This window comes from Anomaloglossus baeobatrachus, unplaced genomic scaffold (genome assembly GCF_048569485.1).
Source record: "Anomaloglossus baeobatrachus isolate aAnoBae1 unplaced genomic scaffold, aAnoBae1.hap1 Scaffold_70, whole genome shotgun sequence".
NCBI lineage: Eukaryota > Metazoa > Chordata > Amphibia > Anura > Aromobatidae > Anomaloglossus > Anomaloglossus baeobatrachus.
Genome location: NW_027445074.1, coordinates 273264 through 345352, shown reverse-complemented (window position 1 = coordinate 345352; position 72089 = coordinate 273264). Strand labels below are relative to the sequence as shown.

The 72089-nt window shown below is 46.9% G+C and overlaps 3 pseudogenes; 2 read left to right on the top strand and 1 right to left on the bottom strand.

Moving 5' to 3' along the window:
* The first annotated feature begins 14851 nt into the window (after positions 1-14851).
* LOC142286892 (U2 spliceosomal RNA) lies at positions 14852-15057 on the top strand (annotated as a pseudogene).
* A 26877-nt stretch (positions 15058-41934) lies between these two features.
* LOC142286894 (U2 spliceosomal RNA) lies at positions 41935-42141 on the bottom strand (annotated as a pseudogene).
* A 13402-nt stretch (positions 42142-55543) lies between these two features.
* On the top strand, positions 55544-55750 carry LOC142286899 (U2 spliceosomal RNA; annotated as a pseudogene).
* Positions 55751-72089: the final 16339 nt, after the last annotated feature.

Genomic DNA, 72089 nt, shown 5'->3' with positions numbered 1-72089 from the left:
GGATCTGCATGTCACATGTCCCTGCATTATAAAACCGGACATTTTCTTCACGGACGCCATTATCTGCCTTCTGCGTCTTTGGTGTCAGAAATCACTGTCGCAGCTCCGTCCTCCTGAGTCCTATAGCCGATACAGCTGTATGCGCTGCATACACAGTGTTAGACAGCATAGGGAGAGCACTTTATAGCAGTCCTTTTAAGGGCTCAAACCGGCAGGGTCAGAGAGCCATAGGTGACAGGTCCTGCAAACAGCAACAGCATCTGTGTAGCCAAGGTCAGGGATTTCCTCCCTGCATTTCACCATTAGGAGGGAATAGAAAGGCAGGCTTCCATTCCTCTACCCAGAGCACCACAATCCTGCCACTGTACCCTTCTGTCCTCTGCACACTCCAACTCATTATAACTAAGCCATTATACTAGCAAACACTCAGTGTACCTAGTGGCATCCTATCTGTGGCTATTGGACTTTGCTATAGTCCCACTAGTGCAAAGACATTTGCAGAGCACGTCTGCCTGCATTGCACACTCCAACTTTTTTAAACTAAGCAATTTTACTAGCAAACACTCAGTGTACCTAGTGGCATCCTATACGTGGCTATTGGACTTTGCTATAGTCCCACTAGTGCCAAGACATTTGCAGAGCGCATCTGCCTGCGTTGCACACTCCAACTAATTTTAACTTAGCCATTATACTAGCAAACACTCAGTGTACCTAGTGGCATCCTATACGTGGCTATTGGACTTTGCTATAGTCCCACTAGTGCCAAGACATTTGCAGAGCGCATCTGCCTGCGTTGCACACTCCAACTAATTATAAGTAAGCCATTATACTAGCAAACACTCAGTGTACCTAGTGGCATCCTATCTGTGGCTATTGGACTTTGCTATAGTCCCACTAGTGCCAAGACATTTGCAGAGCGCAGAGCGCATCTGCCTGCGTTGCACACTCCAACTAATTATAAGTAAGCCATTATACTAGCAAACACTCAGTGTACCTAGTGGCATCCTATACGTGGCTATTGGACCTTGCTATAGTCCCACTAGTGCCAAGACATTTGCAGAGCGCATCTGCCTGCGTTGCACACTCCAACTAATTATAAGTAAGCCATTATACTAGCAAACACTCAGTGTACCTAGTGGCATTCTATACGTGGCTATTGGACCTTGCTATAGTCCCACTAGTGCCAAGACATTTGCAGAGCGCATCTGCCTGCGTTGCACACTCCAACTAATTATAAGTAAGCCATTATACTAGCAAACACTCAGGGAACCTAGTGGCATCCTATCTGTGGCTATTTGACTTTGCTATAGTCCCACTAGTGCCAAGACATTTGCAGAGCGCATCTGCCTGCGTTGCACACTCCAACTAATTATAAGTAAGCCATTATACTAGCAAACACTCAGTGTACCTAGTGGCATCCTATACGTGGCTATTGGACCTTGCTATAGTCCCACTAGTGCCAAGACATTTGCAGAGCGCATCTGCCTGCGTTGCACACTCCAACTAATTATAAGTAAGCCATTATACTAGCAAACACTCAGTGTACCTAGTGGCATCCTATACGTGGCTATTGGACCTTGCTATAGTCCCACTAGTGCCAAGACATTTGCAGAGCGCATCTGCCTGCGTTGCACACTCCAACTAATTATAAGTAAGCCATTATACTAGCAAAAACTCAGTGTACCTAGTGGCATCCTATCTGTGGCTATTGGACTTTGCTATAGTCCCACTAGTGCAAAGACATTTGCAGAGCACGTCTGCCTGCATTGCACACTCCAACTTTTTTAAACTAAGCAATTTTACTAGCAAACACTCAGTGTACCTAGTGGCATCCTATATGTGGCTATTGGACTTTGCTATAGTCCCACTAGTGCCAAGACATTTGCAGAGCGCATCTGCCTGCGTTGCACACTCCAACTAATTTTAACTTAGCCATTATACTAGCAAACACTCAGTGTACCTAGTGGCATCCTATACGTGGCTATTGGACTTTGCTATAGTCCCACTAGTGCCAAGACATTTGCAGAGCGCATCTGCCTGCGTTGCACACTCCAACTAATTATAAGTAAGCCATTATACTAGCAAACACTCAGTGTACCTAGTGGCATCCTATACGTGGCTATTGGACCTTGCTATAGTCCCACTAGTGCCAAGACATTTGCAGAGCGCATCTGCCTGCGTTGCACACTCCAACTAATTATAAGTAAGCCATTATACTAGCAAACACTCAGTGTACCTAGTGGCATCCTATACGTGGCTATTGGACTTTGCTATAGTCCCACTAGTGCCAAGACATTTGCAAAGCGCATCTGCCTGCGTTGCACACTCCAACTAATTATAAGTAAGCCATTATACTAGCAAACACTCAGTGTACCTAGTGGCATCCTATACGTGGCTATTGGACCTTGCTATAGTCCCACTAGTGCCAAGACATTTGCAGAGCGCATCTGCCTGCGTTGCACACTCCAACTAATTATAAGTAAACGATTATACTAGCAAACACTCAGTGTACCTAGTGGCATCCTATCTGTGGCTATTGGACTTTGCTATAGTCCCACTAGTGCCAAGACATTTGCAGAGCGCATCTGCCTGCGTTGCACACTCCAACTAATTATAAGTAAGCCATTATACTAGCAAACACTCAGTGTACCTAGTGGCATCCTATACGTGGCTATTGGACTTTGCTATAGTCCCACTAGTGCCAAGACATTTGCAGAGCGCATCTGCCTGCGTTGCACACTCCAACTAATTATAAGTAAGCCATTATACTAGCAAACACTCAGTGTACCTAGTGGCATCCTATACGTGGCTATTGGACTTTGCTATAGTCCCACTAGTGCCAAGACATTTGCAGAGCGCATCTGCCTGCGTTGCACACTCCAACTAATTTTAACTTAGCCATTATACTAGCAAACACTCAGTGTACCTAGTGGCATCCTATACGTGGCTATTGGACTTTGCTATAGTCCCACTAGTGCCAAGACATTTGCAGAGCGCATCTGCCTGCGTTGCACACTCCAACTCATTATAACTAAGTTGCATTGTCAGGGATATTTATTCTTTATTATTCTGCTGTTAATAAAGCTAGACCACCACTGCAATCTTCACCACCTCTCAATTTTTACTACCACATTTTCAGTCCACAATCTTGTCGCAATCAACATGAGTGGCAAAATGACAGATGCTGGTGGAAAGGGGAAGAGGCGTGGTGGAAAAGGCAAAAAAGGTTTTGTCTGTGGGGAAAGTGCAGCAGCACTGAATACACGTTCAGAGACAACGCTGGCAGCTGGACACGACAAAATCTCCAAGGCGTAACTGGAGAGCTCTGGCCATTTTTCTAGGTTTGAAGCCCAAAAGGAGCAAGGCTCCAGTTGCACAGTCATGGCATCGATGTTCATTTGGAGATACTCCTGTATCATCCTCTCCAGCCGTTGAGTATGTGTCAGACTTGTTGTCTCTGGTGGCCTTGCAAAAGAGGGTCTAAAAAAATTATGAAAAGATTCCATAAAATTGCTGTTACCGGCACCAGATACGGTCCTACTGGTACGGGTAGACTGTTGAAGATGACGAGACCGTCCCATGTTTGTCAAGTTACAACTGGGAGATTCCCTCCCTGCACCTGCACGGTTGTTTGGTGGAAAAGCCGAGCTAAGATCGAGTAACAGCTTCTGCTGATACTCCTGCATACGTGCGTCCCTTTCTATGGCTGGAATTATGTCACAAAATTTGGACTTGTACCGGGGATCTAATAGTGTGGCAATCCAGTAGTCATCATCACTTCTAATTTTGACAATACGACTGTCATGTTGGAGGTAGTGCAACAAAAAGGCACTCATGTGTCTTGCGCAGCCATGCGGACCAAGTCCACGCTGTGTTTGTGGCATAGAGGTGCTACCCGTTCTTTCTTCCTCTGACATCTCCCCCCAACCTCTTTCAACTGAAATTTGACCAAGGTCTCCCTCATCCGCTGAGTCTTCCATGTCCATGGACAGTTCGTCCTCCATTTCTTCATGTTCTCCTGCACCTTGCTCAACATTTCGCCTGCTACTATGCGCCCTTGTCGATCCCTGTTCCCCATGGTCCCATGCCTGCTGCGTTGGTGATGATGAACGTCTGGACCTTGGTGATGTTGTTGTCCCTTGCGCATATGAATCCTCCTGTAGTTCCTCCCCTTCATGTTGTCCCACCCCCTGACTCCGAATAGTGTTTAGCGTGTGCTCCAGCATGTAAATGACTGGAATCGTCATGCTGATAATGGCATTGTCAGAGCTAAACATATTCGTCGCCATGTCGAAACTGTGCAGAAGGGTGCATAGGTCCTTGATCTGAGACCACTCCATCAGGGTGATCTGCCCCACCTCTGCATCTCGTTGGCCCAGGCTATACGTCATGACGTATTGCACCAGGGCTCTGCGGTGCTGCCACAGTCGCTGTAACATGTGGAGAGTTGAATTCCAGCGTGTCGCCACATCGCATTTCAGGCGATGAACCGGCAGGCCGAAAGACTTCTGGAGCGATGCAAGTCGCTCTGCTGCGGCGCTTGAACGGCGGAAGTGAGCTGACAGTTTTCGTGCCCTGTTCAGAAGGCCATCTAGGCCGGGATAGTGTGTTAAAAATTGCTGGACGACAAGGTTCAACACGTGAGCCATACAAGGTACGTGTGTCACAATGCCCAGGCGAAGTGCCGCACCCAGGTTTGCAGCATTGTCGCACACGGCCTTACCAGGCTGCAGGTTGAGTGGAGACAACCATTTATTAAACTCGGACCGCAGAGCTGACCACAACTCCTCAGCTGTGTGACTCTTATTCCCAAGACATGTCAAGCTAAAGACCGCCTGATGCCGTTGCGCTCTGCTGCCAGCATAGTAATGAGGCGTGCGTGATTCCTTCTGCGCAGTGAGAACGCTGGTGGCCTGACCAGGCAGGCTTGGGGCGGAGGTGGAGGACCCAGATGAGGTGGAGGATGCAGAAGCTGTGGCGGAACTTGGACAGACAGAGGATTGACACACAAGTCGTGGGGACGGCAAGACTTGTGCAGCAGACCCTTCACCATCTATCACCATAGTTACCCAGTGCCCAGTCAGCGACATGTAACGTCCCTGTCCATGCTTACTGGTCCAAGTATCGGTGGTGAAATGCACCCGTTCACACACAGAGTTTCTCAAGGAAGCGGTGATGTTGTGTGCGACATGCTGGTGTAGCACGGGCACACCTTTCTTAGAGAAGTAGTGGCGACTAGGCATCTGGTACTGGGGCACAGCGACAGACATAAGGTCTCTAAAATCCTGTGTGTCCACTAGGCGGAAAGGCAGCATTTCGGTAGCCAACAGCTTACAGAGGGATAGAGTCAACCTCTTAGCTTTGTCATGGGTCGGAGGAAGTGGCCTTTTATTTGACCACATCTGAGGGACAGAGATCTGGCTGCTGTGTGTAGACGGTGTTGAGTAGGGTGTCCCTGGAAAAATGCAGGTTTGTGAGGAAAGTGCAGGCGGAGACATGATGTTGCCTTCATCCAACGTTGGTGCTATCGATGTCTGAGAGAGCTGTACACACTCACTTGTTTCCCCTTCCAAACCAACTGACGACCTTACAAGCAAACTGCCTGTTGCGGTTACAGTGGTGGAAGTTTGGCGTGGAAAAACAGGTGTGACAGCTGTCCCCACAGTCCTAGAAGATGAAGAGCGCGCGGATGCACTGGAAGGGGCGGGCGGTGGATGGTTCGCTCTTGCAGCATTGCAGCACAGTGAGCTTCCCACCGGGACCTATGATATTTATTCATGTGACGATTCATGGAAGAAGTTGTCAAACTGCTGAGGTTTTGACCTCTACTAAGAGAATCATGACAAATTTTACATATCACATGATTTGGGCGATCTTTTTCTATGTCAAAAAAGGACCAGGCTAGGCAAGGCTTAGAGGCCATGCGACCTGTTGATCCACCCCGAATAATGCTCATAGGCAGAGTGGTGGCTGAGGATGCAGTTGTAGACGTGCTACCAGTGCTCCGACTCTGTCCAGGAAGGCGCAAGGTAACTTCGTCGTCGGTTGCATCCTCCTCCACCGCCTCTGTTGACCTCCTCGAGTGCCTGACTGGGGGTTGACAGTAGGTGGGATCTAGAACTTCATCATCAATTGTTGTGTTTGCACTCCCCTCCCCCTCAGACCGAGCCTCTTCTTGCCCTGACCGAATATTTAAGTTGTCATCCCAATCGGGTATCTGCGTCTCATCTTCATCAGTATGTTCCTCATTGTCTATAACCACAGGTGTTACAGTTTGTGACAAAGGGTCAACATTATGCTCAGAATCTTGGTCCTCACAGCCTGAATCAGTCACAAAGGTTCTGGGCATCACTGCAGACCATTTCCTGTTCTGTACTCACTGTAGCTTGGGAGCAGACCTCTGATTCCCAGGCTATAGTGTGACTGAACAGCTCTGCAGACTCAGCCATCTCAGTTCCACCATACTGTGCAGGGCTGATGGAGACTTCAGAGCTGGGAGAAATCAAGTGTGATTGGGATGACAACTCAGAGGACTGGTGTTTTTTGGATGCGGTACTTGAAGTGGCTGAGAGGGCACTTGTTGGACCACTTGAGATCCATTCAAGCATTTTCCTTTTTTGCCCATCATCTACCTTTCTTCCTGTTGTTCGTGTCCGTAAAAAAGGGAGCACATCGGATTGTCCACGGTAAGTAGTAGACATCTTACTTTTGCTGGTAGATGGTCTATCTTCAGCAGATGATAATGGAGCTTTGCCACTTTCCCCACAGACAAAACCTTTTTTGCCTTTTCCACCACGCCTCTTCCCCTTTCCACCAGCATCTGTCATTTTGCCACTCATGTTGATTGCGACAAGATTGTGGACTGAAAATGTGGTAGTAAAAATTGAGAGGTGGTGAAGATTGCAGTGGTGGTCTAGCTTTATTAACAGCAGAATAATAAAGAATAAATATCCCTCACAATGCAACTTAGTTATAATGAGTTGGAGTGTGCAACGCAGGCAGATGCGCTCTGCAAATGTCTTGGCACTAGTGGGACTATAGCAAAGTCCAATAGCCACGTATAGGATGCCACTAGGTACACTGAGTGTTTGCTAGTATAATGGCTAAGTTAAAATTAGTTGGAGTGTGCAACGCAGGCAGATGCGCTCTGCAAATGTCTTGGCACTAGTGGGACTATAGCAAAGTCCAATAGCCACGTATAGGATGCCACTAGGTACACTGAGTGTTTGCTAGTATAATGGCTTACTTATAATTAGTTGGAGTGTGCAACGCAGGCAGATGCGCTCTGCAAATGTCTTGGCACTAGTGGGACTATAGCAAAGTCCAATAGCCACGTATAGGATGCCACTAGGTACACTGAGTGTTTGCTAGTATAATGGCTAAGTTAAAATTAGTTGGAGTGTGCAACGCAGGCAGATGCGCTCTGCAAATGTCTTGGCACTAGTGGGACTATAGCAAAGTCCAATAGCCACGTATAGGATGCCACTAGGTACACTGAGTGTTTGCTAGTATAATGGCTTACTTATAATTAGTTGGAGTGTGCAACGCAGGCAGATGCGCTCTGCAAATGTCTTGGCACTAGTGGGACTATAGCAAAGTCCAATAGCCACGTATAGGATGCCACTAGGTACACTGAGTGTTTGCTAGTATAATGGCTTACTTATAATTAGTTGGAGTGTGCAACGCAGGCAGATGCGCTCTGCAAATGTCTTGGCACTAGTGGGACTATAGCAAAGTCCAATAGCCACAGATAGGATGCCACTAGGTACACTGAGTGTTTGCTAGTATAATGGCTTACTTATAATTAGTTGGAGTGTGCAACGCAGGCAGATGCGCTCTGCAAATGTCTTGGCACTAGTGGGACTATAGCAAGGTCCAATAGCCACGTATAGGATGCCACTAGGTACACTGAGTGTTTGCTAGTATAATGGCTTACTTATAATTAGTTGGAGTGTGCAACGCAGGCAGATGCGCTCTGCAAATGTCTTGGCACTAGTGGGACTATAGCAAAGTCCAATAGCCACGTATAGGATGACACTAGGTACACTGAGTGTTTGCTAGTATAATGGCTTACTTATAATTAGTTGGAGTGTGCAACGCAGGCAGATGCGCTCTGCAAATGTCTTGGCACTAGTGGGACTATAGCAAGGTCCAATAGCCACGTATAGGATGCCACTAGGTACACTGAGTGTTTGCTAGTATAATGGCTAAGTTAAAATTAGTTGGAGTGTGCAACGCAGGCAGATGCGCTCTGCAAATGTCTTGGCACTAGTGGGACTATAGCAAAGTCCAATAGCCACGTATAGGATGCCACTAGGTACACTGAGTGTTTGCTAGTAAAATTGCTTAGTTTAAAAAAGTTGGAGTGTGCAATGCAGGCAGACGTGCTCTGCAAATGTCTTTGCACTAGTGGGACTATAGCAAAGTCCAATAGCCACAGATAGGATGCCACTAGGTACACTGAGTTTTTGCTAGTATAATGGCTTACTTATAATTAGTTGGAGTGTGCAACGCAGGCAGATGCGCTCTGCAAATGTCTTGGCACTAGTGGGACTATAGCAAGGTCCAATAGCCATGTATAGGATGCCACTAGGTACACTGAGTGTTTGCTAGTATAATGGCTTACTTATAATTAGTTGGAGTGTGCAACGCAGGCAGATGCGCTCTGCAAATGTCTTGGCACTAGTGGGACTATAGCAAGGTCCAATAGCCACGTATAGGATGCCACTAGGTACACTGAGTGTTTGCTAGTATAATGGCTTACTTATAATTAGTTGGAGTGTGCAACGCAGGCAGATGCGCTCTGCAAATGTCTTGGCACTAGTGGGACTATAGCAAGGTCCAATAGCCACGTATAGGATGCCACTAGGTACACTGAGTGTTTGCTAGTATAATGGCTTACTTATAATTAGTTGGAGTGTGCAACGCAGGCAGATGCGCTCTGCAAATGTCTTGGCACTAGTGGGACTATAGCAAAGTCCAATAGCCACAGATAGGATGCCACTAGGTACACTGAGTGTTTGCTAGTATAATGGCTTACTTATAATTAGTTGGAGTGTGCAACGCAGGCAGATGCGCTCTGCAAATGTCTTGGCACTAGTGGGACTATAGCAAGGTCCAATAGCCACGTATAGGATGCCACTAGGTACACTGAGTGTTTGCTAGTATAATGGCTTACTTATAATTAGTTGGAGTGTGCAACGCAGGCAGATGCGCTCTGCAAATGTCTTGGCACTAGTGGGACTATAGCAAGGTCCAATAGCCACGTATAGGATGCCACTAGGTACACTGAGTGTTTGCTAGTATATATGGCAAAATTATAGATGGAAAGGGAGAAGGGGAGGGGGGGAGAGAGGAGGCTGTAATTGACTACAAGGGTATGAGTTATGAGTGATCATAGGGATAGTGTTACATAAGTGGAAATACCTATGGAGGACCGGATGTGTAAGCGCATACCTTATACAAACCTATAGAGTGCTGATGGGTGAGAGTGTGATGTTAGATATAAGACATCCTATAGTGAATAGTGAGCCGTAATCAAGTGCAACAGGGATATTTCACGTGACTATGGGAACCTGGAAGGTAAAGAAAGGGGAGAAAAAACTGTTAGACAAGGTAATCAGACATAATGTAACCAGTTGATCAGACATGATCACCTGGTTTGAGACCCCCTGCCTTACACTATATAGATATCATGTTCATTCCCCATCTATCTTGCTCAGGAGAGCATCTCCCTCCCCCGGCACCAAGAGCAGCTCATACTGAATTGTTACATTGACTAGTAACACTGCACACAGAAATGCACCTTAATATTCCACTGTTAACCCTTTCCTCCCAGCAGTAACACACAACTCCTCACCTTGATATCATGGTGATTTATGGTCAGAATGACTTCAATGCGATCAGTGATTTCTATTCTAGCTCTGCTCACATAGATTTTATATCCACACTAAACTATAGGCCGTTCTTCATATTTTGGGGAATTTTAGTCAGATATACTAGTTTGTGCCTGTATAGTATTGGTGTAGATGGGAGTGTAGGGCATGGGTTACATGGCACTGTGGTGGAATACTGATGGGAGGTATTGGTGCTGTGTTTGATGCTTCTACTGGGTATTTTCCTACAAATACTGGAACAGCTCACTGCTTAGAATGATCCTTCCCAGCTCTATAATATATTATATATACCCCACAATGCAGGCTCACACACACATTTGTCTCAAGTGTGTTGTAGGGACACAGATACAGTCTTGGTCATGTGACTAAAGGCTACTTTACACACTGCGATATCGGTCCCGATATCGCTAGTGTGGGTACCCGCCCCCATCTGTTGCGCGACACGGGCAAATCGCTGCCCATGCCGCACAACACCGACCAGACCCGTCACACATACTTACCTGCCCGGCGACGTCGCTGTGTCCGGCGAACCGCCTCCTTTCTAAGGGGGCGGTCCGTGCGGCGTCACAGCGACGTCACTGAGCGACCGCCCAATAGCAGCGGAGGGGCGGAGATGAGTGGCCGGAACATCCCGCCCACCTCCTTCCTTCCTCATAGCGGCTGGGAGGCAGGTAAGGAGAGGTTCCTCGTTTCTGCGGTGTCACACGGAGCGATGTGTGCTACCGCAGGAGCGACGAACTACATCGTTACTGCTGCAGTAACGATAATCGAGAATGGAGACCCATGTCACCGATGAGCGATTTTGCACGTTTTTGCAACGATGCAAAATCGCTCATCGGTATCACACGCAGCAACATCGCTAATGCGGCCGGATGTGCGTCACAAATTCCGTGACCCCAACGACTCCGCATTAGCGATGTCGCAGCGTGTAAAGCCCCCTTTAGTGGGAGTGGTGTACAGGGTCTTAGCAGTAAAGAGTATTCCATACATGTACCTTGTATTACCATTATTCGCTGTATATGAACCCCTTTTCTCCGGGCATTATTTGTCTATAGCATTTTTCACGAACCTGAGGCAACTGAGAACCCTTCAGTGAAGGAATTCCACTAACCCTCACAATACCTACCAGGGGCCTCCCTGCAGTAACTCAGGTAGTTGTACCCATTCTCTTTCCGCATTCTATGTGTTCTTCTTCTTTCTTCTTTTTTTTCTTTTTTCTTCTTTTTATTTCTATCATGTAGTTCAGGGGTTTATAGATATATGTCCTGCATCTCATATTTCCTTTAGTGGTGCTTCTTACCCATTCTCATATCATTTACCCTAGTATTTCATGATCCTGAGGCGACTGAGAACCCTTTAATAAAGGAATCCTTTTTCACCTGAATTGTCAAGTGATACTTACCAGTGACTATCACGTAATGTTACAGGTAGTTCCATTTTCTTCCTCTTCTTTCTCTCCTTTCTTCTTTGTCACACGGTCCATTGTGTTATAGCCCAAGTGTCATGATAACACTTGTACCATCTTTTCATTTAGATTCCACCTACAATTATTTACCGATTCCAGTTCTGGAATAGGCTTTCATCATCTACTCACTAGAATTCTCAAGTTCATAAGGTACTGAGACATATACATGTTCACACCATTATAAAGAACAAAGTATAAACATTGAGGTTTTTCTCACACCCATGTTCCTGTGTTCTTTGATATGATATGTGTTCATTTCCTTCACTATATAGGATTGCAAGTTTTCCATTTGTACCTTAATGGCAATGACGCTATACAATTGAACACATATCATCCTGTTATCCATATAGGTGTGTATTTACCTGCTTGACTATTTTTGGTTGTTTGATCCAGAATGTTTCTCCAGATAGGTCATGTGGAAATTTTCTTTCCTCAGTACAAATGTTTTCACTATGGCTTTGGAAAATTTTTTTGTATGTGCATCATGGTCATTTGACCCATTGTACTCTCAAGTAGCAATATATTGTACTGTTATGTTGTACTATGTACTAATTACGTGTTTATATGGTTTTGTAACCCTTTATGATCTTAGATAACTTTATCCTTGATAAAGACCTAAAAACAAGCTCGAAACGTTGGATGAATTATCCTTTTGCACAAATAAAGAATTTTCAGCATTCTAAGAGTTCTTTTCTTACGTTATTGATCACTATAGTGTGCCAGAGCTATTTCTATTGAATTGACTCTTATTTTTTCTGAGCACCTGCTATATACACAGTGAGCCAGACATATTCAATTTTCATTCAGAAGGCAGAGGGAAGCCTTAGCAGCTGAGCCTATATCTTGGCTTGTGAGCATTAGAACAGGCCGGCGATTACAGGGTAACATGAAAAATGTCCAGCTTGCATTATGACTAGAACATGACAATATCCTTTTAAGTACTAACCTATGATGCGTTCCTAAGCAGTTGATGTTATATGTTCTACATTTCATTTTCTGCATACTTTACAAGTAGTAGAATTTGCTTTGATATAGGCAACTGGATTTTCACAATGAAAAGGCAAAGGATAACGCCCGAAAAAGACGCCATACATTATGTCAGTGCCATCACTGACAAACCTGGATTGACCATGAAATACATCAATCCCCTTAAAGGTGAGTTAAAACAAGTTTTAACTAAATTGCCTTAATATTGTCATGCATTAGAATGACTGTCTTAGGTAATGATAAATATTTTCTACTGGAAGAGGAGTGTTTGCTGAAACTGAAATCGAAAAAGGGAGTTTTGTTGCAGAATATCGAGGTGAGCTCACGTATGCACTTACGATGGTAGACAACTACTCGAGATTTATGGTTGTGGTACAAGTCAAAGATCTAATGGCCCATACTGCAGCGAAGGTCTTCCAAGCACACTTATGCAGACCTCATGGCTACTCAGAGAGAGTCCTCACAGATCAAGGCACTGCCTTTGAAGCGGAAATCTTCAAGGACTTCTGCAGCTTTTACCGATGCAGGAAGATGCGTACTACACCCTACCATGCTCAAACCAATGGTTATCAACCTGCTCAGGACTTTACCCCATATTCCAGATGTGGCCTTACAAGTGATTTATAGAGGGGTAACAATACGTTGGGATCATCGGATCTAATCTCCCTTTTTATACACCCTAAAATCTTGTTTGCGTTAGAATAAACAATAACATCATAAAGGTATAGCAGTACCGTTTCAAAGTTTCGGTGTCCCAAGCAGCATTCCATCAGCCTCTGGAAGGTTCCTGGCAAATTGCACAGCTCGAAGGGCATGCTTTTGAACTCGCAGAGACCCATCGGGGTGGCAAAGGCGGTCTTCTCCCGGTCTGCCTCAGCAACGGACACTTGCCAATAGTGACTAGTGAGATCAAGGGTAGAAAAATAATTTGCAGTTGTCAATGCAGCTAGCTATTCCTCAATACAGGGGAGTGGTGCTGTCCTTCTTCTTTAACAGGACCAACGGAGCTGCCCAGAGGCTACAACTGTCACGGATAACCCCAGCCTCCTTCATGTTGCTCAACATGTCCTTGGTACACTGGTAATGTGCAGGTAGATTTGGCTTATATCTCTCTTTGATGGGTGGGTGTGCACTTGTGGGGATGTAGTGTTTGACCCCTTTTATTTTTCAAAAGTCTAGCGGATGTTTGCTGAAGACTTGCTCGTATTCTTGCACTAGCCTGTAGACCCCCTTCTTGTGATGTGAAGGTGTGGAGTCAGTGCCTACGTGTAATTCCTTACACCACTCCTCTGGCTGACTTGGTGAGCTGTCACTGAATGGGTGGGCTGAAGCAATGGTGGATACTGCTGTTTGGATAGCATGTGTATCTACTGAGAACAGCTTATCAATGGTGGCAAATCGGAGCAGCTTAATCTTTTGCTCTCCGCAGTTCAACACTCTCATGGGCACTCTTCCCTTCCATATTAATGAATAAAACTATGATGTAAATAGCATATAGATACCCCATAAATGCAGATAAAAGTAGGTTATGGGAAAAGGGGGAAGAGAGAAACAGGAAAATAGTGGAATAAAGTATACCTTCCAGGTGGGAGAGGAAATGGCAGCACAGCCAGTGGAGGTGAAGCAAGGGGAGCCTGCAACTAAAGAGTTGAGAGCGTTATCACATGGTGACTGAGCCTGATTGTAATGGGAGCATAGAGGTGCCGATCCTGTCTTACCTGCGTTGGTGTAGAAGTGGGTGTCCTGTGGTGGAGTCAGCTATGTGCAGTGGTGGCCGTGGGTTCTTTTATGTGCGACCGTAGTAATAGCTGTGCCCACTTCCTGTATGGGAGTGGAATGCAGTGAGGCTAATGGAACGCACACCTGCGCATTTGTGTTTAACGTCGCGCATGTGCAGAACGGAGAAAAGGCTGCGCTCACTTCCTAATGAAAGGGAGTGAGACGCAGCTGGGAAGGGAAGGGAAAAGATTAGGGTTTGGGGATGATGAAAGGGCTTTCTACGGGCAAGGATGGCAAAGGGTGGCAGTGACGGAAAGTCAGGCAGATGGTCCTGTCCTGTCCTGTCCGTCCGTCTTTTTGTATCATGAATTGGAAAGACTGCAAGGGGGAGGGGAGGTGCTTGTGCCCAAAAGGAGGAGTTATTCAGATTCATTGCAGTGGGCGGCGGCTGCAAAAAGCACCATTCTCCTTGTTTTTGCTCTGCAAAACAGCCTTTTCAAGGGTTTGGCTTGGGTGACAAAATGTCTTCTGTAGGCGTGGGTTTGTCTCCCTCTCCCTAAGATGTGTCCGGTATAGGCCAGGGTGCCACTCAAGGCCGTAACCAATTCGGGTTATAGCTTCTCGGCCTTTTGGCTAAGATCAAGTGTAGTTTCGGAGGACGCTACCTTGGTCGGTACTGGAAGGTGCCTGGGATTGCACGTCTGCCGGCCTTGAGGGAGTGTGTGTGCCTTCTGGTGACACATAGCCCTCTTGTGCCTGGACGGTTCCCAGGCAACGGGAGGCGATCACCTTTGTTATTTTGAAGTCCTACTGATAAACAGAAAAAAAAAAAATTAAATCTGTTCTTATCAGTTTAATATCTGATACGTCCCCTCTCTAGGGACCATATATTAAATGGATTTTTAGAACAAGGAGATGGAAAAAATCTTGCTCTGTCCACTCCACGCATTGACCTGGTATTGCAGTACCTCCAGGACCGGTGCACCCCTTCTTAACCGAGTTTCCAAAAGCAGAACTCAATTCACCTGATTCAAATGAGCCCCATTAGTGAATTGAAAGAAAGCAAAAACTTTATATGCACCTCAATTTGGCCAATTCACTTTTCACACTTTCACCCTTTTTTTTTATCTTTCACACCTTTTACTTGCTTTATTGATGCAAAAGCTGTGCCAAATAGCAAACTCATCTCCACTCAACTTGACCAACTCTGCTATGTCCCGTGCAGTATCTTATTCTCAGTCTTATCTAGATCATTTGCAATTGAATAGAATAGATCCCTTTTGGACACATTGGATTCAGCTGCTGCAGTGACTGCAGGTGTTAGAAGATGCAGACTTGGCATCAGGTGCTGTCTATCAGATTCCACTCCAATTAAAGCTTCCATTGTTTTTCGGTGTTTTCTTTGAGCAATGATGATGTCTTTAGTGATCTGTTGGCTCCCTCTCCTGGAGGAAGAGTTTGCTTGCTCTTGGACTTTCAAAAAGAGAGGTCATGATAGACATTTAGCTTCTGAGCCCAATTGGGGACAGTCATGGGTGATGAATGTTTTGCAACCTGCTGCGAAGCCTGATACCGCAATATAAGGAACGTCAAATACTAAGAATGGGCGGCCTATGAAAGAATTAGTACTTTCATTAAGCATACTTAAACGGCTAATTGGGAATAGACAAACTGTAAAAAGCCCTCTGAGAAAGCCCCTCTCTATCCTTTGTCAGTAAGCTTTTCTGTAGTCTGCCTGTTGATGTATTTTCCATTTGAACAGTGCACAACATGAAGTGACGGAACACTGGCTTGTCACAATGTCCCCCGCTGACATCACAATAGCGCTGCTGCCTAGAAAGCCAGCTGCGCAGCAGAAGTTGCTCTTTGGGTGGGATGGTGGGCTAATGTATCTATTCCTGCTTGGTGAGAGTTTGACATGATCTAGAGCAACGAGTTCCAGCGGCTAGCGGTTGATTATTGGCTGTAATGGGGCTTTCTGGCTGGTGCTAGCCTTTCTTCTTAGCACACAGGAACCACAATCCCTACACCATGCTTCGATGGATTCTCTCATCCCAGCCCAGTAAAACTACATATTTCACACAGTTATAGGCAGCCCATGGGCATTCACCTGGATTAAAACCCATAACAGCTCATAGACCAAACAATCAATCTACCACTGGACCAAAGACAGGAAGCTAAATCCACTGCCTGCGGTAACTAACTTAATCCTATAGGCTACTCACACAACAAACCCAAGAGAAAGGAAAAAAACATGGCTTCGATTATCCATCCAATGAAAACGCATAACCATTGTGAGCCATTGGACAATGCAATTGCACACATGGTGACATGGTGCACGGCCCAATGAATCAAGTCTGTACTTCATATTCACGGTTTAAGCCCTTGGGTTTTAATGTGTCCAGAGTACATATCCAGAAAGATTCCCTTTTTTTGTGCTAAGCACAAGTCAACAATACATTGTAAGCAGATTCTATTACCAGTCCCACACCATTTTGTGACGCATAATCACACAGTGGCCCAATTAAGATTCCAAGTCATCGAACATGTCCCAGCCATACGCAGAGGAGGCAATAGAATTAGGAAGCTCAAAGAAAGGGAATCTTTCTGGATATATACTCTGGGCACGTTGGAACCCAAGGGCTTAAACCATGAATATGAAGAACCGACTTGATTCATTGGGCCGTGCACATTTTTTCTAACGCCCGGTTCTTTTTCGTGTTCACACTATATATGGTTCCACTATGTATGGAGTTCCATTCTTCCTTGTTTTTTATTTGTCATGTTTGTCATGTCTAATCAACTGGTTACATTATGTCTGATTACCTTGTCTAACAGTTTTTTCTCCCCTTTCTTTACCTTCCATGTTCCCATAGTCACGTGAAATATCCCTGTTGCACTTGATTACGGCTCACTATTCACTATAGGATGTCTTATATCTAACATCACACTCTCACCCATCAGCACTCTATAGGTTTGTATAAGGTATGCGCTTACACATCCGGTCCTCCATAGGTATTTCCACTTATGTAACACTATCCCTATGATCACTCATAACTCATACCCTTGTAGTCAATTACAGCCTCCTCTCTCCCCCCCTCCCCTTCTCCCTTTCCATCTATAATTTTGCCATATATACTAGCAAACACTCAGTGTACCTAGTGGCATCCTATACGTGGCTATTGGACCTTGCTATAGTCCCACTAGTGCCAAGACATTTGCAGAGCGCATCTGCCTGCGTTGCACACTCCAACTAATTATAAGTAAGCCATTATACTAGCAAACACTCAGTGTACCTAGTGGCATCCTATACGTGGCTATTGGACCTTGCTATAGTCCCACTAGTGCCAAGACATTTGCAGAGCGCATCTGCCTGCGTTGCACACTCCAACTAATTATAAGTAAGCCATTATACTAGCAAACACTCAGTGTACCTAGTGGCATCCTATCTGTGGCTATTGGACTTTGCTATAGTCCCACTAGTGCCAAGACATTTGCAGAGCGCATCTGCCTGCGTTGCACACTCCAACTAATTATAAGTAAGCCATTATACTAGCAAACACTCAGTGTACCTAGTGGCATCCTATACGTGGCTATTGGACCTTGCTATAGTCCCACTAGTGCCAAGACATTTGCAGAGCGCATCTGCCTGCGTTGCACACTCCAACTAATTATAAGTAAGCCATTATACTAGCAAACACTCAGTGTACCTAGTGGCATCCTATACGTGGCTATTGGACCTTGCTATAGTCCCACTAGTGCCAAGACATTTGCAGAGCGCATCTGCCTGCGTTGCACACTCCAACTAATTATAAGTAAGCCATTATACTAGCAAACACTCAGTGTACCTAGTGGCATCCTATACATGGCTATTGGACCTTGCTATAGTCCCACTAGTGCCAAGACATTTGCAGAGCGCATCTGCCTGCGTTGCACACTCCAACTAATTATAAGTAAGCCATTATACTAGCAAAAACTCAGTGTACCTAGTGGCATCCTATCTGTGGCTATTGGACTTTGCTATAGTCCCACTAGTGCAAAGACATTTGCAGAGCACGTCTGCCTGCATTGCACACTCCAACTTTTTTAAACTAAGCAATTTTACTAGCAAACACTCAGTGTACCTAGTGGCATCCTATACGTGGCTATTGGACTTTGCTATAGTCCCACTAGTGCCAAGACATTTGCAGAGCGCATCTGCCTGCGTTGCACACTCCAACTAATTTTAACTTAGCCATTATACTAGCAAACACTCAGTGTACCTAGTGGCATCCTATACGTGGCTATTGGACCTTGCTATAGTCCCACTAGTGCCAAGACATTTGCAGAGCGCATCTGCCTGCGTTGCACACTCCAACTAATTATAAGTAAGCCATTATACTAGCAAACACTCAGTGTACCTAGTGTCATCCTATACGTGGCTATTGGACTTTGCTATAGTCCCACTAGTGCCAAGACATTTGCAGAGCGCATCTGCCTGCGTTGCACACTCCAACTAATTATAAGTAAGCCATTATACTAGCAAACACTCAGTGTACCTAGTGGCATCCTATACGTGGCTATTGGACCTTGCTATAGTCCCACTAGTGCCAAGACATTTGCAGAGCGCATCTGCCTGCGTTGCACACTCCAACTAATTATAAGTAAGCCATTATACTAGCAAACACTCAGTGTACCTAGTGGCATCCTATCTGTGGCTATTGGACTTTGCTATAGTCCCACTAGTGCCAAGACATTTGCAGAGCGCATCTGCCTGCGTTGCACACTCCAACTAATTATAAGTAAGCCATTATACTAGCAAACACTCAGTGTACCTAGTGGCATCCTATACGTGGCTATTGGACTTTGCTATAGTCCCACTAGTGCCAAGACATTTGCAGAGCGCATCTGCCTGCGTTGCACACTCCAACTAATTATAAGTAAGCCATTATACTAGCAAACACTCAGTGTACCTAGTGGCATCCTATACGTGGCTATTGGACTTTGCTATAGTCCCACTAGTGCCAAGACATTTGCAGAGCGCATCTGCCTGCGTTGCACACTCCAACTAATTTTAACTTAGCCATTATACTAGCAAACACTCAGTGTACCTAGTGGCATCCTATACGTGGCTATTGGACTTTGCTATAGTCCCACTAGTGCCAAGACATTTGCAGAGCGCATCTGCCTGCGTTGCACACTCCAACTAATTATAAGTAAGCCATTATACTAGCAAACACTCAGTGTACCTAGTGGCATCCTATACGTGGCTATTGGACTTTGCTATAGTCCCACTAGTGCCAAGACATTTGCAGAGCGCATCTGCCTGCGTTGCACACTCCAACTAATTTTAACTTAGCCATTATACTAGCAAACACTCAGTGTACCTAGTGGCATCCTATACGTGGCTATTGGACTTTGCTATAGTCCCACTAGTGCCAAGACATTTGCAGAGCGCATCTGCCTGCGTTGCACACTCCAACTCATTATAACTAAGTTGCATTGTGAGGGATATTTATTCTTTATTATTCTGCTGTTAATAAAGCTAGACCACCACTGCAATCTTCACCACCTCTCAATTTTTACTACCACATTTTCAGTCCACAATCTTGTCGCAATCAACATGAGTGGCAAAATGACAGATGCTGGTGGAAAGGGGAAGAGGCGTGGTGGAAAAGGCAAAAAAGGTTTTGTCTGTGGGGAAAGTGGCAAAGCTCCATTATCATCTGCTGAAGATAGACCATCTACCAGCAAAAGTAAGATGTCTACTACTTACCGTGGACAATCCGATGTGCTCCCTTTTTTACGGACACGAACAACAGGAAGAAAGGTAGATGATGGGCAAAAAAGGAAAATGCTTGAATGGATCTCAAGTGGTCCAACAAGTGCCCTCTCAGCCACTTCAAGTACCGCATCCAAAAAACACCAGTCCTCTGAGTTGTCATCCCAATCACACTTGATTTCTCCCAGCTCTGAAGTCTCCATCAGCCCTGCACAGTATGGTGGAACTGAGATGGCTGAGTCTGCAGAGCTGTTCAGTCACACTATAGCCTGGGAATCAGAGGTCTGCTCCCAAGCTACAGTGAGTACAGAACAGGAAATGGTCTGCAGTGATGCCCAGAACCTTTGTGACTCTGATTCAGGCTGTGAGGACCAAGATTCTGAGCATAATGTTGACCCTTTGTCACAAACTGTAACACCTGTGGTTATAGACAATGAGGAACATACTGATGAAGATGAGACGCAGATACCCGATTGGGATGACAACTTAAATATTCGGTCAGGGCAAGAAGAGGCTCGGTCTGAGGGGGAGGGGAGTGCAAACACAACAATTGATGATGAAGTTCTAGATCCCACCTACTGTCAACCCCCAGTCAGGCACTCGAGGAGGTCAACAGAGGCGGTGGAGGAGGATGCAACCGACGACGAAGTTACCTTGCGCCTTCCTGGACAGAGTCGGAGCACTGGTAGCACGTCTACAACTGCATCCTCAGCCACCACTCTGCCTATGAGCATTATTCGGGGTGGATCAACAGGTCGCATGGCCTCTAAGCCTTGCCTAGCCTGGTCCTTTTTTGACATAGAAAAAGATCGCCCAAATCATGTGATATGTAAAATTTGTCATGATTCTCTTAGTAGAGGTCAAAACCTCAGCAGTTTGACAACTTCTTCCATGAATCGTCACATGAATAAATATCATAGGTCCCGGTGGGAAGCTCACTGTGCTGCAATGCTGCAAGAGCGAACCATCCACCGCCCGCCCCTTCCAGTGCATCCGCGCGCTCTTCATCTTCTAGGACTGTGGGGACAGCTGTCACACCTGTTTTTCCACGCCAAACTTCCACCACTGTAACCGCAACAGGCAGTTTGCTTGTAAGGTCGTCAGTTGGTTTGGAAGGGGAAACAAGTGAGTGTGTACAGCTCTCTCAGACATCGATAGCACCAACGTTGGATGAAGGCAACATCATGTCTCCGCCTGCACTTTCCTCACAAACCTGCATTTTTCCAGGGACACCCTACTCAACACCGTCTACACACAGCAGCCAGATCTCTGTCCCTCAGATGTGGTCAAATAAAAGGCCACTTCCTCCGACCCATGACAAAGCTAAGAGGTTGACTCTATCCCTCTGTAAGCTGTTGGCTACCGAAATGCTGCCTTTCCGCCTAGTGGACACACAGGATTTTAGAGACCTTATGTCTGTCGCTGTGCCCCAGTACCAGATGCCTAGTCGCCACTACTTCTCTAAGAAAGGTGTGCCCGTGCTACACCAGCATGTCGCACACAACATCACCGCTTCCTTGAGAAACTCTGTGTGTGAACGGGTGCATTTCACCACCGATACTTGGACCAGTAAGCATGGACAGGGACGTTACATGTCGCTGACTGGGCACTGGGTAACTATGGTGATAGATGGTGAAGGGTCTGCTGCACAAGTCTTGCCGTCCCCACGACTTGTGTGTCAATCCTCTGTCTGTCCAAGTTCCGCCACAGCTTCTGCATCCTCCACCTCATCTGGGTCCTCCACCTCCGCCCCAAGCCTGCCTGGTCAGGCCACCAGCGTTCTCACTGCGCAGAAGGAATCACGCACGCCTCATTACTATGCTGGCAGCAGAGCGCAACGGCATCAGGCGGTCTTTAGCTTGACATGTCTTGGGAATAAGAGTCACACAGCTGAGGAGTTGTGGTCAGCTCTGCGGTCCGAGTTTAATAAATGGTTGTCTCCACTCAACCTGCAGCCTGGTAAGGCCGTGTGCGACAATGCTGCAAACCTGGGTGCGGCACTTCGCCTGGGCATTGTGACACACGTACCTTGTATGGCTCACGTGTTGAACCTTGTCGTCCAGCAATTTTTAACACACTATCCCGGCCTAGATGGCCTTCTGAACAGGGCACGAAAACTGTCAGCTCACTTCCGCCGTTCAAGCGCCGCAGCAGAGCGACTTGCATCGCTCCAGAAGTCTTTCGGCCTGCCGGTTCATCGCCTGAAATGCGATGTGGCGACACGCTGGAATTCAACTCTCCACATGTTACAGCGACTGTGGCAGCACCGCAGAGCCCTGGTGCAATACGTCATGACGTATAGCCTGGGCCAACGAGATGCAGAGGTGGGGCAGATCACCCTGATGGAGTGGTCTCAGATCAAGGACCTATGCACCCTTCTGCACAGTTTCGACATGGCGACGAATATGTTTAGCTCTGACAATGCCATTATCAGCATGACGATTCCAGTCATTTACATGCTGGAGCACACGCTAAACACTATTCGGAGTCAGGGGGTGGGACAACATGAAGGGGAGGAACTACAGGAGGATTCATATGCGCAAGGGACAACAACATCACCAAGGTCCAGACGTTCATCATCACCAACGCAGCAGGCATGGGACCATGGGGAACAGGGATCGACAAGGGCGCATAGTAGCAGGCGAAATGTTGAGCAAGGTGCAGGAGAACATGAAGAAATGGAGGACGAACTGTCCATGGACATGGAAGACTCAGCGGATGAGGGAGACCTTGGTCAAATTTCAGTTGAAAGAGGTTGGGGGGAGATGTCAGAGGAAGAAAGAACGGGTAGCACCTCTATGCCACAAACACAGCGTGGACTTGGTCCGCATGGCTGCGCAAGACACATGAGTGCCTTTTTGTTGCACTACCTCCAACATGACAGTCGTATTGTCAAAATTAGAAGTGATGATGACTACTGGATTGCCACACTATTAGATCCCCGGTACAAGTCCAAATTTTGTGACATAATTCCAGCCATAGAAAGGGACGCACGTATGCAGGAGTATCAGCAGAAGCTGTTACTCGATCTTAGCTCGGCTTTTCCACCAAACAACCGTGCAGGTGCAGGGAGGGAATCTCCCAGTTGTAACTTGACAAACATGGGACGGTCTCGTCATCTTCAACAGTCTACCCGTACCAGTAGGACCGTATCTGGTGCCGGTAACAGCAATTTTATGGAATCTTTTCATAATTTTTTTAGACCCTCTTTTGCAAGGCCACCAGAGACAACAAGTCTGACACATACTCAACGGCTGGAGAGGATGATACAGGAGTATCTCCAAATGAACATCGATGCCATGACTGTGCAACTGGAGCCTTGCTCCTTTTGGGCTTCAAACCTAGAAAAATGGCCAGAGCTCTCCAGTTACGCCTTGGAGATTTTGTCGTGTCCAGCTGCCAGCGTTGTCTCTGAACGTGTATTCAGTGCTGCTGCACTTTCCCCACAGACAAAACCTTTTTTGCCTTTTCCACCACGCCTCTTCCCCTTTCCACCAGCATCTGTCATTTTGCCACTCATGTTGATTGCGACAAGATTGTGGACTGAAAATGTGGTAGTAAAAATTGAGAGGTGGTGAAGATTGCAGTGGTGGTCTAGCTTTATTAACAGCAGAATAATAAAGAATAAATATCCCTGACAATGCAACTTAGTTATAATGAGTTGGAGTGTGCAACGCAGGCAGATGCGCTCTGCAAATGTCTTGGCACTAGTGGGACTATAGCAAAGTCCAATAGCCACGTATAGGATGCCACTAGGTACACTGAGTGTTTGCTAGTATAATGGCTAAGTTAAAATTAGTTGGAGTGTGCAACGCAGGCAGATGCGCTCTGCAAATGTCTTGGCACTAGTGGGACTATAGCAAAGTCCAATAGCCACGTATAGGATGCCACTAGGTACACTGAGTGTTTGCTAGTATAATGGCTTACTTATAATTAGTTGGAGTGTGCAACGCAGGCAGATGCGCTCTGCAAATGTCTTGGCACTAGTGGGACTATAGCAAAGTCCAATAGCCACGTATAGGATGCCACTAGGTACACTGAGTGTTTGCTAGTATAATGGCTTACTTATAATTAGTTGGAGTGTGCAACGCAGGCAGATGCGCTCTGCAAATGTCTTGGCACTAGTGGGACTATAGCAAAGTCCAATAGCCACAGATAGGATGCCACTAGGTACACTGAGTGTTTGCTAGTATAATCGTTTACTTATAATTAGTTGGAGTGTGCAACGCAGGCAGATGCGCTCTGCAAATGTCTTGGCACTAGTGGGACTATAGCAAGGTCCAATAGCCACGTATAGGATGCCACTAGGTACACTGAGTGTTTGCTAGTATAATGGCTTACTTATAATTAGTTGGAGTGTGCAACGCAGGCAGATGCGCTTTGCAAATGTCTTGGCACTAGTGGGACTATAGCAAAGTCCAATAGCCACGTATAGGATGCCACTAGGTACACTGAGTGTTTGCTAGTATAATGGCTTACTTATAATTAGTTGGAGTGTGCAACGCAGGCAGATGCGCTCTGCAAATGTCTTGGCACTAGTGGGACTATAGCAAGGTCCAATAGCCACGTATAGGATGCCACTAGGTACACTGAGTGTTTGCTAGTATAATGGCTTACTTATAATTAGTTGGAGTGTGCAACGCAGGCAGATGCGCTCTGCAAATGTCTTGGCACTAGTGGGACTATAGCAAAGTCCAATAGCCACGTATAGGATGCCACTAGGTACACTGAGTGTTTGCTAGTATAATGGCTAAGTTAAAATTAGTTGGAGTGTGCAACGCAGGCAGATGCGCTCTGCAAATGTCTTGGCACTAGTGGGACTATAGCAAAGTCCAATAGCCACATATAGGATGCCACTAGGTACACTGAGTGTTTGCTAGTAAAATTGCTTAGTTTAAAAAAGTTGGAGTGTGCAATGCAGGCAGACGTGCTCTGCAAATGTCTTTGCACTAGTGGGACTATAGCAAAGTCCAATAGCCACAGATAGGATGCCACTAGGTACACTGAGTTTTTGCTAGTATAATGGCTTACTTATAATTAGTTGGAGTGTGCAACGCAGGCAGATGCGCTCTGCAAATGTCTTGGCACTAGTGGGACTATAGCAAGGTCCAATAGCCACGTATAGGATGCCACTAGGTACACTGAGTGTTTGCTAGTATAATGGCTTACTTATAATTAGTTGGAGTGTGCAACGCAGGCAGATGCGCTCTGCAAATGTCTTGGCACTAGTGGGACTATAGCAAGGTCCAATAGCCACGTATAGGATGCCACTAGGTACACTGAGTGTTTGCTAGTATAATGGCTTACTTATAATTAGTTGGAGTGTGCAACGCAGGCAGATGCGCTCTGCAAATGTCTTGGCACTAGTGGGACTATAGCAAAGTCAAATAGCCACAGATAGGATGCCACTAGGTTCCCTGAGTGTTTGCTAGTATAATGGCTTACTTATAATTAGTTGGAGTGTGCAACGCAGGCAGATGCGCTCTGCAAATGTCTTGGCACTAGTGGGACTATAGCAAGGTCCAATAGCCACGTATAGAATGCCACTAGGTACACTGAGTGTTTGCTAGTATAATGGCTTACTTATAATTAGTTGGAGTGTGCAACGCAGGCAGATGCGCTCTGCAAATGTCTTGGCACTAGTGGGACTATAGCAAGGTCCAATAGCCACGTATAGGATGCCACTAGGTACACTGAGTGTTTGCTAGTATAATGGCTTACTTATAATTAGTTGGAGTGTGCAACGCAGGCAGATGCGCTCTGCGCTCTGCAAATGTCTTGGCACTAGTGGGACTATAGCAAAGTCCAATAGCCACAGATAGGATGCCACTAGGTACACTGAGTGTTTGCTAGTATAATGGCTTACTTATAATTAGTTGGAGTGTGCAACGCAGGCAGATGCGCTCTGCAAATGTCTTGGCACTAGTGGGACTATAGCAAAGTCCAATAGCCACGTATAGGATGCCACTAGGTACACTGAGTGTTTGCTAGTATAATGGCTAAGTTAAAATTAGTTGGAGTGTGCAACGCAGGCAGATGCGCTCTGCAAATGTCTTGGCACTAGTGGGACTATAGCAAAGTCCAATAGCCACGTATAGGATGCCACTAGGTACACTGAGTGTTTGCTAGTAAAATTGCTTAGTTTAAAAAAGTTGGAGTGTGCAATGCAGGCAGACGTGCTCTGCAAATGTCTTTGCACTAGTGGGACTATAGCAAAGTCCAATAGCCACAGATAGGATGCCACTAGGTACACTGAGTGTTTGCTAGTATAATGGCTTAGTTATAATGAGTTGGAGTGTGCAGAGGACAGGAGGGTACAGTGGCAGGATTGTGGTGCTCTGGGTAGAGGAATGGAAGCCTGCCTTTCTGTTCCCTCCTAATGGTGAAATGCAGGGAGGAAATCCCTGACCTTGGCTACACAGATGCTGTTGCTGTTTGCAGGACCTGTCACCTATGGCTCTCTGACCCTGCCGGTTTGAGCCCTTAAAAGGACTGCTATAAAGTGCTCTCCCTATGCTGTCTAACGCTGTGTATGCAGCGCATACAGCTGTATCGGCTATAGGACTCAGGAGGACGGAGCTGCGACAGTGATGTCTGACACCAAAGACGCAGAAGGCAGATAATGGCGTCCGTGAAGAAAATGTCCGGTTTTATAATGCAGGGACATGTGACATGCAGATCCTATCACACATGCCGTTGCTTCTCTGGCTCAAAGTCAACTTAGCTGTGTGTGTGTCTGTGATTGGCTGACATGCTGGCCCGCCCCACAAGACGCGCGCACTTAGGGAAGGAAGACAAGAAAAAAAAAAAAAAAATGGCGATCGCCATTATAGAAACAGCAGTGATCTGAAGGCGCTGTTCACGCACACTATACACTGAAATGTGATAATAGTTTGATTCACAGAGTGACTTACACTATTACAGCAGAAACCAAGCTATGATTTAGCTGTTTTTTGGCTGCTAGAACCGTTCTCGAACGTTTCTAGAACTATCGAGCTTTTGCAAAAAGCTCGAGTTCTAGTTCGATCTAGAACATGCCCCAAAATCACTCGAGCCTAGAACTGGAGAACCACGAACCACGAACCGCGCTCAACTCTATCCAGGAGCTTTGGTTCCCTGAGTTTCCAATAGCAAATGTCTAGAAAAAACTCTGTCCATTGGCACAACTCAGCAAGAAAACGAGAAGACCGAGAAGATATATTTCATTTATCTTAATGCCACCTTATTAACAGCACTAAACCCTTCTATTATGTCCCTTAGCCTTTTGAGCTTATCCTCTGGTAAGCGGAAGACCATGCCTCTGGTATCGATCTCAGTGCCTAAAAACTGTATTATAGTAGCCAATCAGAATACAAAAGGATGCATAGGAAGCGTGACTTTATTTCAATATTTTAAAACAATCCAATAAAATGAAGAAAAGTCACTCATACAAGATCCACAGAAGTTGTATAATACATACATAAATCAAAACACTATAAGGCCTGTTTCACACGTCAGTGATTCTGGTACGTTTGTGCTTTTTTTTAAACATAACAGAATCACTGAGATACGCAGATCCATTATAATGAATGGGTCTGCTCACACATCAGTGATTTTTCACTGCACGTGTCTCCGTGCGGCGTACCCGCGTGTCCGTGATTGCTGCACGGAGACATGTCCATTTTTTTCTGGCATCACTGATAGGATGTCCATAAGGTGGCAGCAGAGCATAACAGAAAAAGGTGCCTATTGTGCACTGAAAAGACCCAATGTGATGCACCAGACATATAGAGCCCTAATGGATTCACAAATATAAGATATATCATGAATGACTACTGCATAATGAACGCTAGCATGAAAAAAGAAAGGAATCCATAAAAATAAATAATAAATGGTGCACATATGTTAGAGCCCCACCGAAGGACAAAAAAAGTCTGATGGAAATAGAGAGCATATAGGAACAATAAGAATGTGCAACAGAGAGGAAGGTGAGAATGCAGGATCAATCACTGCCTGTCAGATATTAATAATCAGGGAAATAACTCTGGAGCAGACGCACAAATTAGGGTCTTACCTGGTAAGGTAACAAATAATTAATAGTAGTTGCACTCACCTATTAAGGTTGTGCCAGTCACAACCCCTAAATGCACGTTACAAATGGCGACAGCCGCAGCCCCTAGTAGAAGAGCAATAACGTATAGGAGGAAAATCGGGTGCGTGCCGCGCTGTCACCAAAGGAAACTGATGTTAATTATTTCATCTCTTTATTCTTTTTTCCGGTCAATGTGTTTCAGAGATCACTGTCTCCTTCATCAGGGCAAAAAAAGAACAGTATGCAATCAAAGGAGGAAGAACCTCTATATATACACATATGGAGCTACGTCAGAGGACTGACTGCTGTATTTCAAATACTGCCGGGATGGTCAACTGTTACAATACCGGCCATAAAAGTTCTCAAGTGATATATTGAGAAACATTTATAAAATCACTGGGGTATAGTGTTTCAAATTTCATCAGCTTTTTGAGACAAAAATCAGAAAAAGAAGAAGAAGAAGGACAAAATGAAAAAAAGAAAAAAAAGAAGAAAAAAAAACCAAAAAGGGAGCATTGAGCTCCAGACCCTGCATTGAGTCTTAGAAGTGTAGTGACAAGTGCATCTGTCCACAACCCTGTAAGGGTGAACGGGATGACGGACAAGAAAAATTATGTTCGTGGCAAAAAATGGTGGTGTTGCTATATAAAATTGCATTAAGAATAAAGAAAGGAAAAATTTCTTTATAAAAGTAGTGAAGAAAAAAGTGGAAAAAAGGGGAGTGTAAGCCATTTTACTAATAAATAGTGATGAGCGAGCATGCTTGTTACTACTCGGTACTCGCACGAGTATCACTGTACTCGGTCTACTCGACGGGGACCGAGTAATCTCGCGATACTCGTGCTGTACTCGTGGTCTTCATCCCTGCATGTTGGCGCTCTTTTGAGAGCCAGCCCTCATGCAGGGATTGGCTGGCAGACCACTGCAATGCCACAGCCCTGTTAGTTGTGGAATTGCAGTGATTGGCCGGCCTGCACAGCGTGACCGAGCCTTTATACCGGCGGGCGCGCTGTGCTCTGCTCACAGCTATCCAGACAGTCAGTGCAGGGAGAGGGTCGCTACTTCAGGGAAAGGTTTGCGGCCCTTTATAGCTATTTCCGTAGCAGGGCTGCAAACAGTGTGACCAAAAGTCCTTCTCAGGACTATTCTAGTTGTATACAGGCAGGCAGGGTATAGCCAGGTCGGAGTACAGTAGCAGAGTCCTTCTCAGGACTATTATTGCTGTATACAGGCAGGGTATAGCCAGGTTGGAATACAGGCTAGTGACCAAAAGAGTCCTTGTCAGGACTATTGTAGCAGTATACAGGCAGGCAGGCAGGCAGGCAGGGTATATAGCCATTCCTAGTGGTGACCGTATACCAGCCTTCATCATATCTGGGGCTGGTGTACACAGTCTAAAACAGTCCTGATAGTGTCAGACTTCTCAGCAATTGTCGCTCCTAAAACCTGTTAGGTTCTTAGTGCGTCCGTGCTTGCATTTAAAAACCGCACGTGTGTGCCTGTCGGTGGCAGCGTACAGGTGCACTTGTGTGCGTTTTTACCAAACTATTATATAACGCACAAGTGTAGTGTATAATACACGTCAGTCAGCAGTGGCTGATAGTGTCAGAGTTCTCGTCATTAATTTTTGCTCCTAAAACCTGTGTTAGGTTCTTAGTGCGTCCGTGCTTGCATTTAAAAACCGCACGTGTGTGCCTGTCGGTGGCAGCGTACAGGTGCACTTGTGTGCGTTTTTACCAAACTATTATATAACGCACAAGTGTAGTGTATAATACACGTCAGTCAGCAGTGGCTGATAGTGTCAGAGTTCTCGTCATTAATTTTTGCTCCTAAAACCTGTTAGGTTCTTAGTGCGTCCGTGCTTGCATTTAAAAACCGCACGTGTGTGCCTGTCGGTGGCAGCGTACAGGTGCACTTGTGTGCGTTTTTACCAAACTATTATATAACGCACAAGTGTAGTGTATAATACACGTCAGTCAGCAGTGGCTGATAGTGTCAGAGTTCTCGTCATTAATTTTTGCTCCTAAAACCTGTTAGGTTCTTAGTGCGTCCGTGCTTGCATTTAAAAACCGCACGTGTGTGCCTGTCGGTGGCAGCGTACAGGTGCACTTGTGTGCGTTTTTACCAAACTATTATATAACGCACAAGTGTAGTGTATAATACACGTCAGTCAGCAGTGGCTGATAGTGTCAGAGTTCTCATCATTAATTTTTGCTCCTAAAACCTGTTAGGTTCTTAGTGCGTCCGTGCTTGCATTTAAAAACCGCACGTGTGTGCCTGTCGGTGGCAGCGTACAGGTGCACAATTTGCACAAACTTTGATATAACGCCCAAGTCTAGTGAATACACGTCAGCACAGCATTGCAAAATGCGCAAGGGCGTTGGCAAGGAACAAGGAAGTGGACGTGATGGTGGTGCAGGCAGAGGCCGAGGTCGTGGGCAAGCTCTAATTTTGCCACAACAAAGGGCCACATCTAGTCGCTCGCACGTCCTGTCCCAAATTCTTGGGGACCGCAGCAGTACACCGCTCTTGAACCAAGACCAGTGTCAACAGGTTGTTAGTTGGATAGCGGATAATGCTTCCAGTCAGATTGGCACCACCACAAACACTCTGTCTTCCACACGGTCAAGTGTCAGTAGCCGTGATACTGCACCGCACATTTCAGAACCTGATCCTCCTTCCTACCACAAGGCTGAGTACACGTCCTCGGACATTAATGATCCCACACTTGGACACTCGGAAGAGCTGTTCACGTTTCCATTCGCACATTCTGGCCTCTCGCCAGCTCATGTTGAAGTGGGTCATGAGGAGATCGTATGTACAGATGGCCAAATATTTGAGCAGCCACGTTCTCACGAAGTTGGCAACGTGTCTCAACAAGGGGTGGACGATGATGAGACACAATTGTCAGGAAGTCAGGAGGAGGAGCAGGGTGCGGAAGAGGAAGACGACGTGGTGGATGATCCAGTAACTGACCCAACCTGGCAGGAGGATATGCAGAGCGAGGACAGCAGTGCACAGGGGGAGGGAGGCGTAGCATCCCAACAGGCAGTAAGAAGCAGGGTGGTGGCTCCAGGCAGAAGTCAGGCAACCGTTCCCCGGAACAACAACACGACACAAGGTGCCTGTACAAATGTTAGGTCTTCCCGAGTCTGGCAGTTTTTTAAGTTGGATCCAGATGATTCTAAAAAGGCCATTTGCAACACCTGCCGTGCCAGCATCAGCAGGGGTACCAAAACTAGCAGCCTGACCACCACCAGCATGATCAGGCACATGTCAGCCAAGCACCCGACTTTGTGGGAAGTACAACAGAGTCGAGGAGCAGTGCTTGCTAATGTCACTGCTACGTCTTCGCTGGTTGTGCATGCGAGCCAATCCCCTGTCCATGCTGCCTGCGAACAAGCCTCCTCCGGTCCTGCACCTGCAGTTGCCTACTCAGAAATAACACCATCATCAAGCACGTCCTTGTCCCAGCGCAGCGTTCAGTTATCCATTCAGCAAACCTTTGAACGCAGGCGCAAATACACTGCCAACACCCCACATGCCACAGTTCTAAATGCTAACATTTCGCGACTGCTTGCGCTGGAAATGTTGCCTTTTAGGCTGGTGGAGACAGAAGCATTCCGCGACCTGATGGCGGCAGCTGTCCCACGTTACTCGGTCCCCAGTCGCCACTATTTCTCCCGGTGTGCCGTCCCCGCGTTGCATAACCACGTGTCACAAAACATCACACGTGCCCTGAACAACGCTGTTTCACCCAAAGTCCACCTAACCACAGACACGTGGACAAGTGCTTGTGGGCAAGGCCGCTACATCTCGTTGACTGCACACTGGGTTATTATTGTGGAAGCTGGGACCCAGTCTGAGCGAGGGACGGAACACGTCTTTCCCACACCAAGGTTTGCAGGCCCTACCTCAGTCAGTGTTTCACCCACACTCTACAGCTCCGGAATGTCATGCTCTTCAGCCTCCTCCTGCTCCTGCGCATCCTCATCCACTGTACCCTCCACACCAGTCCCAAGCTGGAAGCACTGCAGCACTGCCTCGGCGAAGCGGCAACAGGCTGTGCTGAAGCTAATCTGCATAGGTGACAAACCCCACAATGCAGAAGAGCTGTGGACAGCTCTGAAACAGCAGGCAGATCACTGGCTCACACCTCTGAACCTAAAGCCAGGAAAGGTCGTGTGTGACAATGGCCGGAACCTGGTGGCGGCTTTGAGGCGAGGCCAGCTGACACATGTTCCATGCGTGGCCCATGTGCTCAACCTCGTGGTTCAGCGGTTTCTAAAGTCATACCCAGAGCTGTCTGATCTGCTGGTAAAAGTTCGCCGCCTGTCTGCACATTTTCGAAAGTCACCTACTGCTTCAGCCGGCCTTGCCGGCTTTCAGCGCAGTTTGCATCTTCCGGCTCACAGACTGGTGTGTGATGTCCCCACGCGTTGGAATTCAACTCTGCACATGTTGGTCAGGATATGTGAGCAGAAGAGGGCAGTTGTTGAGTACCTGCATCACCTAAGCCGTCGGGAAATGGGTCAAACTCCACACATAACACCTGAGGAGTGGAGATGGATGTCCGACCTATGTACCATCCTCCAAAACTTTGAGGACTCCACCAAGATGGTGAGTGGTGATGACGCCATTATTAGCGTCACCATACCGCTACTCTGCCTTCTAAAACGGTCTCTGCTCAAAACCAAACATGATGCATTGCAGGCGGAGCGCGATGAGTTGCAGCAAGAAACAGTAGTGGGTGTGGGTGATAACACACAGCCCAGCCTCGTCTCATCACAACGTGCAGTGGAGGACTATGACGAGGAGGAGGATGAAGACATGGAGCAAATCTCCGGCCAAATTGAGGATATGACATGCACACCAGTCATATCCTCGGTTCAGCGTGGCTGGCCAGAGGACAGGGTAGATGAGGAGGAGGAGGAGGAGGAGGAGGAGGACAGCATGTTCAGTCAACGTGTTGGTCAGGCTACTGAAGTCCTGGCTGTTAAGAGTCTGGCGCACATGGCTGACTTTATGGTAAGCTGCCTGTCTCGTGACCCTCGCGTTAAGAACATCTTGGCCGACAATCATTACTGGTTGGTAACACTGTTAGACCCACGCTACAAGGAGAACTTTATGTCTCTTATTCCCGAGGCGGAGAGGTCAACCAAAATGCAGCAGTTCCGGAAGGCCATAGTCACGGAAGTAGGCAAAGCATTCCCCTCACAAAACGCTAGCGGCATAGGTCAGGAATCAGTGGACAACCAAGGCGTACAGCCGAGAGAGGCACAAGTCCAATCCGCCAGAGGTAGGGGAACAGTCTTTAAGATGTGGGACAGTTTTCTCAGCCCCTCACGTACCACAGCCCCTGAGGTGCGGGGTAGTGCCACAAGAAATCCTAAGTTTGCCCAGATGCTCAAGGAGTACCTTGCAGATCGAACAACTGTACTCCGACATTCCTCTGTGCCTTACAATTATTGGGTATCCAAGGTGGACACGTGGCATGAATTGGCTCTCTACGCCTTGGAAGTCCTGGCCTGCCCTGCCGCTAGCGTTTTGTCAGAGCGTGTTTTTAGTGCCGCAGGTGGAATCATTACAGATAAACGCACCCGCCTGTCAACTGAAAATGCTGACAGGCTGACTCTGATCAAGATGAACAAGGGTTGGATTGGGCCAGACTTCACCACACCACCAGCAAATGAGAGCGGAATTTAAAGTTTGTAACGGGAATTTGCCATGTACCTCCAGTCACCCATGGGTACACACTTCTGGACTTTGGATAATCGCTGGACTGCTCCTCCTTCTCCTCATGCGCCACCATGATGACCGTTACAAGAGTTAGGCCTTTGTTTCAGGTATACCCCCAGTGGTAAATTTTTTCGCCCATTCTTTGCAGAATGGACATTACAACGACAGGAGACCCGCTCCTTTGCAATGGGAACAATGTTTTGAGGCCCTCATGCACGTCTCTATGCAGGGACAACGTGGAGCCTCCCAATTTTTGGCTGCCCTGCCAAAGGGCTATACTATAATACACCCACTTCCTGACAATGGACACTTAATGTTTTGAGGCCCTCATGCACGTCTCTATCCAGGGACAACGTGGAGCCTCCCAATTTTTGGCTGCCCTGCCAAAGGGCTATACTACAAAAGACCCACTTCCTGACAATGGACACTTAATGTTTTGAGGCCCTCATGCACGTCTCTATCCAGGGACAACGTGGAGCCTCCCAATTTTTGGCTGCCCTGCCTAAGGGCTATACTATAATACACCCACTTCCTGACAATGGACACTTAATGTTTTGAGGCCCTCATGCACGTCTCTATCCAGGGACAACGTGGAGCCTCCCAATTTTTGGCTGCCCTGCCAAAGGGCTATACTACAAAAGACCCACTTCCTGACAATGGACACTTAATGTTTTGAGGCCCTCATGCACGTCTCTATCCAGGGACAACGTGGAGCCTCCCAATTTTTGGCTGCCCTGCCTAAGGGCTATACTATAATACACCCACTTCCTGACAATGGACACTTAATGTTTTGAGGCCCTCATGCACGTCTCTATCCAGGGACAACGTGGAGCCTCCCAATTTTTGGCTGCCCTGCCAAAGGGCTATACTATAATACACCCACTTCCTGACAATGGACACTTAATGTTTTGAGGCCCTCATGCACGTCTCTATCCAGGGACAACGTGGAGCCTCCCAATTTTTGGCTGCCCTGCCAAAGGGCTATACTACAAAAGACCCACTTCCTTCCAATGGGCACTTCAGGTTTACAGGCCCTCATGCACGTCTCTATCCAGGGACAACGTGGAGCCTCCCAATTTTTGGCTGCCCTGCCTAAGGGCTATACTATAATACACCCACTTCCTGACAATGGACACTTAATGTTTTGAGGCCCTCATGCATGTCTCTATCCAGGGACAACGTGGAGCCTCCCAATTATTGGCTGCCCTGCCAAAGGGCTATACTACAAAAGACCCACTTCCTTCCAATGGGCACTTCAGGTTTACAGGCCCTCATGCACGTCTCTATCCAGGGACAACGTGGAGCCTCCCAATTTTTGGCTGCCCTGCCAAAGGGCTATACTACAAAAGACCCACTTCCTTCCAATGGGCACTTCAGGTTTACAGGCCCTCATGCACGTCTCTATCCAGGGACAACGTGGAGCCTCCCAATTTTTGGCTGCCCTGCCTAAGGGCTATACTATAATACACCCACTTCCTGACACTGGACACTTAATGTTTTGAGGCCCTCATGCACGTCTCTATCCAGGGACAACGTGGAGCCTCCCAATTTTTGGCTGCCCTGCCTAAGGGCTATACTACAATAGACCCACTTCCTTACAATGGGCACTTCAGGTTTACAGGCCATCATGCACGTCTGTATGCAGGGGCATTGGTGAACCTCACAATTTTGGACTGCCCTGGCAAAGGAAAATACTACAAAGACTCAGTTCCTCAAAATGGGCACATTAGACTCAGAGGCCTTTATGTACGTCTCTTCTCAGGGACATCGGAGTGCCACACAATGTTTTACGTAAAATCTTTCATGTATTGATCTCAAAAAGTAACATACATTAGCTCTATCTCACTATTGGGTATGTGCCCTTAACATTTCCGCTATGAAAAATCATTTTGGTGTCATTTTGGAAGGTTTTCTGGTGAGTCCGTAAAAATGGCGTAAAACGCGGACAAAATTATTCACAGCTGTGACTTTTGAGTGATAAATGCTTCAAGGGGTCTTCCCCATGCTGTTGCCATGTCATTTGAGCACTCTTCGGAGACTTTTGTGCCATTTTTAGGGTTTCTACATGCTGCCGGTGGTCATTTCACAAAAATACTCGGGTCTCCCATAGGATAACATTGGGCTCGGTGCTCGGGCCGAGTACACGAGTATCTTGGGAGGCTCGGCCCGAGCTTCGAGCACCCGAGCTTTTTAGTACTCGCTCATCACTACTAATAAACCTAAAAAATAAAAATAAATTGAATAAAAATCATGAATGTTGTGTTATAACAGGAAATTCGGTGTAAGAATGAATATCCGGGATGAGAGTTCAGCGAATGAGTTATAGAAATTGTTACAAAAAGGAGTGTGTACGGTTTATGCGTAAATTTTCAGAATGCGTACATGAAAATTATATGTATGTGAGAATGTCCCCCATGCTTTGTAAAAAGTTATTTATGAAAATGTAAATAAAATATATAAAAATGCCTAATTATTTATAATTTATGAGAAAGATATATATGTATGGAAGAATGTTATAAGGTGTCCAAGAACCATAAAGAAAAAGGGTGCATATATAATGTTAGAGGTCTAGAGTTCCACCAGGCTATATCACCCCTAAAGAAATAGAAAGAAGACCTTACTACCTGTGTACCCCAAAAAAAGCTATATTTCTTAGCCAGGATTATGGTGGAGATATGCACAAGTGAAATAAGAATATAAAGTAATACAATAAGATTATAAAACCAATATGTGTGCATTCATGCACCACCCGGTACGCTACCCTTGCCAAATTGCTCACTCTAGATCCCCACACGATCCATGAAGCCGTTCCCCCGGTCACACCGCCTGCTGCCGGTTCCCACTCATCCCTGGGGGAGTTAGGCGAGTGGTATCGAGAGCTACATGTCGGCACTGATGATACCCCCATACACCACAAGGAAGGGGTATACCGGGTGGTACAGGAGTATGAGCGGGTTTTTAGCAAGCACCCTCTAGATTTTGGGCAGATTAAAGGGGTTCAACACCACATCCCTACCGGTACACACTCCCCTATTAAAGAGAGATACAGGCCTATTCCCCCTGCGCACTACCAATGCGCCAAAGACATGTTGAGGAACATGAAGGAGGCAGGGGTTATTAGGGACAGCTGTAGTCCCTGGGCCGCTCCGTTGGTGCTGGTTAAGAAGAAGGATGGCACCATGCGGATGTGTGTGGATTACCGGAAGATTAACCAGATAACGCATAAGGATGCTTACCCTCTGCCCCGCATCAAAGAGTCCCTGGCCTCGCTGAGAACCGCTAACTACTTCTCCACCCTTGACCTCACCAGCGGGTACTGGCAGGTGGCCGTGGCACCGGAAGACCGAGAGAAGACTGCCTATGGGACCGTTTTGCTGTACTTGGATGATGTGATTGTGTACTCACAGACGTATGAAGCCCACCTGGAGCACCTAGCCGAGGTGTTCGCGTCCCTTGCCAAGTATGGGATGAAGTTGAAGCCCTCAAAGTGTCATCTGCTGAAACCCAGAGTGCAGTACCTAGGACATGTGGTTGGTGCGGAAGGTGTCGCCCCCAACCCCGAGAAGATCACCGCCATCCAAGACTGGCCGAGACCGACCACAGTGAGGGAAGTGAGGCAGTTTCTGGGCCTGGTGGGATATTACCGTCGCTTCATTAAGGGGTACACAAAGATGGCTGCCCCCATGCAAGACCTCCTCGTAGGACAGACCAAGGGTGGTAGATCCCTAGTAGCCCCATTGGTGTGGGAAGAAAAGCATGAGGAATCCTTCCGCCAGCTGAGAACAGCCCTGACCGGAGAGGAAATCCTAGCGTACCCTGACTACAGCCGCCCATTCATCCTCTACACCGACGCCAGCAATGTGGGCTTGGGGGCTGTTCTATCCCAGGTCCAAGACAGAAGGGAAAAGGTAATAGCTTATGCTAGCCGAAAACTCCGACCGACTGAGAGGAACCCTGAGAACTACATCTCCTTCAAGCTTGAGCTCTTGGCACTGGTGTGGGCTATCACCGAGCGGTTCCGCCATTACCTGGCAGCAGCCAAGTTCACCGCGTACACAGACAATAACCTGCTGACCCATCTAGATACGGCCAAGCTGGGCGCGTTGGAGCAGCGATGGGTGACCAGGTTAGCCAACTACGATTTCACCATCAAGTACCGGGCCGGCCGTACCAACGTCAATGCCAATGCACTCTCCCGGATGCCCCACCTGTCGGAAGAGGGGCCAGAGGATGATGACCTCGAAGAGATCGAGTTGCCTGCATTTCACCGGCCATTCACTGAGAAGGTGCACGTCTACCAACAACGGGTGAACCTGGATCCGCTGCCCCGACAGGACTGGCAGGAAGCTCAGGACCAGGCACCTGCTGTCCGCCTGGTCAAGACTCTAGTGGAACAGGGTTCTGCTGGGATAGACCCTGCTGCCCCTGCCGAAGCCCAACGTCTGTGGCAAGAACGGACCCGGCTATACCTACACCAGGGGAAGTTGTATCGCGAGCTGATTAATCCAAAGACTCACGAGAAGATCCGCCAGCTGGTGATTCCCCAGGCTAACGTGCCCACCGTCCTGCAAGCATACCATGATGGTGCAGTGCACTTCGGGTGGAAGAAGCTAGAGATGTTGTTAAGAGAGCGGTTCTATTGGAGTGGAATGCGGGAATCTGTGGAGGCCTGGTGCCGAGAATGTGGCCCTTGCGCATTGAGAAGGAAGGACGAGGCCAGCCAGAAGGCACCCCTACACCCGATCATTACACACCAACCGCTGGAGCTGGTTGCCCTTGACCATGTAAAGCTCACCCCCAGCCGAAGTGGGTACACCTACGCTCTGACCATCGTAGACCACTACTCGAGGTTCCTGGTGGTTGTCCCAGTTAAGGACTTAACCGGCCGCACCGCTGCTAAGGCTTTCCAGGCTTATTTCTGTTGACCGCATTGGTACCCGGAGAGGGTGCTTACCGACCAGGGTCCGGCCTTTGAAGCAGAGGTATTCCAGGAATTCTGCCAGTTGTACGGCTGCAAGAAAATCCGGACCACGCCTTACCACGCCCAAACCAATGGCATTTGTGAAAAGATGAACCACTTGGTCCTGGGCCTCCTCAAGACGTTACCACTGGAAGAGCGGAACCTGTGGCTGGAGAAGCTACCTGACCTGGTCGATATGTACAACAACATCCCTTCCAGCTCTACGAAATGCACTCCAGCATACCTGATGAGAGCTCGTCCCGGCCGGCTACCAGTGGATCTGGAAATGGGCTTGGAAGCTTCAGAAGCACTCCTGTCGACAGCTGAATGGGACACTCGGCGGAGGACACAGTACCGACAGGTCCAGGAGTATGTTGAAAAGAACTTGTGCCAGAGTCGGGGACAACAGGAGCAGTGCTTCAACAAGAAGGCGCCTGCCGGTTCCTTCCAACCTGGGGATGTAGTGCTGAAGCGGAAAAGAAGGGCCCACAAGCTGGATGATCAATGGGAAAAAACCCCGTATGTAGTCCAGCCCACAGGATGGGAGAATGGGAAGGCCTACCAGATCAGCCGTGACCAGGGGGGGACTTTGGCCACGGTTTCCCGAGACCACCTGAAGAAGTGCCCACCAGCATTGAGAGTAGCGGATGAGGCTCCAGTTCCCAGTCCAGTGGAGAAGGAAAAAGAGGTAATCCACACCATGATGGGTGATTTTCCAGCAGACTGGCCTACACAGAACGGTGCGGTGATCCTTCCAGTGATACTGTTCCCACAACCCGTGGATGAAGAAATGATGGAAACGGTTAACCGCGAGCCAGTGCCCAGGGATGTACCTGTACCCAGCTCCCCTACGCCTCCGCCTGCCCCACATGATAGCAGGGAGGAGGAACTGACTGTTCCCTCTGCCCCACTGCCTGTCACCACTGACACCGGACCCCGAAGGTCCACTCGCCCCAACCTAGGTAGACCCCCACTTAGGTACAGGGAAACTACTCTTTAAAAGGGGGGGCTTTATGTGTTGAGTGTACCAGTTTGAAAGTTTTAAATGATAAGTAAAGATGATCAACCAAAGAAGTTTACCTGATTGAACCGTGATTAAACCGGCCGTTGCCGGCAACTGTTGTCCCCGTAGGGACTGTGCAACCATTGCGTAAGGAACTGCTTACGGACAAGCCCGAGAACTTGCAGGGCAACCACAAACTTAGTGCAATGTAAATAAAAATGTTTGTTGGCTTGACACCGTTACCGCCTCCGGAGAGGCTGATTTGGGAGGATGGGCCTGGAGGAAAGGGATGGCCTAGGCCCGCCACTACCGTAACCGGTGGCGATCCTCCGGGGGTTCAGGGGTCCCCTTGGACGTGGGCCCCCTGAAAGAGACAGAACCCGCTCGGGCAACTTGGTGCTGGACTGGGGTCAAGGGGTGCTGCCCGCTTCTTAGGGGCAGCATCAGGGCCAGGTTGTTTGGGTGGGAGAAGAGCGGAAGCTGTACCGTTGTAAAATGTTTATGATGCTTTTACATGTTTTACCGTTTTATTCTTTTTCAGTTGTGAAAATAAAACCGCTGATGGACGGGCAGCCCGCGGACGGTCTGCATTTTACTATAGGGGAATGTGGCGCCCTGGACAAGCCAGGTCGTCACAGGTACTACACCAACACACTCTACACTCCGGCTAGGCACACCGAAGCTAAACACAAATCCTAGTTGCCTTCCTCCAGGGGCTGATGTCCACACCAGGGGGTGGGCCAGGCGGTTGATCCCACCCACCGAGGAGTTCACAGTCCTGGAGGCGGGAAAAGGAGTCAGATTAGAGATCAGTTTTGGAGTTAGAGAAGTGAAGAGGAAAGGAGACTGACCGTGTCCGGGTGTGTGGCCCGGGCACTCAGCAAGGTTGGCAGATGGTGGTGACCTTCTGCAGGAGAGGCTGATTGGAGTGAACCGTACGGACCGGGGATGGGCGGTGGCCCGCCGGTACCAGATCGGGGAGTGAAGAGAAGCCAGCACCATCCGGCAGGGCCTACGGACCCCGACCAGGCTAGGAGTCGCCGTAAAACCGGTCAAATCCGTTAGCGACAGGAACCTCCAGGGTTTCCCAGCAGTCAAGACCCGATTGAAGGCAACAGCTCACACCGTAGAGGGAAGCACAGTCACCGCCAAGGCTACAGTTCCCAGGGCCAGAGCCTGCGGGCAAAAGGGGCTCCCTCAGCATCCATCCAAGCTGGGGAGCGGGTTACCGGTGGGAAGCCCGCTAGATTTTGGGGGAATAAAAGGGGTCCAACACCACATCCCCACAGGTGCACACCCACCCATCAAAGAGAGCTATAAGCCAATACCACCTTCACATTGCCAGTGTACCAAGGACATGTTGAGCAACATGAAGGCGGCTGGGGTTATCCGTGACAGTTGTAGCCTTTGGGCAGCTCTGTTGATCCTGTTAAAAAAGAAGGACGGCACCACTCCCCGTATAGAGGAATCGCTAGCTGCATTGAGAACTGCAAATTATTTTTCTACCCTTGATCTCACTAGTCACTATTGGCAAGTGTCCGTTGCTGAGGCAGACCGGGAGAAGACCGCCTTCGCCACCCCTATGGGTCTCTGCGAGTTCAAAAGCATGCCCTTCGAGCTGTGCAATGCGCCAGGAACCTTCCAGAGGCTGATGGAATGCTGCTTGGGACAAGATTTTAGGGTGTATAAAAAGGGAGATTAGATCCCGTGATCCCAACGTATTGTTACACCTCTATAAATCACTTGTAAGGCTACATCTGGAATATGGGAACCAGTTTTGGGCTCCACATTTTAATAAGGACATTCAGAAGTTAGAGTCAGTTAAAAGGTGGGCAACTAGACTACTACAAGGAATGGAAGGCCTCCCATATGATGACAAGTTGAAAAAGTTATTAAGTGATTATTGGCTGCAATGGGGCTTTCTGGCTGGTGCCAGCCTCTCTTCTTAGCACACAGGAACCACAATCCCTACAGCATGCTTCAATGGATTCTCTCATCCCAGCCCAGTAAAACTACATATTTTACACAGTCATAAGCAGTTAAAAGGGATCTATTCTATTCAATTGCAAATGATCTAGATAAGACTGAGAATAAGATACTGCACGGGACATAGCAGAGTTGGTCAAGTTGAGTGGAGATGAGTTTGCTATTTGGCACAGCTTTTTGCATCAATAAAGCAAGTAAAAGGTGTGAAAGATAAAAAAAAGGGTGAAAGTGTGAAAAGTGAATTGGCCAAATTGAGGTGCATATAAAGTTTTTGCTTTCTTTCAATTCACTAATGGGGCTCATTTGAATCAGGTGAATTGAGTTTTGCTTTTGGAAACTGGGTTAAGAAGGGGTGCACCGGTCCTGGAGGTACTGCAATACCAGGTCAATGCGTGCAGTGGACAGAGCAAGATTTTTTCCATCTCCTTGTTCTAAAAATCCATTTAATATATGGTCCCCAGAGAGGGGACGTATCAGATATTAAACTGATAAGAACAGATTTAATTTTTTTTTTTTTCTGTTTATCAGTAGGACTTCAAAATAACAAAGGTGATCGCCTCCCGTTGCCTGGGAACCGTCCAGGCACAAGAGGGCTATGTGTCACCAGAAGGCGCACACACTTCCTCAAGGCCGGCAGACGTGCAATCCCAGGCACCTTCCAGTACCGACCAAGGTAGCGTCCTCCGAAACTACACTTGATCTTAGCCAAAAGGCCGAGAAGCTATAACCCGAATTGGTTACGGCCTTGAGTGGCACCCTGGCCTATACCGGACACATCTTAGGGAGAGGGAGACAAACCCACGCCTACAGAAGACATTTTGTCACCCAAGCCAACCCTTGAAAAGGCTGTTTTGCAGAGCAAAAACAAGAAGAATGGTGCTTTTTGCAGCCGCCGCCCACTGCAATGAATCTGAATAACTCCTCCTTTTGGACACAAGCACCTCCCCTCCCCCTTGCAGTCTTTCCAATTCATGATACAAAAAGACGGACGGACAGGACAGGACAGGACAGGCTGCCTGACTTTCCGTCACTGCCACCCTTTGCCATCCTTGCCCGTAGAAAGCCCTTTCATCATCCCCAAACCCTAATCTTTTCCCTTCCCTTCCCAGATGCGTCTCACTCCCTTTCATTAGGAAGTGAGCGCAGCCTTTTCTCCGTTCTGCACATGCGCGACGTTAAACACAAATGCGCAGGCGTGCGTTCCATTACCCTCACTGCATTCCACTCCCATACAGGAAGTGGGCGCAGCTATTACTACGGTCGCACATAAAAGAACCCACGGCCACCACTGCACATAGCTGACTCCACCACAGGACACCCACTTCTACACCAACGCAGGTAAGACAGGATCGGCACCTCTATGCTCCCGTTACAATCAGGCTCAGTCACCATGTGATAACGCTCTCAACTCTTTAGTTGCAGGCTCCCCTTGCTTCACCTCCACTGGCTGTGCTGCCATTTCCTCTCCCACCTGGAAGGTATACTTTATTCCACTATTTTCCTGTTTCTCTCTTCCCCCTTTTCCCATAACCTACTTTTATCTGCATTTGTGGGGTATCTATATGCTATTTACATCATAGTTTTATTCATTAATAAGGAAGGGAAGAGTGCCCATGAGAGTGTTGAACTGCGGAGAGCAAGAGATTAAGCTGCTCCGATTTGCCACCATTGATAAGCTGTTCTCAGTAGATACACATGCTATCCAAACAGCAGCATCCACCATTGCTTCAGCCCACCCATTCAGTGACAGCTCACCAAGTCAGCCAGAGGAGTGGTGTAAGGAATTACACGTAGGCACTGACTCCACACCTTCACATCACAAGAAGGGGGTCTACAGGCTAGTGCAAGAATACGAGCAAGTCTTCAGCAAACATCCGCTAGACTTTTGAAGAATAAAAGGGGTCAAACACTACATCCCCACAAGTGCACACCCACCCATCAAAGAGAGATATAAGCCAAAACTACCTGCACATTACCAATGTACCAAGGACATGTTGAGCAACATGAAGGAGGCTGGGGTTATCCGTGACAGTTGTAGCCTCTGGGCAGCTCCGTTGGTCCTGTTAAAGAAGAAGGACAGCACCACTCCCCTGTATTGAGGAATAGCTAGCTGCATTGAGAACTGCAAATTATTTTTCTACCCTTGATCTCACTAGTCGCTATTGGCAAGTGTCCGTTGCTGAGGCAGACCGGGAGAAGACCGCCTTTGCCACCCCGATGGGTCTCTGCGAGTTCAAAAGCATGCCCTTCGAGCTGTGCAATTTGCCAGGAACCTTCCAGAGGCTGATGGAATGCTGCTTGGGACACCGAAACTTTGAAACGGTACTGCTATACCTTTATGATGTTATTGTTTATTCTAAAGCAAACAAGATTTTAGGGTGTATAAAAAGGGAGATTAGATCCGGTGATCCCAACGTATTGTTACCCCTCTATAAATCACTTGTAAGGCCACATCTGGAATATGGGGTAAAGTCCTGAGCAGGTTGATAACCATTGGTTTGAGCATGGTAGGGTGTAGTGCGCATCTTCCTGCATCGGTAAAAGCTGCAGAAGTCCTTGAAGATTTCCGCTTCAAAGGCTGTGCCTTGATCTGTGAGGACTCTCTCTGAGTAGCCATGAGGTCTGCATAAGTGTGCTTGGAAGACCTTCGCTGCAGTATGGGCCATTAGATCTTTGACTTGCACCACAACCATAAATCTCGAGTAGTTGTCTACCATCGTAAGTGCATACGTGAGCTCGCCTCGATATTCTGCAACAAAACTCCCTTTTTCGATTTCAGTTTCAGCAAACACTCCTCTTCCTGTAGAAAATATTTATCATTACCTAAGACAGTCATTCTAATGCATGACAATATTAAGGCAATTTAGTTAAAACTTGTTTTAACTCACCTTTAAGGGGATTGATGTATTTCATGGTCAATCCAGGTTTGTCAGTGATGGCACTGACATAATGTATGGCGTCTTTTTCGGGCGTTATCCTTTGCCTTTTCATTGTGAAAATCCAGTTGCCTATATCAAAGCAAATTCTACTACTTGTAAAGTATGCAGAAAATGAAATGTAGAACATATAACATCAACTGCTTAGGAACGCATCATAGGTTAGTACTTAAAAGGATATTGTCATGTTCTAGTCATAATGCAAGCTGGACATTTTTCATGTTACCCTGTAATCGCCGGCCTGTTCTAATGCTCACAAGCCAAGATATAGGCTCAGCTGCTAAGGCTTCCCTCTGCCTTCTGAATGAAACTTGAATATGTCTGGGTCACTGTGTATATAGCAGGTGCTCAGAAAAAATAAGAGTCAATTCAATAGAAATAGCTCTGGCACACTATAGTGATCAATAACGTAAGAAAAGAACTCTTGGAATGCTGAAAATTCTTTATTTGTGCAAAAGGATAATTCATCCAACGTTTCGACCTTGTTTTTAGGTCTTTATCAAGGATAAAGTTATCTAAGATCATAAAGGGTTACAAAACCATATAAACACGTAATTAGTACATAGTACAACATAACAGTACAATATATTGCTACTTGAGAGTACAATGGGTCAAATGACCATGATGCACATACAAAAATTTTTTCCAAAGCCATAGTGAAAACATTTGTACTGAGGAAAGAAAATTTCCACATGACCTATCTGGAGAAACATTCTGGATCAAACAACCAAAAATAGTCAAGCAGGTAAATACACACCTATATGGATAACAGGATGATATGTGTTCAATTGTATAGCGTCATTGCCATTAAGGTACAAATGGAAAACTTGCAATCCTATATAGTGAAGGAAATGAACACATATCATATCAAAGAACACAGGAACATGGGTGTGAGAAAAACCTCAATGTTTATACTTTGTTCTTTATAATGGTGTGAACATGTATATGTCTCAGTACCTTATGCACTTGAGAATTCTAGTGAGTAGATCATGAAAGCCTATTTCAGAACTGGAATCGGTAAATAATTGTAGGTGGAATCTAAATGAAAAGATGGTACAAGTGTTATCATGACACGTGGGCTATAACACAATGGACCGTGTGACAAAGAAGAAAGGAGAGAAAGAAGAGGAAGAAAATGCAACTACCTGTAACATTACGTGATAGTCACTGGTAAGTATCACTTGACAATTCAAGTGAAAAAGGATTCCTTTATTAAAGGGTTCTCAGTCGCCTCAGGATCATGAAATACTAGGGTAAATGATATGAGAATGGGTAAGAAGCACCACTAAAGGAAATATGAGATGCAGGACATATATCTATAAACCCCTGAACTACATGATAGAAATAAAAAGAAGAAAAAAGAAAAAAAAGAAGAAAGAAGAAGAACACATAGAATGCGGAAAGAGAATGGGTACAACTACCTGAGTTACTGCAGGGAGGCCCCTGGTTGGTATTGTGAGGGTTAGTGGAATTCCTTCACTGAAGGGTTCTCAGTTGCCTCAGGTTCGTGAAAAATGCTATAGACAAATAATGCCCGGAGAAAAGGGGTTCATATACAGCGAATAATGGTAATACAAGGTACATGTGTCACATGTAATAGTATATATATATATATTGTACTAAGCTCTACACCAGAAATAGAAAGTAGTCCCTCTGCCTTCTGTCTAGGTGCCCTGAGTTATGTCCTGTAAACTGTCACAGGGACCCAGACACACATGTGTAGTAGGGGAATATCCCTGCTGAGATGCCAGTGCTAGAGCACTCGTTTGCTGTGGAGTTGAACGCTATGTGAGCAGTTCTTACCTTCAATGAGCAGAAGTCTCTTTTTTCAGATTTCAATATCTCTGTGGGTATCTGGCAGAAATATGGAATACTCTTTACTGCTAAGACCCTGTACACCACTCCCACTAAAGGGGGCTTTACACGCTGCGACATCGCTAATGCGGAGTCGTTGGGGTCACGGAATTTGTGACGCACATCCGGCCGCATTAGCGATGTTGCTGCGTGTGACACCGATGAGCGATTTTGCATCGCTGCAAAAACGTGCAAAATCGCTCATCGGTGACATGGGTCTCCATTCTCGATTATCGTTACTGCAGCAGTAACGATGTAGTTCGTCGCTCCTGCGGCAGCACACATCGCTCCGTGTGACACCGCAGAAACGAGGAACCTCTCCTTACCTGCCTCCCAGCCGCTATGAGGAAGGAAGGAGGTGGGCGGGATGTTCCGGCCACTCATCTCCGCCCCTCCGCTGCTATTGGGCGGTCGCTCAGTGACGTCGCTGTGACGCCGCACGGACCGCCCCCTTAGAAAGGAGGCGGTTCGCCGGTCACAGCGACGTCGCCGGGCAGGTAAGTATGTGTGACGGGTCTGGTCGGTGTTGTGCAGCATGGGCAGCGATTTGCCCGTGTCGCGCAACAGATGGGGGCGGGTATCCACACTAGCGATATCGGGACCGATATCGCAGTGTGTAAAGTAGCCTTTAATAAACTGTGTAAAGGATTTTAAGTAAAAATCCACAATAAACCAGCGCTAGATGGGTTTTTATAATTTTATTAATAGACCACAAATAAAAAATTTTTTGCTATCCTTGTTTCAAGACAGAGTATTTGATAATATACAATACACTGATTATTACTAAAACCAAGGACCACATAAAACAAGGACCACATAAAATAAAAAATGAAAGTAATGAGAATAAAATTCTTTTGTATAACCAATTAACTTCGAGGTGATACAATATTCACATTGATTTAGTTTTACCAGTCTAATGTAATGCCCCGGCCGGTGGCATATATTTTGTTTGGTTAATAATTTAGACTTATACAATGAAAGATGTACTATACCACCCCTGGCTAACTTACAAGTTTTAAGTTGTACAATATAAGTTTGCGACGTTATATTCGCCCCCAGGGCCTGGGGGAATAAACCTCACAACAACTTGACCGCAAAAAACACCCCGGATTTCTCCGTTGATTAGGCTGGAACCGCTATGTACAGGATTGACCTGTTATACTTCCAGAGCGGACGTTTTGAGGCCAGTGGCCGCGACTAGTGCTGGCTCTGGGGGAGATGTATGGTTACCGACATCCCTCTTTACAGAGCCTTTATAACACTTCACAAGGCCACAAACCAGCCGGTCCCGTATTCTCCCAAATGTACTTTCGAAATCAAGCAGTACGAAGCCACTGAAAGCACCAAGATGTTGGCTGCGGACAACAATAAGATCAGCGGTAACTACTCAGCCTCTCCAGCGGGCAGTCCAGACCGTATCCAGTGTCAGCTGACTGATTCCACACAGGAGGATGTTGCTTGGCAGGTTAGCACCACACAAGGCTCCGATCTGCTTCCAAACGAGCAATGCAGAACCGCTGGAGGTACCAATGTATCCTGGTTGCAGACAAAGGAAATGTCAGCGGTAACCTCTCAACCTCTCCAGCAGGCAATCCGTACCGTGTCCAGTGGAAGCCGGTTGATTCCACACGAGGGAGAGATTACTTGGCAGGTTATCACCGCACAGGTGAGGTAGGCAAAAACAGAGTCCTGATCCGACACGCGTTTCGGGGGCGTGTAACGGCCCCCTTCCTCAAGGATAACTCAGCTGTTGCCTAGAGCACTATTTATGCATATATTTAATTGGTTATAATTTGCATAAAATTAAACAATGTTTAAATTCAACCAACATTCAATGACCACTACATATATCAATTTGTGAAAGACCGTTCATAATAGCCATATAATATAATTATGTGCAAAGGTTTTTCTAAAGGTTTTTCTAAAAAGACCTATATATAGCCTTGCTTGTATCATCATATACTGGGAAGACAATGTGTATATATGCATATGCTTTTTTTCAACAATAAATTTAACAAAAGGACATCATAAAGGTGTAATATAAATTTGCTATAATATGAAAAGCCCCTTATATCTACATCAACCTTGGGCAAGTGAAGCACCAGTATTGGGCCCGCTTCTTTTCAACATATTTATAAATGACCTTGTTGGGGGCATGCGGAGTAGAATTTCAATATTTGCAGATGATACTAAACTCTGCAGGGTAATCAATACAGAGGAGGATAATTTTATATTACAGGGAGATTTATGTAAATTGGAGGATTGGGCTGAGAAGTGGCAATTGAAGTTTAATGTAGATAAATGTAAGGTCATGCACTTGGGTAGAGGAAATAAAATTTATAATTATGTACTTAATTGTAGAGCACTGGGTAAAACAGACACAGAAAAAGACTTGGGTGTATGGGTGGATGGTAAACTTCACTTTAGTGGACAGTGTCAGGCAGCTGCTGCCAGGGCTAATAAAATAATGGGATGTATTAAAAGAGGTATAAGTGTTCATGAAAAAAATATAGTTCTACCTCTGTACAAGTCACTAGTGCGACCGCACTTAGAATACTGTGTACAATTCTGGTCACCGATATATAAGAAGGATATAGCTGAACTGGAGAGGGTGCAGAGAAGAGCGACCAAGATTATTAGAGGAATGGGTGGGCTGCAATACCAAGACAGGTTATTAAACTTGGGGTTATTTAGTTTGGAAAAACGAAGGCTTAGGGGGGATCTAATCACAATGTATAAATATATGAGGGGACAATACAGAGACCTTTCCAAAGATCTTTTTACACCTAGGCCTGCGACTGGAACACGGGGGCATCCGCTACGTCTTGAGGAAAGAAGGTTTAATCATAATCACAGACGAGGATTCTTTACTGTACGAGCAGTGAGACTATGGAACTCTCTGCCGCATGATGTTGTAATGAGTGATTCACTACTAACATTTAAGCAGAGCCTGGACGCCTTTCTTGAAAAATTTAATATTACCAGTTATGTATATTAGATTTTATGACAGGGTATTGATCCAGGGAACTAGTCTGATTGCCGGATGTGGAGTCAGGAAGGAAATTTTTCCCCATTGGAACTTGTTTGCCACATTGGGTTTTTTTTGCCTTCCTCTGGATCAACATGTTAGGCTACGGGTTGAACTAGATGGACTTAGAGTCTCCCTTCAACCTTAAAAACTATGATACTATGATACTATGATATGATACCAATTTTAATATATATTATGCATATATACACATATATCTCCATGACAATCGCTTTTTTTTTTTTTTTTTTTTTTTTTCCTTCTCTCCGTATTATTATCAGTACCTATTACTCCTCTACCTATAAAAATATAAATTAATTAAAAGCAAACAGTTCTATATCATTATTGAGTCCATATGGTTTCAAGGTGTTCAATTCAAAAATCCATTGGCTTTCTGCTCGTGACATTTTTTTAATGAAATCGCCACCTCTCCAATCCTTAGTTATTTTTTGTACGCCCCATACTTGGGATCCTTTAAAGGACCCTCCATGTTTTAACACATAATGTCTGGATAGGGGGTGCTTAGTACATTTATTTTTAACACTTCTAATGTGCTCACCCACCCTTTTCCGTAGGGGTCTAATAGTTCTCCCAATGTATTTTTTCTGACAGGGACATTGAATGCAATATACTACTCCCTTTGATTGACATGTAATAAATTCTCTAATCATGACTTCTGACTGCCCCTGTAAGAAGGATTTCCGTGAAATATTTTTTGTATTCTTACATACTATACAGCTTTTGCATGGAAAAAAACCTTTCAGGCCAAATAATCCTCCCTTATTAGGTGCTGTAAGATTACGTATGGTGGGTGCCACTAAATTGCCAATATAGTTTGCCTTCCTATATATGAATATAACGTCGCAAACTTATATTGTACAACTTAAAACTTGTAAGTTAGCCAGGGGTGGTATAGTACATCTTTCATTGTATAAGTCTAAATTATTAACCAAACAAAATATATGCCACCGGCCGGGGCATTACATTAGACTGGTAAAACTAAATCAATGTGAATATTGTATCACCTCGAAGTTAATTGGTTATACAAAAGAATTTTATTCTCATTACTTTCATTTTTTATTTTATGTGGTCCTTGTTTTATGTGGTCCTTGGTTTTAGTAATAATCAGTGTATTGTATATTATCAAATACTCTGTCTTGAAACAAGGATAGCAAAAAATTTTTTATTTGTGGTCTATTAATAAAATTATAAAAACCCATCTAGCGCTGGTTTATTGTGGATTTTTACTTAAAATCCTTTACACAGTTTATTAAAGGCTACTTTACACACTGCGATATCGGTCCCGATATCGCTAGTGTGGATACCCGCCCCCATCTGTTGCGCGACACGGGCAAATCGCTGCCCATGCTGCACAACACCGACCAGACCCGTCACACATACTTACCTGCCCGGCGACGTCGCTGTGACCGGCGAACCGCCTCCTTTCTAAGGGGGCGGTCCGTGCGGCGTCACAGCGACGTCACTGAGCGACCGCCCAATAGCAGCGGAGGGGCGGAGATGAGTGGCCGGAACATCCCGCCCACCTCCTTCCTTCCTCATAGCGGCTGGGAGGCAGGTAAGGAGAGGTTCCTCGTTTCTGCGGTGTCACACGGAGCGATGTGTGCTGCCGCAGGAGCGACGAACTACATCGTTACTGCTGCAGTAACGATAATCGAGAATGGAGACCCATGTCACCGATGAGCGATTTTGCACGTTTTTGCAGCGATGCAAAATCGCTCATCGGTGTCACACGCAGCAACATCGCTAATGCGGCCGGATGTGCGTCACAAATTCCGTGACCCCAACGACTCCGCATTAGCGATGTTGCAGCGTGTAAAGCCCCCTTTAGTGGGAGTGGTGTACAGGGTCTTAGCAATAAAGACTATTCCATATTTCTGCCAGATACCCACAGAGATATTGAAATCTGAAAAAAGAGACTTCTGCTCATTGAAGGTAAGAACTGCTCACATAGCGTTCAACTCCACAGCAAACGAGTGCTCTAGCACTGGCATCTCAGCAGGGATATTCCCCTACTACACATGTGTGTCTGGGTCCCTGTGACAGTTTACAGGACATAACTCAGGGCACCTAGACAGAAGGCAGAGGGACTACTTTCTATTTCTGGTGTAGAGCTTAGTACAATATATATATATATACTATTACATGTGACACATGTACCTTGTATTACCATTATTCGCTGTATATGAACCCCTTTTCTCCGGGCATTATTTGTCTATAGCATTTTTCACGAACCTGAGGCAACTGAGAACCCTTCAGTGAAGGAATTCCACTAACCCTCACAATACCAACCAGGGGCCTCCCTGCAGTAACTCAGGTAGTTGTACCCATTCTCTTTCCGCATTCTATGTGTTCTTCTTCTTTCTTCTTTTTTTTCTTTTTTCTTCTTTTTATTTCTATCATGTAGTTCAGGGGTTTATAGATATATGTCCTGCATCTCATATTTCCTTTAGTGGTGCTTCTTACCCATTCTCATATCATTTACCCTAGTATTTCATGATCCTGAGGCGACTGAGAACCCTTTAATAAAGGAATCCTTTTTCACTTGAATTGTCAAGTGATACTTACCAGTGACTATCACGTAATGTTACAGGTAGTTGCATTTTCTTCCTCTTCTTTCTCTCCTTTCTTCTTTGTCACACGGTCCATTGTGTTATAGCCCACGTGTCATGATAACACTTGTACCATCTTTTCATTTAGATTCCACCTACAATTATTTACCGATTCCAGTTCTGAAATAGGCTTTCATGATCTACTCACTAGAATTCTCAAGTGCATAAGGTACTGAGACATATACATGTTCACACCATTATAAAGAACAAAGTATAAACATTGAGGTTTTTCTCACACCCATGTTCCTGTGTTCTTTGATATGATATGTGTTCATTTCCTTCACTATATAGGATTGCAAGTTTTCCATTTGTACCTTAATGGCAATGACGCTATACAATTGAACACATATCATCCTGTTATCCATATAGGTGTGTATTTACCTGCTTGACTATTTTTGGTTGTTTGATCCAGAATGTTTCTCCAGATAGGTCATGTGGAAATTTTCTTTCCTCAGTACAAATGTTTTCACTATGGCTTTGGAAAAATTTTTTGTATGTGCATCATGGTCATTTGACCCATTGTACTCTCAAGTAGCAATATATTGTACTGTTATGTTGTACTATGTACTAATTACGTGTTTATATGGTTTTGTAACCCTTTATGATCTTAGATAACTTTATCCTTGATAAAGACCTAAAAACAAGGTCGAAACGTTGGATGAATTATCCTTTTGCACAAATAAAGAATTTTCAGCATTCCAAGAGTTCTTTTCTTACGTTATTGATCACTATAGTGTGCCAGAGCTATTTCTATTGAATTGACTCTTATTTTTTCTGAGCACCTGCTATATACACAGTGACCCAGACATATTCAAGTTTCATTCAGAAGGCAGAGGGAAGCCTTAGCAGCTGAGCCTATATCTTGGCTTGTGAGCATTAGAACAGGCCGGCGATTACAGGGTAACATGAAAAATGTCCAGCTTGCATTATGACTAGAACATGACAATATCCTTTTAAGTACTAACCTATGATGCGTTCCTAAGCAGTTGATGTTATATGTTCTACATTTCATTTTCTGCATACTTTACAAGTAGTAGAATTTGCTTTGATATAGGCAACTGGATTTTCACAATGAAAAGGCAAAGGATAACGCCCGAAAAAGACGCCATACATTATGTCAGTGCCATCACTGACAAACCTGGATTGACCATGAAATACATCAATCCCCTTAAAGGTGAGTTAAAACAAGTTTTAACTAAATTGCCTTAATATTGTCATGCATTAGAATGACTGTCTTAGGTAATGATAAATATTTTCTACAGGAAGAGGAGTGTTTGCTGAAACTGAAATCGAAAAAGGGAGTTTTGTTGCAGAATATCGAGGCGAGCTCACGTATGCACTTACGATGGTAGACAACTACTCGAGATTTATGGTTGTGGTACAAGTCAAAGATCTAATGGCCCATACTGCAGCGAAGGTCTTCCAAGCACACTTATGCAGACCTCATGGCTACTCAGAGAGAGTCCTCACAGATCAAGGCACAGCCTTTGAAGCGGAAATCTTCAAGGACTTCTGCAGCTTTTACCGATGCAGGAAGATGCGCACTACACCCTACCATGCTCAAACCAATGGTTATCAACCTGCTCAGGACTTTACCCCATATTCCAGATGTGGCCTTACAAGTCATTTATAGAGGGGTAACAATACGTTGGGATCACCGGATCTAATCTCCCTTTTTATACACCCTAAAATCTTGTTTGCTTTAGAATAAACAATAACATCATAAAGGTATAGCAGTACCGTTTCAAAGTTTCGGTGTCCCAAGCAGCATTCCATCAGCCTCTGGAAGGTTCCTGGCAAATTGCACAGCTCGAAGGGCATGCTTTTGAACTCGCAGAGACCCATCGGGGTGGCAAAGGCGGTCTTCTCCCGGTCTGCCTCAGCAACGGACACTTGCCAATAGCGACTAGTGAGATCAAGGGTAGAAAAATAATTTGCAGTTCTCAATGCAGCTAGCTATTCCTCAATACAGGGGAGTGGTGCTGTCCTTCTTCTTTAACAGGACCAACGGAGCTGCCCAGAGGCTACAACTGTCACGGATAACCCCAGCCTCCTTCATGTTGCTCAACATGTCCTTGGTACACTGGTAATGTGCAGGTAGTTTTGGCTTATATCTCTCTTTGATGGGTGGGTGTGCACTTGTGGGGATGTAGTGTTTGACCCCTTTTATTCTTCAAAAGTCTAGCGGATGTTTGCTGAAGACTTGCTCGTATTCTTGCACTAGCCTGTAGACCCCCTTCTTGTGATGTGAAGGTGTGGAGTCAGTGCCTACGTGTAATTCCTTACACCACTCCTCTGGCTGACTTGGTGAGCTGTCACTGAATGGGTGGGCTGAAGCAATGGTGGATGCTGCTGTTTGGATAGCATGTGTATCTACTGAGAACAGCTTATCAATGGTGGCAAATCGGAGCAGCTTAATCTCTTGCTCTCCGCAGTTCAACACTCTCATGGGCACTCTTCCCTTCCATATTAATGAATAAAACTATGATGTAAATAGCATATAGATACCCCACAAATGCAGATAAAAGTAGGTTATGGGAAAAGGGGGAAGAGAGAAACAGGAAAATAGTGGAATAAAGTATACCTTCCAGGTGGGAGAGGAAATGGCAGCACAGCCAGTGGAGGTGAAGCAAGGGGAGCCTGCAACTAAAGAGTTGAGAGCGTTATCACATGGTGACTGAGCCTGATTGTAACGGGAGCATAGAGGTGCCGATCCTGTCTTACCTGCGTTGGTGTAGAAGTGGGTGTCCTGTGGTGGAGTCAGCTATGTGCAGTGGTGGCCGTGGGTTCTTTTATGTGCGACCGTAGTAATAGCTGCGCCCACTTCCTGTATGGGAGTGGAATGCAGTGAGGGTAATGGAACGCACGCCTGCGCATTTGTGTTTAACGTCGCGCATGTGCAGAACGGAGAAAAGGCTGCGCTCACTTCCTAATGAAAGGGAGTGAGACGCATCTGGGAAGGGAAGGGAAAAGATTAGGGTTTGGGGATGATGAAAGGGCTTTCTACGGGCAAGGATGGCAAAGGGTGGCAGTGACGGAAAGTCAGGCAGCCTGTCCTGTCCTGTCCTGTCCGTCCGTCTTTTTGTATCATGAATTGGAAAGACTGCAAGGGGGAGGGGAGGTGCTTGTGTCCAAAAGGAGGAGTTATTCAGATTCATTGCAGTGGGCGGCGGCTGCAAAAAGCACCATTCTTCTTGTTTTTGCTCTGCAAAACAGCCTTTTCAAGGGTTGGCTTGGGTGACAAAATGTCTTCTGTAGGCGTGGGTTTGTCTCCCTCTCCCTAAGATGTGTCCGGTATAGGCCAGGGTGCCACTCAAGGCCGTAACCAATTCGGGTTATAGCTTCTCGGCCTTTTGGCTAAGATCAAGTGTAGTTTCGGAGGACGCTACCTTGGTCGGTACTGGAAGGTGCCTGGGATTGCACGTCTGCCGGCCTTGAGGAAGTGTGTGCGCCTTCTGGTGACACATAGCCCTCTTGTGCCTGGACGGTTCCCAGGCAACGGGAGGCGATCACCTTTGTTATTTTGAAGTCCTACTGATAAACAGAAAAAAAAAAAAATTAAATCTGTTCTTATCAGTTTAATATCTGATACGTCCCCTCTCTGGGGACCATATATTAAATGGATTTTTAGAACAAGGAGATGGAAAAAATCTTGCTCTGTCCACTCCACGCATTGACCTGGTATTGCAGTACCTCCAGGACCGGTGCACCCCTTCTTAACCCAGTTTCCAAAAGCAGAACTCAATTCACCTGATTCAAATGAGCCCCATTAGTGAATTGAAAGAAAGCAAAAACTTTATATGCACCTCAATTTGGCCAATTCACTTTTCACACTTTCACCCTTTTTTTTATCTTTCACACCTTTTACTTGCTTTATTGATGCAAAAAGCTGTGCCAAATAGCAAACTCATCTCCACTCAACTTGACCAACTCTGCTATGTCCCGTGCAGTATCTTATTCTCAGTCTTATCTAGATCATTTGCAATTGAATAGAATAGATCCCTTTTGGCTGCTTATGACTGTGTAAAATATGTAGTTTTACTGGGCTGGGATGAGAGAATCCATTGAAGCATGGTGTAGGGATTGTGGTTCCTGTGTGCTAAGAAGAGAGGCTGGCACCAGCCAGAAAGCCCCATTGCAGCCAATAATCACTTAATAACTTTTTCAACTTGTCATCATATGGGAGGCCTTCCATTCCTTGTAGTAGTCTAGTTGCCCACCTTTGAACTGACTCTAACTTCTGAATGTCCTTTTTAAAATGTGGAGCCCAAAACTGGTTCCCATATTCCAGATGTAGCCTTACAAGTGATTTATAGAGGTGTAACAATACGTTGGGATCACGGGATCTAATCTCCCTTTTTATACACCCTAAAATCTTGTCCCAAGCAGCATTCCATCAGCCTCTGGAAGGTTCCTGGCGCATTGCACAGCTCGAAGGGCATGCTTTTGAACTCGCAGAGACCCATAGGGGTGGCGAAGGCGGTCTTCTCCCGGTCTGCCTCAGCAACGGACACTTGCCAATAGTGACTAGTGAGATCAAGGGTAGAAAAATAATTTGCAGTTCTCAATGCAGCTAGCGATTCCTCAATACGGGGAGTGGTGCCGTCCTTCTTTTTTAACAGGATCAACAGAGCTGCCCAAAGGCTACAACTGTCACGGATAACCCCAGCCGCCTTCATGTTGCTCAACATGTCCTTGGTACACTGGCAATGTGAAGGTGGTATTGGCTTATAGCTCTCTTTGATGGGTGGGTGTGCACCTGTGGGGATGTGGTGTTGGACCCCTTTTATTCCCCCAAAATCTAGCGGGCTTCCCACCGGTAACCCGCTCCCCAGCTTGGATGGATGCTGAGGGAGCCCCTTTTGCCCGCAGGCTCTGGCCCTGGGAACTGTAGCCTTGGCGGTGACTGTGCTTCCCTCTACGGTGTGAGCTGTTGCCTTCAATCGGGTCTTGACTGCTGGGAAACCCTGGAGGTTCCTGTCGCTAACGGATTTGACCGGTTTTACGGCGACTCCTAGCCTGGTCGGGGTCCGTAGGCCCTGCCGGATGGTGCTGGCTTCTCTTCACTCCCCGATCTGGTACCGGCGGGCCACCGCCCATCCCCGGTCCGTACGGTTCACTCCAATCAGCCTCTCCTGCAGAAGGTCACCACCGTCTGCCAACCTTGCTGAGTGCCCGGGCCACACACCCGGACACGGTCAGTCTCCTCTCCTCTTCACTTCTCTAACTCCAAAACTGATCTCTAATCTGACTCCTTTTCCCGCCTCCAGGACTGTGAACTCCTCGGTGGGTGGGATCAACCGCCTGGCCCACCCCCTGGTGTGGACATCAGCCCCTGGAGGAAGGCAACTAGGATTTGTGTTTAGCTTCGGTGTGCCTAGCCGGAGTGTAGAGTGTGTTGGTGTAGTACCTGTGACGACCTGGCTTGTCCAGGGCGCCACATTCCCCTATAGTAAAATGCAGACCGTCCGCGGGCTGCCCGTCCATCACCGGTTTTATTTTCACAACTGAAAAAGAATAAAACGGTAAAACATGTAAAAGCATCATAAACATTTTACAACGGTACAGCTTCCGCTCTTCTCCCACCCAAACAACCTGGCCCTGATGCTGCCCCTAAGAAGCGGGCAGCACCCCTTGACCCCAGTCCAGCACCAAGTTGCCCGAGCGGGTTCTGTCTCTTTCAGGGGGCCCACGTCCAAGGGGACCCCTGAACCCCCGGAGGATCGCCACCGGTTACGGTAGTGGCGGGCCTAGGCCATCCCTTTCCTCCAGGCCCATCCTCCCAAATCAGCCTCTCCGGAGGCGGTAACGGTGTCAAGCCAACAAACATTTTTATTTACATTGCACTAAGTTTGTGGTTGCCCTGCAAGTTCTCGGGCTTGTCCGTAAGCAGTTCCTTACGCAATGGTTGCACAGTCCCTACGGGGACAACAGTTGCCGGCAACGGCCGGTTTAATCACGGTTCAATCAGGTAAACTTCTTTGGTTGATCATCTTTACTTATCATTTAAAACTTTCAAACTGGTACACTCAACACATAAAGCCCCCCCCCTGTTAAAGAGTAGTTTCCCTGTACCTAAGTGGGGGTCTACCTAGGTTGGGGCGAGTGGACCTTCGGGGTCCGGTGTCAGTGGTGACAGGCAGTGGGGCAGAGGGAACAGTCAGTTCCTCCTCCCTGCTATCATGTGGGGCAGGCGGAGGCGTAGGGGAGCTGGGTACAGGTACATCCCTGGGCACTGGCTCGCGGTTAACCGTTTCCATCATTTCTTCATCCACGGGTTGTGGGAACAGTATCACTGGAAGGATCACCGCACCGTTCTGTGTAGGCCAGTCTGCTGGAAAATCACCCATCATGGTGTGGATTACCTCTTTTTCCTTCTCCACTGGACTGGGAACTGGAGCCTCATCCGCTACTCTCAATGCTGGTGGGCACTTCTTCAGGTGGTCTCGGGAAACCGTGGCCAAAGTCCCCCCCTGGTCACGGCTGATCTGGTAGGCCTTCTCATTCTCCCATCCTGTGGGCTGGACTACATACGGGGTTTTTTCCCATTGATCATCCAGCTTGTGGGCCCTTCTTTTCCGCTTCAGCACTACATCCCCAGGTTGGAAGGAACCGGCAGGCGCCTTCTTGTTGAAGCACTGCTCCTGTTGTCCCCGACTCCGGCACAAGTTCTTTTCAACATACTCCTGGACCTGTCGGTACTGTGTCCTCCGCCGAGTGTCCCATTCAGCTGTCGACAGGAGTGCTTCTGAAGCTTCCAAGCCCATTTCCAGATCCACTGGTAGCCGGCCGGGACGAGCTCTCATCAGGTATGCTGGAGTGCATTTCGTAGAGCTGGAAGGGATGTTGTTGTACATATCGACCAGGTCAGGTAGCTTCTCCAGCCACAGGTTCCGCTCTTCCAGTGGTAACGTCTTGAGGAGGCCCAGGACCAAGTGGTTCATCTTTTCACAAATGCCATTGGTTTGGGCGTGGTAAGGCGTGGTCCGGATTTTCTTGCAGCCGTACAACTGGCAGAATTCCTGGAATACCTCTGCTTCAAAGGCCGGACCCTGGTCGGTAAGCACCCTCTCCGGGTACCAATGCGGTCAACAGAAATAAGCCTGGAAAGCCTTAGCAGCGGTGCGGCCGGTTAAGTCCTTAACTGGGACAACCACCAGGAACCTCGAGTAGTGGTCTACGATGGTCAGAGCGTAGGTGTACCCACTTCGGCTGGGGGTGAGCTTTACATGGTCAAGGGCAACCAGCTCCAGCGGTTGGTGTGTAATGATCGGGTGTAGGGGTGCCTTCTGGCTGGCCTCGTCCTTCCTTCTCAATGCGCAAGGGCCACATTCTCGGCACCAGGCCTCCACAGATTCCCGCATTCCACTCCAATAGAACCGCTCTCTTAACAACATCTCTAGCTTCTTCCACCCGAAGTGCACTGCACCATCATGGTATGCTTGCAGGACGGTGGGCACGTTAGCCTGGGGAATCACCAGCTGGCGGATCTTCTCGTGAGTCTTTGGATTAATCAGCTCGCGATACAACTTCCCCTGGTGTAGGTATAGCCGGGTCCGTTCTTGCCACAGACGTTGGGCTTCGGCAGGGGCAGCAGGGTCTATCCCAGCAGAACCCTGTTCCACTAGAGTCTTGACCAGGCGGACAGCAGGTGCCTGGTCCTGAGCTTCCTGCCAGTCCTGTCGGGGCAGCGGATCCAGGTTCACCCGTTGTTGGTAGACGTGCACCTTCTCAGTGAATGGCCGGTGAAATGCAGGCAACTCGATCTCTTCGAGGTCATCATCCTCTGGCCCCTCTTCCGACAGGTGGGGCATCCGGGAGAGTGCATTGGCATTGACGTTGGTACGGCCGGCCCGGTACTTGATGGTGAAATCGTAGTTGGCTAACCTGGTCACCCACCGCTGCTCCAACGCGCCCAGCTTGGCCGTATCTAGATGGGTCAGCAGGTTATTGTCTGTGTACGCGGTGAACTTGGCTGCTGCCAGGTAATGGCGGAACCGCTCGGTGATAGCCCACACCAGTGCCAAGAGCTCAAGCTTGAAGGAGATGTAGTTCTCAGGGTTCCTCTCAGTCGGTCGGAGTTTTCGGCTAGCATAAGCTATTACCTTTTCCCTTCTGTCTTGGACCTGGGATAGAACAGCCCCCAAGCCCACATTGCTGGCGTCGGTGTAGAGGATGAATGGGCGGCTGTAGTCAGGGTACGCTAGGATTTCCTCTCCGGTCAGGGCTGTTCTCAGCTGGCGGAAGGATTCCTCATGCTTTTCTTCCCACACCAATGGGGCTACTAGGGATCTACCACCCTTGGTCTGTCCTATGAGGAGGTCTTGCATGGGGGCAGCCATCTTTGTGTACCCCTTAATGAAGCGACGGTAATATCCCACCAGGCCCAGAAACTGCCTCACTTCCCTCACTGTGGTCGGTCTCGGCCAGTCTTGGATGGCGGTGATCTTCTCGGGGTTGGGGGCGACACCTTCCGCACCAACCACATGTCCTAGGTACTGCACTCTGGGTTTCAGCAGATGACACTTTGAGGGCTTCAGCTTCATCCCATACTTGGCAAGGGACGCGAACACCTCGGCTAGGTGCTCCAGGTGGGCTTCATACGTCTGTGAGTACACAATCACATCATCCAAGTACAGCAAAACGGTCCCATAGGCAGTCTTCTCTCGGTCTTCCGGTGCCACGGCCACCTGCCAGTACCCGCTGGTGAGGTCAAGGGTGGAGAAGTAGTTAGCGGTTCTCAGCGAGGCCAGGGACTCTTTGATGCGGGGCAGAGGGTAAGCATCCTTATGCGTTATCTGGTTAATCTTCCGGTAATCCACACACATCCGCATGGTGCCATCCTTCTTCTTAACCAGCACCAACGGAGCGGCCCAGGGACTACAGCTGTCCCTAATAACCCCTGCCTCCTTCATGTTCCTCAACATGTCTTTGGCGCATTGGTAGTGCGCAGGGGGAATAGGCCTGTATCTCTCTTTAATAGGGGAGTGTGTACCGGTAGGGATGTGGTGTTGAACCCCTTTAATCTGCCCAAAATCTAGAGGGTGCTTGCTAAAAACCCGCTCATACTCCTGTACCACCTGGTATACCCCTTCCTTGTGGTGTATGGGGGTATCATCAGTGCCGACATGTAGCTCTCGATACCACTCGCCTAACTCCCCCAGGGATGAGTGGGAACCGGCAGCAGGCGGTGTGACCGGGGGAACGGCTTCATGGATCGTGTGGGGATCTAGAGTGAGCAATTTGGCAAGGGTAGCGTACCGGGTGGTGCATGAATGCACACATATTGGTTTTATAATCTTATTGTATTACTTTATATTCTTATTTCATTTGTGCATATCTCCACCATAATCCTGGCTACGAAATATAGCTTTTTTTGGGGTACACAGGTAGTAAGGTCTTCTTTCTATTTCTTTAGGGGTGATATAGCCTGGTGGAACTCTAGACCTCTAACATTATATATGCACCCTTTTTCTTTATGGTTCTTGGACACCTTATAACATTCTTCCATACATATATATCTTTCTCATAAATTATAAATAATTAGGCATTTTTATATATTTTATTTACATTTTCATAAATAACTTTTTACAAAGCATGGGGGACATTCTCACATACATATAATTTTCATGTACGCATTCTGAAAATTTACGCATAAACCGTACACACTCCTTTTTGTAACAATTTCTATAACTCATTCGCTGAACTCTCATCCCGGATATTCATTCTTACACCGAATTTCCTGTTATAACACAACATTCATGATTTTTATTCAATTTATTTTTATTTTTTAGGTTTATTAGTAGTGATGAGCGAGTACTAAAAAGCTCGGGTGCTCGAAGCTCGGGCCGAGCCTCCCAAGATACTCGTGTACTCGGCCCGAGCACCGAGCCCAATGTTATCCTATGGGAGACCCGAGTATTTTTGTGAAATGACCACCGGCAGCATGTAGAAACCCTAAAAATGGCACAAAAGTCTCCGAAGAGTGCTCAAATGACATGGCAACAGCATGGGGAAGACCCCTTGAAGCATTTATCACTCAAAAGTCACAGCTGTGAATAATTTTGTCCGCGTTTTACGCCATTTTTACGGACTCACCAGAAAACCTTCCAAAATGACACCAAAATGATTTTTCATAGCGGAAATGTTAAGGGCACATACCCAATAGTGAGATAGAGCTAATGTATGTTACTTTTTGAGATCAATACATGAAAGATTTTACGTAAAACATTGTGTGGCACTCCGATGTCCCTGAGAAGAGACGTACATAAAGGCCTCTGAGTCTAATGTGCCCATTTTGAGGAACTGAGTCTTTGTAGTATTTTCCTTTGCCAGGGCAGTCCAAAATTGTGAGGTTCACCAATGCCCCTGCATACAGACGTGCATGATGGCCTGTAAACCTGAAGTGCCCATTGTAAGGAAGTGGGTCTATTGTAGTATAGCCCTTAGGCAGGGCAGCCAAAAATTGGGAGGCTCCACGTTGTCCCTGGATAGAGACGTGCATGAGGGCCTCAAAACATTAAGTGTCCAGTGTCAGGAAGTGGGTGTATTATAGTATAGCCCTTAGGCAGGGCAGCCAAAAATTGGGAGGCTCCACGTTGTCCCTGGATAGAGACGTGCATGAGGGCCTGTAAACCTGAAGTGCCCATTGGAAGGAAGTGGGTCTTTTGTAGTATAGCCCTTTGGCAGGGCAGCCAAAAATTGGGAGGCTCCACGTTGTCCCTGGATAGAGACGTGCATGAGGGCCTGTAAACCTGAAGTGCCCATTGGAAGGAAGTGGGTCTTTTGTAGTATAGCCCTTTGGCAGGGCAGCCAAAAATTGGGAGGCTCCACGTTGTCCCTGGATAGAGACATGCATGAGGGCCTCAAAACATTAAGTGTCCATTGTCAGGAAGTGGGTGTATTATAGTATAGCCCTTAGGCAGGGCAGCCAAAAATTGGGAGGCTCCACGTTGTCCCTGGATAGAGACGTGCATGAGGGCCTGTAAACCTGAAGTGCCCATTGGAAGGAAGTGGGTCTTTTGTAGTATAGCCCTTTGGCAGGGCAGCCAAAAATTGGGAGGCTCCACGTTGTCCCTGGATAGAGACGTGCATGAGGGCCTCAAAACATTAAGTGTCCATTGTCAGGAAGTGGGTGTATTATAGTATAGCCCTTTGGCAGGGCAGCCAAAAATTGGGAGGCTCCACGTTGTCCCTGGATAGAGACGTGCATGAGGGCCTCAAAACATTAAGTGTCCATTGTCAGGAAGTGGGTGTATTATAGTATAGCCCTTAGGCAGGGCAGCCAAAAATTGGGAGGCTCCACGTTGTCCCTGGATAGAGACGTGCATGAGGGCCTCAAAACATTAAGTGTCCATTGTCAGGAAGTGGGTGTATTATAGTATAGCCCTTTGGCAGGGCAGCCAAAAATTGGGAGGCTCCACGTTGTCCCTGCATAGAGACGTGCATGAGGGCCTCAAAACATTGTTCCCATTGCAAAGGAGCGGGTCTCCTGTCGTTGTAATGTCCATTCTGCAAAGAATGGGCGAAAAAATTTACCACTGGGGGTATACCTGAAACAAAGGCCTAACTCTTGTAACGGTCATCATGGTGGCGCATGAGGAGAAGGAGGAGCAGTCCAGCGATTATCCAAAGTCCAGAAGTGTGTACCCATGGGTGACTGGAGGTACATGGCAAATTCCCGTTACAAACTTTAAATTCCGCTCTCATTTGCTGGTGGTGTGGTGAAGTCTGGCCCAATCCAACCCTTGTTCATCTTGATCAGAGTCAGCCTGTCAGCATTTTCAGTTGACAGGCGGGTGCGTTTATCTGTAATGATTCCACCTGCGGCACTAAAAACACGCTCTGACAAAACGCTAGCGGCAGGGCAGGCCAGGACTTCCAAGGCGTAGAGAGCCAATTCATGCCACGTGTCCACCTTGGATACCCAATAATTGTAAGGCACAGAGGAATGTCGGAGTACAGTTGTTCGATCTGCAAGGTACTCCTTGAGCATCTGGGCAAACTTAGGATTTCTTGTGGCACTACCCCGCACCTCAGGGGCTGTGGTACGTGAGGGGCTGAGAAAACTGTCCCACATCTTAAAGACTGTTCCCCTACCTCTGGCGGATTGGACTTGTGCCTCTCTCGGCTGTACGCCTTGGTTGTCCACTGATTCCTGACCTATACCGCTAGCGTTTTGTGAGGGGAATGCTTTGCCTACTTCCGTGACTATGGCCTTCCGGAACTGCTGCATTTTGGTTGACCTCTCCGCCTCGGGAATAAGAGACATAAAGTTCTCCTTGTAGCGTGGGTCTAACAGTGTTACTAACCAGTAATGATTGTCGGCCAAGATGTTCTTAACGCGAGGGTCACGAGACAGGCAGCTTACCATAAAGTCATCCATGTGCGCCAGACTCTTAACAGCCAGGACTTCAGTAGCCTGACCAACACGTTGACTGAACATGCTGTCCTCCTCCTCCTCCTCCTCCTCCTCCTCATCTACCCTGTCCTCTGGCCAGCCACGCTGAACCGAGGATATGACTGGTGTGCATGTCATATCCTCAATTTGGCCGGAGATTTGCTCCATGTCTTCATCCTCCTCCTCGTCATAGTCCTCCACTGCACGTTGTGATGAGACGAGGCTGGGCTGTGTGTTATCACCCACACCCACTACTGTTTCTTGCTGCAACTCATCGCGCTCCGCCTGCAATGCATCATGTTTGGTTTTGAGCAGAGACCGTTTTAGAAGGCAGAGTAGCGGTATGGTGACACTAATAATGGCGTCATCACCACTCACCATCTTGGTGGAGTCCTCAAAGTTTTGGAGGATGGTACATAGGTCGGACATCCATCTCCACTCCTCAGGTGTTATGTGTGGAGTTTGACCCATTTCCCGACGGCTTAGGTGATGCTGGTACTCAACAACTGCCCTCTTCTGCTCACATATCCTGACCAACATGTGCAGAGTTGAATTCCAACGCGTGGGGACATCACACACCAGTCTGTGAGCCGGAAGATGCAAACTGCGCTGAAAGCCGGCAAGGCCGGCTGAAGCAGTAGGTGACTTTCGAAAATGTGCAGACAGGCGGCGAACTTTTACCAGCAGATCAGACAGCTCTGGGTATGACTTTAGAAACCGCTGAACCACGAGGTTGAGCACATGGGCCACGCATGGAACATGTGTCAGCTGGCCTCGCCTCAAAGCCGCCACCAGGTTCCGGCCATTGTCACACACGACCTTTCCTGGCTTTAGGTTCAGAGGTGTGAGCCAGTGATCTGCCTGCTGTTTCAGAGCTGTCCACAGCTCTTCTGCATTGTGGGGTTTGTCACCTATGCAGATTAGCTTCAGCACAGCCTGTTGCCGCTTCGCCGAGGCAGTGCTGCAGTGCTTCCAGCTTGGGACTGGTGTGGAGGGTACAGTGGATGAGGATGCGCAGGAGGAGGAGGAGGCTGAAGAGCATGACATTCCGGAGCTGTAGAGTGTGGGTGAAACACTGACTGAGGTAGGGCCTGCAAACCTTGGTGTGGGAAGGACGTGTTCCGTCCCTCGCTCAGACTGGGTCCCAGCTTCCACAATATTAACCCAGTGTGCCGTCAACGAGATGTAGCGGCCTTGCCTACAAGCACTTGTCCACGTGTCTGTGGTTAGGTGGACTTTGGGTGAAACAGCGTTGTTCAGGGCACGTGTGATGTTTTGTGACACGTGGTTATGCAACGCGGGGACGGCACACCGGGAGAAATAGTGGCGGCTGGGGACCGAGTAACGTGGGACAGCTGCCGCCATCAGGTCGCGGAATGCTTCTGTCTCCACCAGCCTAAAAGGCAACATTTCCAGCGCAAGCAGTCGCGAAATGTTAGCATTTAGAACTGTGGCATGTGGGGTGTTGGCAGTGTATTTGCGCCTGCGTTCAAAGGTTTGCTGAATGGATAACTGAACGCTGCGCTGGGACAAGGACGTGCTTGATGATGGTGTTATATCTGAGTAGGCAACTGCAGGTGCAGGACCGGAGGAGGCTTGTTCGCAGGCAGCATGGACAGGGGATTGGCTCGCATGCACAACCAGCGAAGACGTAGCAGTGACATTAGCAAGCACTGCTCCTCGACTCTGTTGTACTTCCCACAAAGTCGGGTGCTTGGCTGACATGTGCCTGATCATGCTGGTGGTGGTCAGGCTGCTAGTTTTGGTACCCCTGCTGATGCTGGCACGGCAGGTGTTGCAAATGGCCTTTTTAGAATCATCTGGATCCAACTTAAAAAACTGCCAGACTCGGGAAGACCTAACATTTGTACAGGCACCTTGTGTCGTGTTGTTGTTCCGGGGAACGGTTGCCTGACTTCTGCCTGGAGCCACCACCCTGCTTCTTACTGCCTGTTGGGATGCTACGCCTCCCTCCCCCTGTGCACTGCTGTCCTCGCTCTGCATATCCTCCTGCCAGGTTGGGTCAGTTACTGGATCATCCACCACGTCGTCTTCCTCTTCCGCACCCTGCTCCTCCTCCTGACTTCCTGACAATTGTGTCTCATCATCGTCCACCCCTTGTTGAGACACGTTGCCAACTTCGTGAGAACGTGGCTGCTCAAATATTTGGCCATCTGTACATACGATCTCCTCATGACCCACTTCAACATGAGCTGGCGAGAGGCCAGAATGTGCGAATGGAAACGTGAACAGCTCTTCCGAGTGTCCAAGTGTGGGATCATTAATGTCCGAGGACGTGTACTCAGCCTTGTGGTAGGAAGGAGGATCAGGTTCTGAAATGTGCGGTGCAGTATCACGGCTACTGACACTTGACCGTGTGGAAGACAGAGTGTTTGTGGTGGTGCCAATCTGACTGGAAGCATTATCCGCTATCCAACTAACAACCTGTTGACACTGGTCTTGGTTCAAGAGCGGTGTACTGCTGCGGTCCCCAAGAATTTGGGACAGGACGTGCGAGCGACTAGATGTGGCCCTTTGTTGTGGCAAAATTAGAGCTTGCCCACGACCTCGGCCTCTGCCTGCACCACCATCACGTCCACTTCCTTGTTCCTTGCCAACGCCCTTGCGCATTTTGCAATGCTGTGCTGACGTGTATTCACTAGACTTGGGCGTTATATCAAAGTTTGTGCAAATTGTGCACCTGTACGCTGCCACTGACAGGCACACACGTGCGGTTTTTAAATGCAAGCACGGACGCACTAAGAACCTAACAGGTTTTAGGAGCAAAAATTAATGACGAGGACTCTGACACTATCAGCCACTGCTGACTGACGTGTATTATACACTACACTTGTGCGTTATATAATAGTTTGGTAAAAACGCACACAAGTGCACCTGTACGCTGCCACCGACAGGCACACACGTGCGGTTTTTAAATGCAAGCACGGACGCACTAAGAACCTAACACAGGTTTTAGGAGCAAAAATTAATGACGAGAACTCTGACACTATCAGCCACTGCTGACTGACGTGTATTATACACTACACTTGTGCGTTATATAATAGTTTGGTAAAAACGCACACAAGTGCACCTGTACGCTGCCACCGACAGGCACACACGTGCGGTTTTTAAATGCAAGCACGGACGCACTAAGAACCTAACACAGGTTTTAGGAGCAAAAATTAATGACGAGAACTCTGACACTATCAGCCACTGCTGACTGACGTGTATTATACACTACACTTGTGCGTTATATAATAGTTTGGTAAAAACGCACACAAGTGCACCTGTACGCTGCCACCGACAGGCACACACGTGCGGTTTTTAAATGCAAGCACGGACGCACTAAGAACCTAACAGGTTTTAGGAGCGACAATTGCTGAGAAGTCTGACACTATCAGGACTGTTTTAGACTGTGTACACCAGCCCCAGATATGATGAAGGCTGGTATACGGTCACCACTAGGAATGGCTATATACCCTGCCTGCCTGCCTGCCTGCCTGTATACTGCTACAATAGTCCTGACAAGGACTCTTTTGGTCACTAGCCTGTATTCCAACCTGGCTATACCCTGCCTGTATACAGCAACAATAGTCCTGAGAAGGACTCTGCTACTGTACTCCGACCTGGCTATACCCTGCCTGCCTGTATACAACTAGAATAGTCCTGAGAAGGACTTTTGGTCACACTGTTTGCAGCCCTGCTACGGAAATAGCTATAAAGGGCCGCAAACCTTTCCCTGAAGCAGCGACCCTCTCCCTGCACTGACTGTCTGGATAGCTGTGAGCAGAGCACAGCGCGCCCGCCGGTATAAAGGCTCGGTCACGCTGTGCAGGCCGGCCAATCACTGCAATTCCACAACTAACAGGGCTGTGGCATTGCAGTGGTCTGCCAGCCAATCCCTGCATGAGGGCTGGCTCTCAAAAGAGCGCCAACATGCAGGGATGAAGACCACGAGTACAGCACGAGTATCGCGAGATTACTCGGTCCCCGTCGAGTAGACCGAGTACAGTGATACTCGTGCGAGTACCGAGTAGTAACAAGCATGCTCGCTCATCACTATTTATTAGTAAAATGGCTTACACTCCCCTTTTTTCCACTTTTTTCTTCACTACTTTTATAAAGAAATTTTTCCTTTCTTTATTCTTAATGCAATTTTATATAGCAACACCACCATTTTTTGCCACGAACATAATTTTTCTTGTCCGTCATCCCGTTCACCCTTACAGGGTTGTGGACAGATGCACTTGTCACTACACTTCTAAGACTCAATACAGGGTCTGGAGCTCAATGCTCCCTTTTTGTTTTTTTTTTCTTCTTTTTTTTCTTTTTTTCATTTTGTCCTTCTTCTTCTTCTTTTTCTGATTTTTGTCTCAAAAAGCTGATGAAATTTGAAACACTATACCCCAGTGATTTTATAAATGTTTCTCAATATATCACTTGAGAACTTTTATGGCCGGTATTGTAACAGTTGACCATCCCGGCAGTATTTGAAATACAGCAGTCAGTCCTCTGACGTAGCTCCATATGTGTATATATAGAGGTTCTTCCTCCTTTGATTGCATACTGTTCTTTTTTTGCCCTGATGAAGGAGACAGTGATCTCTGAAACACATTGACCGGAAAAAAGAATAAAGAGATGAAATAATTAACATCAGTTTCCTTTGGTGACAGCGCGGCACGCACCCGATTTTCCTCCTATACGTTATTGCTCTTCTACTAGGGGCTGCGGCTGTCGCCATTTGTAACGTGCATTTAGGGGTTGTGACTGGCACAACCTTAATAGGTGAGTGCAACTACTATTAATTATTTGTTACCTTACCAGGTAAGACCCTAATTTGTGCGTCTGCTCCAGAGTTATTTCCCTGATTATTAATATCTGACAGGCAGTGATTGATCCTGCATTCTCACCTTCCTCTCTGTTGCACATTCTTATTGTTCCTATATGCTCTCTATTTCCATCAGACTTTTTTTGTCCTTCGGTGGGGCTCTAACATATGTGCACCATTTATTATTTATTTTTATGGATTCCTTTCTTTTTTCATGCTAGCGTTCATTATGCAGTAGTCATTCATGATATATCTTATATTTGTGAATCCATTAGGGCTCTATATGTCTGGTGCATCACATTGGGTCTTTTCAGTGCACAATAGGCACCTTTTTCTGTTATGCTCTGCTGCCACCTTATGGACATCCTATCAGTGATGCCAGAAAAAAATGGACATGTCTCCGTGCAGCAATCACGGACACGCGGGTACGCCGCACGGAGACACGTGCAGTGAAAAATCACTGATGTGTGAGCAGACCCATTCATTATAATGGATCTGCGTATCTCAGTGATTCTGTTATGTTTAAAAAAAAGCACAAACGTACCAGAATCACTGACGTGTGAAACAGGCCTTATAGTGTTTTGATTTATGTATGTATTATACAACTTCTGTGGATCTTGTATGAGTGACTTTTCTTCATTTTATTGGATTGTTTTAAAATATTGAAATAAAGTCACGCTTCCTATGCATCCTTTTGTATTCTGATTGGCTACTATAATACAGTTTTTAGGCACTGAGATCGATACCAGAGGCATGGTCTTCCGCTTACCAGAGGATAAGCTCAAAAGGCTAAGGGACATAATAGAAGGGTTTAGTGCTGTTAATAAGGTGGCATTAAGATAAATGAAATATATCTTCTCGGTCTTCTCGTTTTCTTGCTGAGTTGTGCCAATGGACAGAGTTTTTTCTAGACATATGCTATTGGAAACTCAGGGAACCAAAGCTCCTGGATAGAGTTGAGTGCGGTTCGTGGTTCGTGGTTCTCCAGTTCTAGGCTCGAGTGATTTTGGGGCATGTTCTAGATCGAACTAGAACTCGAGCTTTTTGCAATAGCTCGATAGTTCTAGAAACGTTCGAGAACGGTTCTAGCAGCCAAAAAACAGCTAAATCATAGCTTGGTTTCTGCTGTAATAGTGTAAGTCACTCTGTGAATCAAACTATTATCACATTTCAGTGTATAGTGTGCGTGAACAGCGCCTTCAGATCACTGCTGTTTCTATAATGGCGATCGCCATTTTTTTTTTTTTTTCTTGTCTTCCTTCCCTAAGTGCGCGCGTCTTGTGGGGCGGGCCAGCATGTCAGCCAATCACAGACACACACACAGCTAAGTTGACTTTGAGCCAGAGAAGCAACGGCATGTGTGATAGGATCTGCATGTCACATGTCCCTGCATTATAAAACCGGACATTTTCTTCACGGACGCCATTATCTGCCTTCTGCGTCTTTGGTGTCAGAAATCACTGTCGCAGCTCCGTCCTCCTGAGTCCTATAGCCGATACAGCTGTATGCGCTGCATACACAGCGTTAGACAGCATAGGGAGAGCACTTTATAGCAGTCCTTTTAAGGGCTCAAACCGGCAGGGTCAGAGAGCCATAGGTGACAGGTCCTGCAAACAGCAACAGCATCTGTGTAGCCAAGGTCAGGGATTTCCTCCCTGCATTTCACCATTAGGAGGGAATAGAAAGGCAGGCTTCCATTCCTCTACCCAGAGCACCACAATCCTGCCACTGTACCCTTCTGTCCTCTGCACACTCCAACTCATTATAACTAAGCCATTATACTAGCAAACACTCAGTGTACCTAGTGGCATCCTATCTGTGGCTATTGGACTTTGCTATAGTCCCACTAGTGCAAAGACATTTGCAGAGCACGTCTGCCTGCATTGCACACTCCAACTTTTTTAAACTAAGCAATTTTACTAGCAAACACTCAGTGTACCTAGTGGCATCCTATACGTGGCTATTGGACTTTGCTATAGTCCCACTAGTGCCAAGACATTTGCAGAGCGCATCTGCCTGCGTTGCACACTCCAACTAATTATAAGTAAGCCATTATACTAGCAAACACTCAGTGTACCTAGTGGCATCCTATCTGTGGCTATTGGACTTTGCTATAGTCCCACTAGTGCAAAGACATTTGCAGAGCACGTCTGCCTGCATTGCACACTCCAACTTTTTTAAACTAAGCAATTTTACTAGCAAACACTCAGTGTACCTAGTGGCATCCTATACGTGGCTATTGGACTTTGCTATAGTCCCACTAGTGCCAAGACATTTGCAGAGCGCATCTGCCTGCGTTGCACACTCCAACTAATTATAAGTAAGCCATTATACTAGCAAACACTCAGTGTACCTAGTGGCATCCTATCTGTGGCTATTGGACTTTGCTATAGTCCCACTAGTGCAAAGACATTTGCAGAGCACGTCTGCCTGCATTGCACACTCCAACTTTTTTAAACTAAGCAATTTTACTAGCAAACACTCAGTGTACCTAGTGGCATCCTATACGTGGCTATTGGACTTTGCTATAGTCCCACTAGTGCCAAGACATTTGCAGAGCGCATCTGCCTGCGTTGCACACTCCAACTAATTATAAGTAAGCCATTATACTAGCAAACACTCAGTGTACCTAGTGGCATCCTATCTGTGGCTATTGGACTTTGCTATAGTCCCACTAGTGCCAAGACATTTGCAGAGCGCATCTGCCTGCGTTGCACACTCCAACTAATTATAAGTAAGCCATTATACTAGCAAACACTCAGTGTACCTAGTGGCATCCTATACGTGGCTATTGGACCTTGCTATAGTCCCACTAGTGCCAAGACA